Genomic DNA, 72,089 nt, shown 5'->3' with positions numbered 1-72,089 from the left:
GTCACTTTCTATGGATGTGTGGCTATTTTCCTCCTCTGCAGGCCCCAGTGAGCACTTAGCTGGGCTATCGGTGTGATTCCTCCCAGCCAGCCTCTAGTTACAGTTTAACAGGGACTGCCCTCCTACCGCACAGCAATTTAGACAGGCAAACACGTTCATTCATGTGACTGATAAAACGTGTTTGCTTTGTGTTAAAGAATCTATAAAAGCCTTTTCTAACACTGTATTGAAAGAGTCATGAAGGTTTCATTAGTGGTAAACAACTTCAGTGCCTTATCTGGGTCACTGTGGTGTTGCACACATGGGTCTGAGCCCAGGGGCCTTTACAGCTCTTTGGAAGCTTCATCTTGAACTCCAGCTGAGCCCCCAGGCAGGGAAAGAGCAGGGCCATGGCCTCTCTGGAGCTGTGAAATTACACCCTGTCTCACAGATGAGAGGGGTGGCACGTCCTCCCCAAGAATGCACGTCTGCATTCACTCCACAGAGGTGCCACAGGGCTCCAGGCAGCTCCAGAGCATGCAGCCAAGCCACTTCTGCTCCTGTGTCCAGGGGAGGGACAATGCATGCTCTTGGCTCAATACATGCTACAGGAAGAAGCCACAAGATTACATTAGTCTGTTTTAAAAGACAGTGACAGTGTGGTGATGTACTGTGAGGAAGTATCACATAACCCAAGAACTATTATTTTTATTACCATTATTTTGTCATCTCCATCTTATTTAGCTTTCCATGCATACTTCCCAATCCATCATACAGCATAATTACGTTCAATGAATGAGCTCTCAAGTTACATTGCAAAAAGAAGCTCATTCTTAGAAGTTTCTCAACTGAGTCGTAAGCAATTAAAACCATCTCTGAGTGCTTCATTTAATTTTCTTCAATGGAAGAAGTCTTAGAAGTAGGTAAAAGTAATTTCCTTTTCAGAAGGGCCATGAATTCATATTATGGCATATGAATAATGCATTGTTCTATTTAAAACATCTGAAGAGCCAGCACGGGTCTGCTGAAAGCTGGACTTACTGGCAACATAAAGCAGGGGACTGAAGTTGTGCAAATAAGTCAAACACAAGAAATCCAGTGCTGAGGGCTGCCTCATCTGTCAGACACAGGGGGCCTATAGAAGAGGGGAGCTTGTCTTGTCCCAAACACAAAGTTGGCTGGAGACATGTTTAAAAAAGTAACTTAATAAGATGAGCCTACTTCATATAGGGCAGATTATTTGGGTGTCTCAGCCACTTGACCATGAGCAAGATCCAGATATTTCCCACTGAAAATAGCAAACTGGTGAAAAAAATCCTTCCCTCGATGCTAGTGTTGCTGAAGCAGCACATCCATCATAGTCAGCACAGCCAGTTTTTATAACTAACCCTTTCTAATCCATTTTATAACTCACCACTAAACCATTTTACATTTAACTCTTTCAGATCTTAGACAGATAACACATCAGGTATATTCTGCAGCTGCAATTCTGACTGCATAGTTCTACCACCCTTAATATCACTTTGTCTTTGCTGGGCTCAGTAACCCTACTAAGAGGTTCATCTTAAATATACAGCAAAGACACTAGAGCAATTGGTGCAGAAATGTCTTTAGAAATGTAAATGGTTTTGGGATCTTCTCTTATTTCTCAGATACAGTGTATTTGCTAAAAAAACTACAGCTATAATAGCAAAGTCTTTCTGAATAATGTTTGCATAATCAGGACTGACACAGGTATTTTTATGCTCTGGCTAATCTCAGTGCCTTCTGCAAAAAATATAAAGTGATTCTCTACCATTTCTATTGGCTATCTGGACAAAAGGCTCTTTGTGCACTGCAGGACCAAAAGCATTACATACAGTAAATATTTGAGCTGAAGGTGTGCTACTGATAGATTTGTGTGCACTATCGTTATTTTATGTTATTCATGTTGTTGGCTTTGTGGCCCAGTAAAGTAAATGACTGCTCAGAAAGCTGTTGAGCAGGAAAGAACCTGCTACACAATACACAAATTGCAACAGATGATTACTACTTCAGACAATAAAAAGCTTGTTATTTTTAATAGCTGGGAGAATGTATGCTCCTTGGACTAATTTACACATGGCTCACAAGACATTTTTAAATACTACAATACCATCTTAATTTACTTCAGATTCACCTAGCCAGGTCAATATATATAAAATATATAACCACTTAAAAAAACAAAACAAGGCAAAATAAAATAAAACAAAAAAATCTATTATGCTAAGAGTGAGGCTCCACTCATTTAGCCTTAACTAACCAAAAGATGAACAAATTTAGTCAACTAGATAGTTTTATAATGGGGTGAACAGCTTTGATAGACCTATTCTGCCTTAATTTTAGGAGACAAAGCAACTGCTTAGATAGGTGCAACTTTTAGGCTGTGAAAATATATGAGATTAATTCATTCCTTATGGGTGTTTTTTGTTTCTCTGGTAAGTAGCTTGCTATAGCTCAAAAAAACCACCCCTGAGAATGAGAAAAAGAGGCAGAAGATGTATCTTTGTTAAAGTGGAATTTATTTCATTATGTGGGGAACAAACAAGTTAAATTTAAGTTTCTTCTGCTGCCACTACTTGCCTAAATCCCCCTTTACCAAAAGAATAGCCCCTTTGAAGTATCACTGGTATTAGCTATAGGGTTAGGCAAATAAAGCTGGCAGAGGTGACAGCATGAGATAACATCTTTCTTTTTTCAAATATGAATGTGATTCCTATCATGTTCTTCTTCCACTTCCACTTAAGTGCCAACAAGTCAAAGATCACAAAATTTTATCCTCTATCACATTACTAGAATAAATAGCCAATCCTGTACATGGTGTATAAAACTGAGCCATGTGCATTAGATCATTTCAAGACCAAAACAAAAAGCATGTTTGAATCTCTACCAGGGATTTAACTCACAGAATTTTTAGTAGAATATCACACTATTTATTCTCTTTCTGTAGCTTTGGCAGCTTTATTCCTTAGTGTATCTAAGAATAATTTTTAAAAATAGCTTAAAAAACAAGCAAGGTTATTTTTTTATATTAATCCTTACAATGAGATAATGGGAACTTCCAGATGCCAGACCAATCTATGTCTGGAAAATAATGTGCCCCGTGTGGCCCATAATTAACCCATGTTCTATAAGATGTGCCCCAATGACTTAGCAGAACCTTCTTTGAATGAGAACAAAAGACGTTACATCTAATTTAAGGACACAAATTAATAATACTGAAATGGAACCAAAGATTAGACCCATCAATATTGTCCTTTATATTGATATTGCATCTAGCAATCAGGGGATTGTTTTCCTCAGATAAAGGAGGAAGAGAAAAAAAGCAGAGAAGGCGTAGGAGGTTTTTAGTTTTGCTAAGAGTCTTGGAATAGAGAACTTTGAGCTAAGATGTTATCTGTTTTTTAATTCATAAGCATAATTAACAAAATAGTGATAGCAGGATAGAATTCTTTAATCAACGCTGTAAGAGTTTCTTTGAGATAAATGATTCTACTAAAACAAAATGTATTGGCTTACTCAATAAATTATGTGACAGCGCTCTAGTGTAAGGTGCCAGGGGATCAGAGAATACTTCAGGTTAGAATGGAGCTCAGGATGTCTCTAGATCAACCTGCTCAAGGCAGGCTCAGGCATGTGGTCAGACCAGAACACTCAGGGCTGGGACCAAATGGGTTTTAAACCCTCCAAGGACAGAGACCACACAGCCCCTCTGGGCACTGTATTCACTGCCTGGCTGCCCTCATGGAAAACAGGTTTCTTCCTGTGTATGGTTTGCTTCTCTCTTGTGTCAGTAAATACCTGCTGGATCTCACCTTCCCACCACGCCCTGCTGTCCACAGTGGCAGCACATTTCCAGGCACTCAGGACTTCCCAGGTCTCCTCTTGAAGCTGCCTCCACCCCAGGCTGAATACCCATTATATCAGCAGCAAGTCCACAATATGTAACACAAATCATCATAAATCCTCCTGCTCTCAGGCAAGCTTCAGCTGGCATCACCCCTAGGAGTGCCAATCAAAGAAAATGCTGACAAATGACATGGAAGCTCCAATCTGTCTGCTTCCATCAGATGGACTGCACAAACCAAAAATTTACTCCAGTTCCTAATTTCACTTTCTTTTACTGCAGCTTCCAGCAGCACCTCAGGCGTCCCACAAGAGCCAATGAATTTTTTGTGCTGAATAAAAACATTCTGTAACTCTAGGCATTATTATGACTGTAAGAATAGTGAGTTGATTGTACAACACAAACTGTTGACTGCATTACAGTTTCCCAATGCCAAGAATATGCACCTGATGAGGGAAAAGGTAACACACAGTCTGCTACAGATCCAGAAAGTGCATTATCCATGCAGAAATTATCTTTTACTATGAGTGTAGTCTGATATGTAATTTCATGCCTTTCTACCCACCTCTAGAGAGGCTTCAAAGGTCTAAAAACTCAAAGAATTTTGGGAGGATATGAAGAATATAACAATGAGTTATCTAATGAGTACATTCTTTTTCCAGCCCATTGTACAATGTCCTGCTATATATTATAATGGAAATGATCTCTCTGTGTGCTTTTTGGCTTGCTCCACCATGACACCATCCAGCCACCCTTAGGTAATCATGTCCCTGCTAAACCAGACACAGATGGCTCCTGCGTGGAGGCAGATGAGGAACTTTCTTGCATCCTATTCCACCACCTGGCTCAGAAATATGATAACAAGCAGCCAGGGATACAGCCACATCTGATATTGCCACAGCCACTTTTCTACCATGAATATTTATGTTGAAGTGTAACCAAAACATGGATACACTTATGCATATGAGAAGCAGAAAGCAACATTGAAACAAAAGTAGTTCACATCCTGCCTTTAAAACACTCGTCTGAAATTTCAGTTTGAGAACATATTTAAAATTTTTATCATGATCCTATATGAACCATTTAGTCTCTCATCCCTGCAAAAAACAATTGAAAAATACCCTTTTTTGTGCCCACTCATTGTTTGATGTTTTATAATGCCAACCCTTTGGAAAAATACATCACCTTCTTGGAAGAGCTACACGGTATGGAAGAGTAAATCTGGTTCAAGTAGATGTTAATTTGGAAGGGCCTTAGATGCTAAAGTCGAGCAGGGTAAGTGCACTTGAGCACTCAGCAGAAAAGAACTGCCTGACATTCCATCATTGTGTTTGGACAAGGCCTCAGGTCCAGAGCTCAGAGCATTCCCCCAGCATCCAGCTCTGCACCCATGAGCTGCATTCAGTTTAACTGGTGTTCTAAGCAGTCATGTTACAGCAGGTCAAAGCTTACACCTGGAGCAATATGGAAACCTGAAGACGAATGTGGAAACACAGGATACAAACAGTGTGGCAATGGAATAAATTATCTAGTAAGATTAACTCTGCATTTATTACCTTTCAGTATTCTACTGGTCACTCAACAATTTAGGAATGCTGCTGGCATTCACAAAGCCATTTGTAGTTCTGGACACATTTTTTATTGGATCTAAGAAATAAAGTTACTCTGCAGCAATTCTTCAAGAGAACATAATGAACAAATAGGGTGGCAGGAGTGAGAGCTTTTGGTGAAATACAACATTTAACACTCCTTTGATAGTCTGAGCACTCATAAGGAAAGCAGAACTTAGCCAAGAAAGCAATTAAAGCTTCAAGCCAAATCCTCTGAGGGCATAAATCAGTTGCACAATTTTATACAAGGTGAAGAGCTGGTCCTGAAATGAATTCACCCTGCTGCTGTGTTATCAAAGAACTTCTATTCACCCCTCTTGCTCACCAGTGCTTGAAAGGAAGCATCCCATGAAGAATATGCCAGAACCCACACAATATATCTCACTGCATTTCCTCATCCCATCCCCTCTGCTGATGACCTCTGGACCCTTTCTTTCAAATCCTCTGTGTTCTGATACCCCCACAGCACAAACATGGTTACCTATTTCCTACAGAAATAAACTTTGTTCAGTAACCATGGACATAGCTTATCCAGCCAGGAAAACACAAAAACAACTGTCCATTGTGAAAAAAATGAAAACGCTCCTGTTCCCATTCAGTGACCCCATCCCCACTGACACCAGAGCGGCAATTTTTCTTATCTGAGGAAACATGACCACATGAGGGAAGATTACACGCTGGAATATTGCAGTCACATTGAGCAATACCTTTCTTTTTCCTCTTCTGTAATCACAGTACTGAAGGATAGATCTGACAGGATTTTATTGACACAGACTTTTTATAGATCCAGTTAAAAGGTCCCCAGACACTCATTCAGCTTCCTGTACATATAGTACAAAAGCACGGCAGAATCATTGTTAATGAAAATACATTTCACTGTGAATAAGCAGGGAGAAGAGAGGGGAATTCCAAAAGACCTGAACAGACACCACTTCAGCATGGCACATTACCTGGGTTGGTTTGCCATAAGCAAAGAGGAATAGCTTCTCTTATCATTAAGGGAATTGTAAGACACGGCCTCAGTCCTTAGCCCGCATCTATCTGATTGAACTTTAGCATATGTCTCCTTCACCTCATTTCCCTATCTCAGCAATAAAGACTGGTTCCTTCACTTCATCTATCTTGTCAAATTAGACATGTACATGAACCCTTTCACCCTATGTACTGTGGTTGGAATAATGTAAGAGAGCCCTAAAAGCCTTGTATCCAGCCACACAAAGATCCCTGCAGTAAAACACAGAAGCCACTGTGCTACTTACAGGAGTAACCCACAACATCACATTACAGTCTGATCTCAGTTGAGCTTCCAGAATTACATAGATTAATTATAATTTTAATTTTATGTACTTTGAGATCCTTAGCTGAAAAATTCAGGCAACTATCACTGTAATAGCATCAAAACTAGTTGAAATTGGAAAAATAAGGGTATCCTTAGCCTCTCAGTTTCACACATTTATCCACTTTTGATGGATTTTTTCTATTATTTTTTTCTGATGCTTTAAGGTGAAAACAAAACACAACATTAGTGCATCTTGCTAAAATGGGAGCCAATTCCCAACAGCTTTTGTGCTATGAAACAGTGGGAAAGAAATACACATACAAACACTTTTCCCATTGTAATGAAGGTCTAACCATACTTTTTTTAAATAGGCAACAGCAAAAACAGCTGAAGTTTGAAATGTGACACTCAGCACACACATTGTCCTTAATAAGAAGTACATGGTGTGCTGTGTTTGAGGAAGACACGGGTTTTGCTTTTTCTCCTCAGTACTAATTGACTGAAAATAAAATCCCTTCCAATTTTAACATAGCCTAATAAAGCTGTGCCTATCTGACATCACAACAGTTACCTTTACCCAGACTGACAAGATTATGGGCTGCTGAAAAGATTTATGTGAGGGAAATGTTCATAAATAGATAACATCATACTGTCTGATTCATAAAGTGTTAGAAACCTGAGTAAAATGACCTAAAAGTGGTCACTGATCCATAACAGACCAAAGATTGGCTCTGGCCGCTCAGACTTAACTCAGTCTAAATCCCAGCTGGAGTCAGAGCACTCATGTCTTTTGGAAAAACTTGTGATTGTCTGTGAACTTCACTACGTCCTGAACTGCCTGTTCACTGAAATGGAGGCCCTCATTCCTCTTCTCCAGGCATGAAATATTTGGAAATCATGGTTCTGGATGTCCCACTTCCTTTGCAAGTAAGGTTAAGGTCCCTTTTCCACTCCTGCATGTGGAGAAAGAAATGCTGTTTTACACTGGATACTGCTGCTGCCACCCTCATCTAGCTTCAGAGTGCAGTTCTCCTGCAAGTCAGAGAACAGCTGTTTTCACAGAACTCTTCTAGTTTTAATGAATTTATGGCCATATTTATTCCTTAATCTCTGTGGCCACTATAAGGTCACATCTGTAGTGTTTAAGTCTGATCTGTCTCAGTGTGAGAATGGCCCCTGAGGAACCTCCTTATCCTTGGGATCCAGGATTTGAGAGGGAAAAGCATGGCTGTCCAGGCCACTCACACACAGTGTAAGTCATGGGGACCATTGGGATCCTGAGCCATTATCCACAGAACCACAGCCACTGAACATTACATGCAAGTAAGCAAGCCAGAACAATGTCATGACTTAAAGGATTTGGAACTTCATAATGTGTAATCCAGGAACATGGTCATATAAAACTCTCAATTTATGGGCACCTGAAAGAATCAGGCTGGCATAGAGGACCACTGGTCAGGATATCCTGGCCCTATTATCTCTAGAGAGATCAAGTGCAACTCAAACACAAAGGCAGTGGAGCATTCATTATAATCTAGATGTGTCAGAGTAATCTGTCCAGGCAGAAACAAGAAAGGGGATATGTTTACAGGATTGTGACCATGCACATCACTCTTATTTAATGTTGTCTTTTAATCATGAAAGATGCTCATTTACAGGTTGATCCACAAATAGTTGTAACTTCTCCCCCAATCCTACAACCAGTCAACACTTCACAAATTCCATTTCACCTGCCCCACCACAGCATCACAGTGAAAGCTCAGCAATGCATGGCCTTTCACTCACAGATCTTAGCTAGTTAAGTTTCCAGTTTAGCAGATTTAAAACATTGCTAGTGCTCATAATTTAACATTGCAAGCCAAACCCAGGTTCTAACCAGAAAAACAGACACCTCATGCGTGCTGTTCTAGCTTTCCAGCTCAAATAATTGTCTTGTGTCTGCCAACACAGGACACATGAGTAAGACATTGGCACTGAAGTGAAAATTGCAAGATCAGTTATCAGGGTTTGCAAGCTTTTCTTAGCAACAGAAAAGGCAACCATCATTCTCTGTCTGTGCAGGATTTCAGCAGAAACAAGCCTCTTTAATTTCACAAAGAAGAGAGAGCTTTTCAGCCTTACACGAGAGGTCACGTGCAGCATTCTAGCAGTGCTGCCTGGATATAATCAAATATAGAAGTGCCCACTGCCTCTGTCTCTCACTTCTTCATTTCCCATGCTCTAGTCACTGACAACTTTAGCTAATTATAGGTACACTTTCTGCTACTTTTTGATTACCTTTGAAACCGATTCTAAGGAGGTCACATCCAAGATCATTTGGTCTCTACCAAAATCAGTCTAAAGTGTCTGTCATTGCTGTGAGTCTGGGCTAACAGTCTAAATCCTGATTCTTATGCTGAAGCTTTCCAAGTTAAGTGAAAAATATTTTTCTTACCTGTAGGTCTTCCTAATCCTTAAAGATACTTGTGAGGACTGTATGTTAGAAAAGTATGGGCACTTGAATCTGAGATGTGCTAGGACAATTCCATTCTTCATACCTGCTGAAACATGTCATTATAAGGCACCCACTGTGGCAGCCTTTAGTGAGAATGCAGGTTTAAAGGCAAGAAGTGATGCCAGGGATGCTGGCAGAAAGTGTCACAAAGCTCTACCAGAGAAGACAAAAAAAGCAGCTTATGAGATCACAGAGGTGATCTTTGATATCTACCGTTCTCAGTCTTCAGCCAATACCAGGTTGGTGGCAACACATGACAGAAATCTTGGGGGTGAAAAACTGTAGCAATTACCAGCAAAATGCACACTCCACCACAACACATGTGCTATTTACATCTTTCAGTATTCTCAGTAATTGTTTCAGCCTTGAAACACAGCTAAATTTTCTTTATACCTTTCTTTCTTTATACCTATATTCTTCTTCACCAAACATGATTAAAATTTAGAGTATAATAAATCCATACCTATGTTGTTATCTACCATTGCAGAAGACTAATTTTCTGGAGAAACACATAAGGGTTACAGAAATGATGAGAACTACACTATAATTCTCTTGCTGCTGTTTCAGGTCTCTTTGGCTTGGGAGCTAGACCCATGAAATCACCTGGGCTTTTGCAAATCAATATGGCATAGTGTCTTTTGTTTAAAATGTACACACCCTTCGTTGCTGAAAGAGAGCATTTTGGTACAGTTATATTGGTAATTCTGAATTACAAGTTCTTAGAAAGAAATATTAAAGACTATTTACGTGCTGGTGCTTCTTGAATTTAGTAGGGGATGAGGTTGCTCACTGCTTTGCAGATTTGCCCTTACTGTACAAAGTGTGCTCACTAAATGGTTGTAAAACTTCATTGTGCCTTACAGAGTTTTAGAATAGTTTTCACAGAGGGGGATTGAGGAGAAGACTGTTGTGTTTTGGCTAGAAAATTATATTTCAGAACAATGCTAATCAAACTACTAATGACTATCCCATGAACAAGCATGGCCAGCATTGTTCCTTGCAAAATATGTACCAGCATTGTTCAGAGACACTAAACAAGGATTCTTTCCGCTACAATTCACAGTGCAACATGTCATCATAAAATCATTCTGAGGAAGAGGGCCTAATGCTTTGGCTATCTACCTGAACATTATTGGTACCTCCTCACTGGAAACTAAGATATCAGCAATGCCACTTTTTGCCAGCCTTTCTTCTTTCAAAGCAAATATAGTGGACTACAAGAGCAACAGTTCAATTCCAGCTAAATGAGCAACAGGTCAGCTCTAAGTATAATAACTATAAGCTCTAAGCATAATAATATAATAAGACATTTCTAAACATCCAAAAGATTGTGTTTCATGAATAAGCTGCCTTAAATGCTATTTAAACAAACTTATGCACCACTAATACCAATGTTGACATTGCCCTGGATTTATAATGCATTTTCAAAGGTCATTAATACTGTCATCATCAAATATTCAGCATTTCTTCTCTGAAAGGAAAGGATTTTTGTTTTCTTATATTTAATCTGATAGTATCAAAGAGAAACATTTCAATTTTTTTTTCTGCAAGCACTTTTGACTCAGTTCTAATTCAAGACAAAAATAAACTACATATACTCTGAAACCTCAAACATCCCATCAGACAGGAGTTCAGTTTTCTAAGCAATCTTTATTTTCTGTCCATTTTGAGTCTTTCAAGGAAGTTTCCTAAATGCAAGCTAGCTTGTGCTACCAGGACACTCGGTGTTACAGAAAAAGAATGCCAAATACAAAACACTCAGGCAATATTCCATGTCTGCCTTATTCTTCCCTTTTGCTCTCCACCCTACTGACCTCAAATCTTCCTTCAGCTCACCATTATCACAGCTGAGCACCAAAGCAGTTGCTGGGTTTCCTTTATTTGCTGCAGCTACAAAGAAAGGAAACATTATTTTTCCTACAGAGAGCCCACCTTAATGCCCCTGATGAACACCAGCTAAGAGACCTGGAAGTATCCCAGGAGTGCAGGAGAGAAAAGCACAGAAGGTCTGGAGTAGGTTGCAATGGTTGCTGTTGCAGCAGGTCTAAGTACAGCTGGTGCCTGTTGCCTCACATCAGTCTGATCCTGAGCACAGACCTCTGTATGAAGAAAATATGATTTGCTTTCACACCAGTTCTCACTCTTTAATCACATCTCTCCTATCTGAAATGGGTGTTTCCATCTGGAGTCCTCTTATAGGTCAGCAAGGTGAACATTTTCATTTTAACATGGAAATTCTACAAACCACATCACTGGATGGGAGTTATCACTGAGCCAGAGCACCCCAGACCAATAACCTGGAATAACTGTTCTCAGGACCATGGGTAGTGGCATTCACATCTACCTCTATTCAAACCTCTACCTTGTTTACAACAAATAATCTTACTACAATTTGATAGTAGTGGTAATAACATTTACAAAACAGGATTGGATGAATTTACTTTAAAATTATTCTAAAATGCATTAAACATGAGATGCACACAAAGGTGATTAAATCTGAAGAGGATATCTTAAAAAGACTCCAGATAACTGATGAAAAAAAATAGTATTCAAAAATGCCCACTTGACCACAGACCTTTGGCTCACTCAACAGCTACTGGGAAAGGTATTATAGGACTTGCAGACTCTTGCAAAAATTCTACTTCAGAAGGCAAATACCTCAGCATGGCACAAGTTTAGAAAAATAACTAGGCCAGTACAAAAGGATGTTTACTGCATTATATTTCCCTTTTAAATGTGGGCCTTGTTTCTTTTATTAAAATAACAGTATGTATGTGCTTTATCTAGATTAAGTTATCATTTCATCAACAAACAAGTACTGCACAGCCCATTCACCCAGCTTTGGAAATAGCCCAAATAAAAGAAAAAAAGCAGCTGTAAAGAAACACCTCAGCTTTATTCTTTTACTTTCCTGAAGTACATCTTTTGTGTGACTCACATGCTTTGCCCATGACACCCATTTAACAGCTGGGGTGGCTGCAGGAATCACTGAATCTGCCTCCCAGACAAACTAGGGGCTGGCAAACTAAGTGTATCATGAGGGTCTAATCAGCATATTTATATCTGAAGCTGCTATTCTGGCTTTCAGTACAGCAGGTAAGTCTGGTTTTGATAGTTCATAGCACAGAAATAGATCTGTTATTGTTTTGAGAAGTTGTTGTTAATGAAGAGGTACTCAGCCTTTGATACCACTAAGCTTTCTTTCTTGAGAAACGTGACACAAGGCAAGAGAACAGGAGAGTACAGGGCCACTTCTGCTGAAGAACAAAGATAAGGCTAAACCTGGAGTTCTAATCTCACATGCACAAGTTGATGTCTAAGGAGCATTATATAAATCCTATTGCTTGCTATACCAACTGGAATTTTCTTTATTCAAAAGGTTCTTTCTTAGTTACATGAGTATAGCCACACACAGTATTAACTGGGGGGATGACACTTATATCAGAGGATCTCCACTACACCAATTGAATTGTGGTGTGACACACACAACAGGGTCAAGCCTTGTGTTCAAACCATCCCACCACAGGAAACCTTGTGCACAATCGCCAAGGGTATAGCACATTAAAAATACATTCAGAGAAGAAAAAAATGTCATGTTTTATATTTCAGCTACCAAAACCTCCTCCTTCTCCTTTGCCATGTGCAAGTCATTGTTAGAAGAGTCTCTTTATTCAGGCCAAGAGGGCTGGTGTAAGGAAAGGGAGGTATCTGCTTCCTCAACATGAGATCCCATTAATATTACTGATAGACTATTCTTTAAAGAGATCCATCTGTTTCTTATTTGGCATATTCAGCATAGTAGCTTATTACATTTTTACAAGAATTTGTGCGATCCAAGAAAAGCAAAACCTCATGTAATGAAAGAAAAAGAGAGAATACTTATTAAACAATCCCATCAATGCTGTACAATTTAAACATCCATCTCTAAATGGCTTCAGTCTGTTCCATTCACAGCTGTCAAATTTATTTGCTACAGGGGGAAGGGGACAGAAGGCTACTTATTTCTCTACAGTTTTGCAATATATGCATAGAAGTAACATCTCCTAAGTACATAATAAATCTTCTCTTCTTGTGAGTCACTGTGAAATGCTGCCCTTCATAGCTGCATTACAAACAGGTTTCTTCACTCAAAATCATAAGCTGCCCTGCAAGAATTTAAGCTGAGGTAGGATGAATTCAGGTTAGGACCAGTCTATGATAGTTGATATCTTTGTTTGGACAACTACAGAGCTAAGTGGGGAAATCTAGAAGGTGTGATGCCAAAGGTGGGGGGAAGTGTCCCAGCATAAAGACTAGGTCTTTCTTCAAGTGTCAAGTATGTGATTTCCCAATAACAGAAAGGGCTTGTATTCAGTTTGTACTATATATATAAGATTGCCCAAATATCTGAAACAGCCAGGAGCATAATTTCTTAATGAATGTAGCCAATATAAACTTATTTGGAATTAAGTTTTTCTGCTAATGAAGAATTAAGCCTAACTATTCATAGTATGTATCAGCACTGCCCCTTCTCCTGGCTGGTATTGAGTCAACCTTGCAAAATATTTTATGCCTTCTAGACTTATAAAGTCATTTAATTGTATTCTAAAATACAGCTAAATGATCTTTAAGGTCCCTTCCAACCCAAGCCATTCTATGACTGTAGGATACAATTCCAATGTGTGGGATGCATGTGACCTATTGACAGCAATCATGCATAAGTATTTATACAATATTGAATGTACTACTTGAGCAAGGCAACGACAGGATGAGGTTGCAACAACCAAACCTAATTCTGAACCAACAGTGAGAATTCACACTTGAGGTTTTGAACAGTGAGACCTAAATAAGATCAAACTAAAAGTCTGGTACTAAGACTAGCCTTATGAGACGTTATTTGATGTACACAGACAAAATTATTTTCCACAAGGTTTCTATGACTTCCATCACTTATCTTATGTAGCTGTAGATTCAGGACATGCCAGGAGTCAGCTATAATCAGGCCAAGTACATAATGCAGTTAAACACCATTACCATTAGCCTCCAAATAATTGCCTTTTTTAAACTGCCATACAGATGCATACAAGAAGCATTTTAGAGAAGTACTTATTCCATAGACATGAAGAGAGAGAGCAAAACTGGTGTCAGATAACAGCTGTTGAAATTTTCTTGAGTCTACAGATAAAAAAATCACACATCAGCAAAATCAGCCAGGATTCAGAAACAAGAATTGCCATTAAACCAAATTTTAGTGGCAAAACCACAAGCTGATATGCTTCCTTTTCAGTTTCAAAATGAATATGCAGTTAATCGCTTTCAAAGCGCATGAGAGGAGCAGGAAAAGAAAATCTCCTGTGCCTTCAAACACAAGCTGCTTGTGCCTGACAGAAAGAAGGGCACAGCCCTGCCTGCTGCAAAAATTTCACAGGCAAAGGGCAGCAAGCACCACACACCCCTGTTGGTCCCTACCCCATTGCCAAAATCTCTCCATTGATCTTCTACAATGCCTGGTGCTCAGTCAGCCCAAAAATAACACTGGTGTTAGGCTTCAAATTTGGGATTTGAAACAATGCAAAATGAACTGGTTAGCAGAAGAGTGCTGCTGATTAGCACAGACAGCAAGGGATGAAACGCAGAATGCTGTAACAATGAGAGCCACTATAGGAGCAGGGAGTTTAATCTTGTCATACATTAGGCTAATGGGATATTCCACTGGCTGCTCTTCATGCATTCCCAGTTTGCAACATGGCTGGAAGGAGGTCTTGGCACAGAAAATAGAAAAGACCTATGGTTTCCAAGGCTGGAAGGATCATGGAATATATTTTTCAAAACTATTGGAAAAAGATGCATTGCGAGGCATCATTCCTCTCCAGGACTACAGAGAAGTGCTGATGGTTTGCAGAGACCACTGTTAATTCCTCCAGCCCAGAAGAGCTCTCCTCATAATAAATATATCCTCCTCAGGATATACAGACACACTTCAGTGGAGACAATGTATTTCCTTTCAGCTGTCTAGCAATGAAGACATCTTGATCCCAGAGGCAATGTTAATCTCCAAAAGGACCTCAGCCTACTTGTTATAATTTCAAAACTTTGCTTGAAAGAAAATAAATGAAAACACAACATAAAGAGAAACCTGAGAATGCAAATATATCTACAATTGCATGCTTGACACCGTTGGAGCTTCAGAATGGGTTGTGCTGGAACTTACTGTGACTGAGTAATGCTCCAGAAGCCCCACAGAAGACAGGAATGGCTACACACTGCCTTCACCAGTTTGATGGAAAACTTGTGATAGAGCTTCTTAGCTAAATTTCATATCTGCTTTAGTTATTCTTAGCTCTTTCTCATCTAAGACTGTAACAACAGAGTAGAGATATTTTCAAGCCTGAAAAGTTATAAACCTGTACTTAAATGGGCAGTTTCCAATACCTGCTTTCATGAGAGGTGTGATTCATCCCTGAGAAGACAGGACAGCACATCTTCCTTGAGGAGTCACACAGCCACAGCTGGTTTAAAAGAGACCCACAAGGATCATCAAATCCAACTCTTAGCCCTGCACAGGACCACCCACAAGAGTCAGCATTTGCCTGAGAGTGTTGTCCAAATGCACCATGAATTCTGTCAGGCCTGGTGCTGTGACCTTTCCCTGGGGAGCTTGTTAAAGAAATTAATTTCTAGCAAACACATAACTTGTATCTACTTGTTTACAAATTGTGAATCAAAACTTGACATGAAACACCATATATGTGGAACTTAGGAACACAAACCACAGAACTATTCCAATCTCAAGTAGATGTAGAGAAAGAAGAATCTCAATTAATATCAGAGCACTCTCACTGTTGTCTTATTGCACCAGTGAATAAAGACAGTTGTCCAAAATCTATGTCTCATCACATTGCATGAGTAAAGCAACTAAGGCAATCATATCTCAGACTTCTGGAAAGCATTGGGAGCCTGGGTTTAGGCTTGGGAGTGAACACAGGGTTTTCATAAGAGAGAAATGGTCACAACTGACAATTCATCAAAAGTGAAATTATTCCCAGAAGAACTTCCTGTCCTCAAAAAAAAAAAAAAAAAGGAAAACCCCAGGTTTTGAAATTCTAGAAATATGCCATTTCAACATTTTTAAAACAAAAAAGTCTTGGGTTTGTGGTTGAAAACATCTTTTCCTGATAAAACTTAATTTAGTTTATATTAAAAGGTTATAAAAAGAAAAAGGGGTCACCATTAAAATGAAATACATTTGTTTGTTTCTTAAATCACTCATATATTCACTGAGTCCCGTGCCAGACCTAAAATTTCAAAATCAACAGAACACTTGTGGGACAAGGAAACTCTTCTGTATATCCACACAGCAAAGGGAACATTTGCAGTTCAAGCTCTTCCCAGTTTCCTTGCAGTGCAGCTCAAAAATTACTTTTGACAACCCCCCTGATGAATGGAAACATAGTCTAGTTCTCCAACCTTTTAAATGTTTAAAGACCTTTTTAATTTCTTCTATATTCTTATACTTTTTTGGAATACTACACAGCTAGTCCTTAGGGCACTAAAATGGAGGAGTTACTTCAACAAAAACAACCCCAAATTGTTCTTTTAGATTAATGAAATCAAAGCATTAAATATACACTCCTATATTTTACTATGACCATTGCATGGAAAATAGATCAGTGACTGTTGATGCTGGAACTATTATGGCAAACTAGGTTGTGGGGTTTTTTTAAAGGATAATATATTTGAAAAACTTAAGATCAGTGAGGGACACTCCTCTTTTTCAGCACCCATCTTTTCCAGTCATCTTCTCAGAAAAGCACAAAACCCAGCAACAAGAGAAAGCTGAACTTATTTGAATCAGTTCAGGTTATAAATTTATGAAACTTAAGACCAGAAAAGTCTGCTTGATAAAACAATCTGAGTGCTTCTATATGACAAACTATCAAATTTCCTCTGGGTTCTTTCATTGTGCTCCCATCACTGTGTCTGACTGACAGTGTGGCTGGCTAAAGCAAGCACCTGAGGGACAGCTGAGATATGTGTTTAGGCACAACATACATATGTAGAAGAAGATGGTCACTAAGGGAGTTTAGGCGCAATCTAAAACAAAAAAAATCTCCCTCTGGAATTAGGCGTATCAACTTTGGATACAAAATCATTAACTTTCCCTGAAACAGTTGAAAAGCTATGCCATGGTGTTTTTTCAATTCTAGGACTACTCTAAAAAAAAATCTTTTAAACAGTGTGGTAGATTATCCTACCAGGAGAAGAAAATGAAAGTTTTAAAAAATCATCTACAATAATGAGAAATATCCTCAGATTTCCTTCATGGAATGTCTTTTATTTCACATGTGAGCCTTGTTTATTGATTTTATTGACTGCAATAGATCAGATCAGGAAGCAGCAGCCTGCATGCTTACTTGCTCATATGCTCTTTTCATAAACAAAAGTACATTCTGCTCTTTGGGGAAGAGGAAGGATCTCTTTAGTCCCTAAAACCAAATTTCCAATATTGTAAAATCATGCTAGTAATATGAGTTGTGACAGAAACATGTAGAAACATGATAGTCTGTAATTTTTTAATACTTTGGCATAATGAACTGTAAATCAGGAGATGCTCTGGTTATCACTACTTCTAAGAATTCTTTGTAAGGTATTTGTGAAATTATAGACTATGGTTCTTAAAGCTAGAAAGGACCACAAGATATTTAATGTGCTTCTCTGTAGCACAATATAATTTCACCCAGCTATGTATCTATTATTTGCTAAGGCATACCAACTCCTCTCAGTTTGCAGACTTCAAGAAATGGTAAGCTCACTCCTCCTCTTTGTAATTTGCTCCAGTGGCTGATAACTTCATTGTTAGCAACTGAGGAGTAACACTAATCTAGGTGGCAACCGAAAAAATACTGGGAATAGCACTACCTGTTTAAACACTGATATTCAAGATAATTAATGTCCTTTTTGCCAGGTCTGTCATAAAACAATGAGATTCTAAGATATTTTTTTAAGAAAATTTTTGCATTTGTTTCTCATTCATTCATGTTTCTAGAAGCTTATAAAATTTGGAGGCAAATCCATGTTCTGTTTTCCATCTCCATAGGCCACAATGCTTTTAAACAATGACTGGTACTTTCTTCTGTAGCTTCCTGTGATTTTCATGCAGCTTTTTTCATGATAGAATGAAAGCTGCCTTCTCATAATGAAATTATTCCCATACGGATTCCTAGCTGAAAGTTCATGAGAACTGCACATGCACAAAAAAGGAATAAGAAATGTGAATACTCTTTGGGACACATTTCCAGATAAAATAATAGTCTGCATTTTTGCAGAACTTTCCATCTTCAAAGTATTGGATGTGCATTCATCATCAGATATGAGATATCATGTTATTGTACTAGCTTCTGACCACTGCTGTCAGATTTGGCTGCTGCAGTTCCAGGGGTGATAAAACTGCTGTGTATGACTGACAGACTCTGTAGTGCCCCAACTTTGCACATACATTGCCAGCAGCATTCCTGGAAATCTCACTCCCTGGAAGAGGGGTAGGATATGGAAAGAGTGTGTGGCACAAAGGCTGACTGCTGCCATATATTAAGACCAGGTGGTCTTGATGGGTGGGCTACAACCCCCTTATCTGCCCTCCCTCTGCAAATCTGTACTGACTTTGAAGCTTTACCCTTACAAGTTCTGAGTCCTTTATTAGAATCTGAGGCTCAGCAGCACAGAGGATTAGCCTTTATTGTCTCACTCATGGCCAGGCATGTCAGAAGGTCCTTTTCTTCTGCAAAAAGTGGTTATTGACAGCAGAATTCCTGTGGAGGATAGCTCTCAGAATACATCTGCACATGGCAAGGGACCATGGTGCAGTGACTCCTGAGCAAACCTGACAGCTGAGATAGCCCTGAAGCACTTGCAGAGGAGCTGCTAAGGTCCCAAAGGAGACTCAGATGTGTCTATATGGCTCTGCACCCAAGTAGTCAGCCCTTGCTCTAGTTCAGTCACCTTGCTACAGCTCTACCAGCCCAATGCCCATCTCACCATGACTACAGAAACCCATGGCCAGGACCACTACTGCCCACTTCAGGAGATTGTTACAGCAATCAGCACTTCAGAAATGAATTCACAATAAGGGCATAAAGAAAGCAAGAATGTACTTCAAAGTTTCATGTTTAGCATCTGTTACACTGGCTGAGAGGGAAGCTTAAGTTAGACTGATTTGATCAAACTAAGCAATTCAAGCATCTTCTCCCTAATTTTAGGCCAAAGAAAATTGCAGCAATGCAGAAACAGATGATAAATCAAAAGAAGAAAAATAGAAATTAAAGCTCAGTTCTGGCCTTTCATCTTTATTACCCTTTTTTATGTGCATATGGTAGGTGTTCAATTCTTTCCAAGTCCTTATGATATTCCCTTGTGTTTCAGGAGCTGTAGAGCTGTAGTTGTCTATAAAAAGGCAAGCTAACAGTTTCCTGTGACTGAGAGTTGAATGTGTTATTTGTTACCAGCTGGTTCATGGATAGCTTGAGCCCATGTCTTGGCTTTAAGTGATCAAACTGACTTTAAACCGCTCGCTCATGGGGTGCATTCATGTATAGAGAGAATTCTGTTGCAATGTTTTATTTCTGAATTATGCCATATGACTTTTTTTTTCCTAAACCAATATTAAAACCAGAATCTATAATATGCCAAACACAGACTGCATTTTTTGGAAAGCTGATACCAAACGTAACAGTAAATGAACCCTTCTGAAAGGTTAAAGTTGCTTTCATATAAAACATTTTCTACCAGGAAATGGAAGTGGAATGTTGAACTAAGCTTTTAACTTGAAAGAACTGTGCACAGACTCCAATGGCTGCATTATACTTTAAAATAAAAAAAGAAAAGGGTTTTTATGAGTGTACATAGTTCTAGCTTCATAAAAAGGGTATTATGGTGACAAGGCAAAATGAATCCCAGTATTTTGGATGCTTCTTTTAAGCTTCTAAAAGTTCCCTCCCTGTCCATTAAGTATTCTAGGGTGAGCTTTCACAATATATTAAAATTCATTTGGCAGTTCTGCTCCCTTCACTTCCCCTGCATCCTTTCTTCCCTGACACACAGGCCTATTCCTTCCCTTCCACTTTCTAATTTTCATATGGCTCCTCAATGAATGTAATTGGATTACTAAACCAACAGAAAGCTATCCATGTTTTTATTCTGCTGAATTGGTTTTCTACCAGTTGGCAAGGTGAACCAGCTCTAAGGCTTGTACAGAAATCAGAGCTGATGCAGAAGCAATGGTTGAGAGCAGCACTCAAGATTTTCCTGGAAGACCTCAAACCCTCAAAGCACCTATTCTAAACAATGTGATTTACTCTTAAAAACACATTTTCTGTTTGAGATGGTGCAGTAGATTCTGCAGAACACTAATGGATGAAAGTTTTTGTACCAGATTTGCCGCTTACAGAGACAACAAAGATGAATGGCAAACATGCACCATGGAGTGGTTGTCCATTCTCAGAAGCAAATATTCCTGCATAAGGACAGTGACCCCATGACACAGCATTACAGAAATCAAAAAAAAAAAAAAAATCTGTTTCCTGGGTGCAGCCTTTCTCTTTGGAAGGAAATTTTAAAAATGCCAACTTTATATGGTTTCCTTGAACCTTGATATTGATTCTGGGACCATTCAGGAAGGGAAGAAACCTTCCAAATGAGCTTGACACATTGAGCTACTGCTGCTCTGCCAGATTCCAATGTCCTCAAGTGTGACACAATGTTATTATTCAGTTATTGTCCTGTATGGAAAATCAGAAGTGATTTCATCTGGCTCTGTGCCATACCACTTGCTGACATGTTGACACCATGTAAATAATGCATAGCTCTGTGACCACACTACTTTCATGCCACACACTGGGAGAAACAGACTAGGCCTGCTATTATCATTGGCCACATCTTAGATACCTTGGAAATTTGAAAAATTAACATCAAAAAAACTTTAAATATTTGTAGTCTCCAGCTCCAAACTTCTTCATTAGAACTCAAAAGGAACCTGTGCATCCACTGTGATTAGAAACAGAGATCACTGATTTATATCTCACATCCTTTAACAGTGACCCTCCTAAGATTGTATATAAATCAGCTTAACTGACACAAGAACACTAGCAAGAATTTTCTCTGTTGGCTGAAAAGGCCACCATTTTAGAAAAAATCTCAAAATATAACAAAAACCCAGTTCTAGACTGCAAAATTTGGTATCAGACATTGCTTCCTGCTAACAGTATACAATCTACTTCTAGTCTTCAATCATTGCAAAAGGTAAACCTACCTTTTGAGTGTCATCATGGCATGCTCATCAAATGAAAGTGAAATTGTGCTTTTTGTGGGGGAGCACTGTAAATCAAAAAGAGCACATTTAATATGGTACCTACTTGTTACATGAGAGTCTTCTATCATCTAAATATCATGCCATATTGAGGGCAGACAGCAATATGTGCTGCTTTTCACAGGACATTTAAGAAGACTGGACATTAACATCTGTATCAGTGGTACCCAGTTACTGTTCCATACACTCTCCCCTTCATTTCATATTTTTACCTTTTTGCAGTTTACAATAATGGAAAAATTGCTATTCTTCATTTCCCTGGTCCTACATTGTCAGAGCAGGCTGTGATGTTCATTCTTCCTGTGAAGACACACAGGAGTTTCAAGTCAGGAGAGACAACAGAATACAATGAAAAACAGAAAGCTAGAAGTTGGGTGGGTACAAGAAAAAGGTTAGAAGATGGGGTGATTGGGAGAACTCACCTCAGTCTTCATTCTGTGGCCATCACTAGTGAAATGTGCCTATAGAGATATGCATTTTCCTACTGACTTCAGAATCCCAAATCCTGAAATAAAAGGATATCTGGCTCAAAACCACTGAACTCTACAACTGCATCATCATTTCTCAGGGCAAAACAGATGTACACATCAAAATGCCTTGCCCAAGTAAATTCCTTTAAAAACTTTGGAACACAGCAAACATAAAAAGCAAAGGGAGGGGTTCTTTTCTTTTTCCACTTCTATGAGACAGTCAGAGCACACAGAAATTTGGTTTCTTTCTGTTGAAGGATGAATGCATTGGACAACATTCTGTACTTGTCCACACTGTTCAAAAGGATCAGCATTTTGCGAGTCCCAAACCAAGACCAGCTCTTTCTGTTTTCTCCATTAAGAAGACCAGGAATCTTGTGGTCTCTTTTCAAAGGAATGTCTTTGTCCAGAATCTTGCCTCAGAGATTTATTTTCACTATGTTATTCAGAACAGAAAAGAACACTGGAATGACTTCCTAATTTCTTCAGCTAAATCTGTTCTTAATCTACTTTACTCCAAGCATTTTACAGACAGTTTCTTACATGATGTTCTACTCTGAAGTTCTGTAATTACACACACAGTGGTCAAACTTTCTCTTGACCAGAAAAAACGGGCAGTAATTCCAGGAAATTGAAAGGAAAAGTTTAGGGAAAAGAGTAGGATGGTTGAGAAGATAACTTAGTGCTTTAGATGCGATTTCTGTTCTAACAGCTTCCCTGGTTAATGAGTTGCCCCTCACAGAGTTGTGACAAAGCCTGTCTTGTGGAAGTTTTCTACAGTTTTTGTTTTGCCTGGGGTTTGGATTTCACAAGGCTAACTAGATTGCCCTTGTCTAGGAAACCCCGGGGGTGAAGCCAGATGGTGTCTGTGTGCAAACTGCAAAGATTGAAAGTGTGGAAAGGGTAGTGGCTGAAAACCAGGGAATAAAACCACTGAACTAGATGAGTGGGTTAAGTACAACAAGTTAGCAAGAAGTTATGAAGTGGCATGATAAGGGTAATGCTTTTCACAGGCAAAAATGTAAGTATTTTGAGGGGAATGTCAAATGTATTTGGGCCTTTTTTTTTTAAAGTCCATTCAAAACTTCCTTCACCAAGGTATTCTCTCTTTCTCCTCAATGAATTCTTGTACAATTCTGTTAACTATAGAAAATTCCTCTAAGTTCTTGCTGCTAGATATATACCTCTGTATACAAGAATAAATTATTCCAAACAAGTCTAGTACTAGACAAGTAGCAAGTAAAAATAGCACAACTTGCACATTCTTACTAAGAGCTAGCTCAGCAGTCAGCAGCACTGCCTGAACAATCAACTATAAAAGCTCTTGTTTTGTGATAACCTGATTTGACTATTTTCTCTACCCAAATGTCCTAAAAATGTACAGGCCAGTCTCACATTTTGTGCATGCACTGAAAGAGCAGATTCTAGGTTAATGTGGGGTACTGAGAGCAGCAATGAGTCTCTTCGGAGGAAATGGTGTGCTCTTCCTGTCATGGTGGTTTCTCGACAGTGGAGGGGGAAGGAACAGGGCAAATAGAGACTCTGACACATTTAAAGGCAGGTTTTCTGATGGTGAGTGTTTCTAGAGTTTTATCTGGTGTCCATATTTACAAACTCGAGCACATGTGGCTTCACAGAAACATTCAAAGGGGAAGGGAGAGGAGACACCAGCACATGCATGAGCTGCTCTCTGTGCTGGCTGAGAAGGGTGTGCTGGGTGCCAGGCCAGGCTGCTGAGAGCTGTGGCACACAGCTGGGGATGCCATCACAGCTGTGGCAAGGAGCTGGGTGGAAGGGTAGAGAATGCACACATGTACCTGGGCCAAATCAGAGCCCAGGGCAATTCACTTCTTGCTTCTGAGTTCTGTCATTTGTAGAGGAGTTTCAAGTGACACCCAAAAATAGCACTCTTTTAATTCATGATAACTAATGATTATTATCCTATCCATAGAGCATTTTGAATTTTTTCTGTGATAAGCAGTGCTAGATTTTTTAAATTTTCTACTGTCAACATTTTAGTTCATTTCTGAAAAACATGCACAATTCCACACGAGTGTAATCTCTGTTTACAGTTCCAGTGTTATACTCTTGCTTATCTGTTCTCTTTGGCTAATGTGGCTTGGTGATTTCACTCTGTGATTTCCCTTTTCAATTATATACATCAGATAGCAGATATTCATACTTCCTTACATCATGTGACACATTTTCATAATGCAGTGATAACAGGGCAGACTTACTTTTGAGAACTAGACTTCTACAGCATATCTTAGAAATTTACACTAATTTTAACAGTATAAATTAGGCAATGCAAGGTATTTATGGCTTGAAAATATTGAATTCTGTGTTACATCTGTAGAAACTCAGTACTCACTCTGAAGATTCATTTGTTATTTAAATCTAATTCTATTGCTGAAATAGCCTCTTTAAAACTGTATCTGCTTCATCTCTGTGCCAGGCTGTCTCTCTGATATGACTGATGCTTTAGAAGACATTGCCCTTGAAAGAGACTGCTCTTGCAGCAGAGCACTTGAAAGCCAGCAAGCTGCCATCCATCTTCTCCTTCACTAGGATAAACAGTGGGGAAATCAGACACTGACTGAGGCTGCATGGAAAAGTGGTGAATCAGAGTTTCACAAAAACCTGGTGAGGGTGCTGGGTTACAATTTTGAAGGTGTTCAGTGTTCCAGATAAATGTGGACTTAGCTTTCTGTAAAGAGCTCAGGTATCTTAACTCTGCTTACTTCAGCTCAAGGTGACTGCTTTCAAACTCCTCAAAACTGCAAGAGGCAGCTCCTTGAATGTTAGGATACCCTTAAAAATCTGAACCCCAGCTTTTGAAGAGCAGTAGTCTCAGCCTGCTAGCTCAGTTCAGTCTTGAACTCTCCACTGTATGAGTGTTGCCTGCCTGCCCACTAGAAGTAGGTCATTACCACCCATCTGAGCAGTAACTCAGAAGTAATGAATGGGAAATATCCCTCTTGGCCTGTATTTGAAGTTGTGACATAGAGGTAAAAAGCTAACCATGCCTTTATAACCTTATTATCCTAACCCTCCAGTCTTACCAGCCTTCATACCTCTAATTAAGCCTGCAAAAAATAAATACCTTACTGACAGTTTTTCCTCAGGCTTGGTATGAGTAATCTGGCTACAGCTGGAAAGTGGCTGTGAAAAAAGATGTTGTGAAACAATTTTTCATTCTGATAGAGGTTTTTTTTATTCTAAAGATATCAATTTTCTAGATTAAAAAAAACCCCAACATTCTAAACTAGAGTCAATGTGTCTGAAACTAGAGCAAAACCTACACACTCCAGTTACAATAAAGAATTTTTTTAAAGTTCCTAGCAATATTTTATAAAAGGCAGAAGAATTTGTGCCTTTAAGATTAAATCAGTGAAAGATCTAACAAGCCAAAGTGCTTTTCTTTTCCATTTCAACTAAATCATATACTATTTGGGGTAGAAATTTGGCAGGAAACTCTCTTGTATTATCCCTAAATTGTGGCTGGACTGATTTCTTTATCCTTTTTGATAGATGGATGTCTAGCTGAGCCCTGAATGTCTTCAGCAGTGCTGATTCCAAAGCTTCATTTGGCAGCTGGTTTCCTTGGCTATGAATTCTTATGTTTATAAACTTTTCCCTGATACATAATTCTAAATTTTTCCTCACAATGCTTCAAGCCACTTCTTGCTTTCTTGCTTGCTTTCTTAACTAATAAGAATAATCAAATATCATATCTTTTTAATTTAACCCTCTGTTGCAGACAATAAGAGGTCACTTTCAACTTCCTGGAATCAACAGGATTGAATTAATCTCAACATCATACTGTGGGCCTTATTTTGCAAGCCTACCAACCATTTTCATACATAGCTCAAGATTTAGACAACTTTTTAAAACAAGTATCTAAAACCAGTCACAGTACTTCAGCACATAACCATAAAAGACCATAAACAAGACTAAAGTTTTTCCTTCTCATTATGTATATTCCCATGGATTATGTTGTATAAATTGTTATACTAGCCAATTATGTGGACCTTTCATCATTCTAGAAAATGTAAGAGTTTGCAGAGCTGAAAAATATCAGTGCTGCAAAAAAGAATTATGCTGATTGTTGAGGCAACAGTTGGAGAGACTGGCTCTATAGAGCAAAGAAATGACAGAGCACATCAGAATCAGCAATGTCACCAAATTGGAAGGCTGGGTCTTTGTAACCACTCCAAGACAATTAAATAAAGATAAGGAAGGAGAGATTTATTTCAAAGAGAATAAAGAGAAATTGGGGAAAAGGACAGTAGGCCATGAATTGTCATTTTTGAAAATGAGGTATTTCTGGGAGCTGACGGGGAGTCTAAAACTGGCTAAAGTGCTTTGGGAAGCTGTTTCAACATTGGAAAACTGCAGGAGATTGTTGGCACCAAGATGTATCACTCACTTCATGGATGAAGACTCTGAGATAAAGGAGGCTGAACGGCAACCTGAATACAGAAAATGGTAAAGTGAGCTAAGTCCTACCTTTCCTACAAACAATTCATATCCACTAACAGTTTCTTACTTGATACATGCAGAGTTTTGTACATTCCCTCCCAAGGTACCCAGTTGTGGTGCATGGCACAGGATAGTACATCTTTTCTGGATAAATTCTACTGGATGCATTAGAAAACAAAAATTCTTTGGTAGACTTAGCCCTGGGTTGGATTTTCACAAATTGATCATTAAACCAAAATTATTGATAGCTTCTGCAAATTCCTCTAAACACATGTTTATCCTGCCTTTGAACAGCTGACTGCAAGGGACCGGCCCTTGCAACTTCATGGCCCAGAAAACAGGATGCATGAACACACAGAGAGGTGGAGAAGGACAGTTTAACTCTGGGAGTCTTTTCTGTTAACAGGATGAGCCCTTGGTTCAGACTGTGTTTGCTCAAGCTTCCAGACACATCACATTCCCATCAAACATGTTCATATGACTAGTGGGAGCTGTACCAGGCTAATGCAGCCATTAGTCTAATTTGCCAAGGCATTCTCACACTACTAACCTGGCATTTTCTAGTTACCATGTAATTGTTTACATTTTGTCAGTAGCTGTGCAGTACCAAACATGCCAAGACCATTCAAATGTTTTTGACCATTTCTCTAGTTCAGTTCCAGCCATGAAAAGCAAAAAGAACTGCTTCATCTGGCCATTCATCCCTTATAGTGACAACTAAAGTTGTTTTAGAGTAGGAATGTTATGACCACTGAACAGAAAACTCACCATTTTCTCAGAGCTGGCCTTTCCCAGGTAGCTTTTAGCCACTATGCCATTTCCTCTGAGCTGTGGGCCCTTTAACCCCTACATGTGCATTGGGAGCTGTCTGTTCAAGGAACACTTAGTTCCTCTTTTCACTGTAGGACTGTCACTTTTAAGATGTGAGAAATGTGGTTGTTTTTCTAAATAAAGGAAGTGTGAGTAATTCTGTGAAGCCACGAAGACCAAACTCTGCATATACATTTGTTCCAACACCTCACATCATTTTAGGTTTTGAAGTTATGATGTCCAAAATAACATTACTAAAATTACAGTGCTTTTATGCTATCAAGCCCATCTAGGAGAATTATTTTCCTGACAATGAGGATAAAATTTCCCAAATCAGAATGCTGTACTTGCAAGTTTTCTTAGTGTGCCTCCATCTGTGTAGTTGATTATTTGCTGCTAAGCATTACTACTATATACAAAGCCCTCAGCAATATTGCTCCTGTGTTGGAGAGCCACTAGACACCACCTGACTTTGAGAACAGTTTGGACTTGCTGGGATACCCATTTTTACATTCAGATTTGTCTCTCCCACTGGATCATAACTGGAGGATGCTGTAGGATGGCACATACCTAAATGTGTGCCTGGAACATGTAACTGCAGGCTTTGATAGAAGCAGACAGACAAGCCTGCTCTCTGATGGAGCTGTCCTCTCAGGTACAGCTACACTGATGTGCAGTCTAGGAAAAAGCCACTTTGAAGTCACTCCTGCATTAAATATTTGCATAGCCATTAGGACAGCAGGAAACCTCGTGCTCCTGGGCTGCTGCCAGTCATCATTCAGGTCCTATCTGCTTCAGTCAGGTCCAGAAGACTGAAGAACAGGCTCAATGAGAAATTAAGCACAGTGACCTTGAGGAAGCAACCAAGGACAATCTGTATATGACCAAACCTCTGGCCACACAAACTATCTATCTGAGCCTTGCAAAACAATAAGGGACCCCACCACACACTTCAGAAGGCCAGCAGGTGTGTGGGACACCCAGGATCAATCAGCAAGAGAAGATAACCAGCTCACCACTGGTACACAGACACATGTAGGTGCTGAACCTGTCAGGCCCTGGGACAGTGTGGCAGTATCAATTTCAGAAGCAGACATGGGTGCTAGTACACCCATATGTACCCACCTCCTGACCAGAACACCTTGCTGGAAGACTTAAAGGGCTCTCAGGATGGGATAAATAACCTTCAAGTCCCACTGAATCACATACAGCCTATAAACAGACTCACTCCTACTTCCATATCACCGCTAAGGGCAGTGATACTTTGGAGGCTGCAATCCCTTATGAAAAAAAGGGAATACTGTCAGTGCTTTTTTGAGGTTCAGAAACTCTGGATCTCACCACATCTAGACCAAAACAGTTAAATATGGTGACATTTCAGGCATGAGCAGCTTTTTTATATATGATTTGAGCATATGTTATTTTTTTTCCTTTCACCCACCTAATAAGGCCAATTAATTAATTTCCTGAATGCTTCTTAGTAAAGCTCAGGAGAATCAAGTTCTAATTTGAATGAGGTGTCAGGGAGACCCTGTTAATACAAATACATAAGTCACTAATGTAAATGAAATTAATTCTAACCCTAGTCTGGCCATTTAAGTCTATGATAAAACTTTCACTGACAAATATGGAAGCAGACTGAGACCTCACAGAAACTTCTTTTAAATAATTTCTAAACTTTAACCTCACCTCTTTAAAGCCTTTTTGCAAGCACATGCACCTCAAAGGTTTTATATAGCTGGTAAGCTAAAACACATGAGGAAGAAATAACTTATTCTAAGCCACAGAAGAAATCTGTATTCAAGCTAAAAATTGGACTCTGTAGTGATATCCTGTTCTTCTCACTGAGCTTTCAAGACCACAGGGCAGAAATTATGCTGTTCATGAGTTAAAGCTGTTTCCCTTCTTCCCTTCCTTATGAAGAAAAGTGGCCATGATGACACTTGTAGCTCAACAGTTTCCCTTACTACAAAATGGAAGATAATCCTTATTTTAAATTATCCATTCCAGTTTAGTTAGGCTGAGTTTTAAGTATTTAATGCACTTCAAGTAGAGGGCTTAGGAACTGTAAAAATCTTAGCATGTTTAATCAGATCCTTTCATCTGTAATGTTCAAATACTTACAAGAAAAGAAAAATCTATAGAACAGGAGAAGCAAGAGAAAACACTTCAAGTTTCTTTACTATTTTGTACTACAGAAATCAGAAAGATTAATTCTACTCCTTGAAATGCTTAATATTCTCTTTGAAAATAAAACAAAGCATGTATAACTACACAGGTGATTTTCAGCATTTCAGTTCTTTGGAAAAATGATCGAACTGTGTATAAAATCATAATAATAATAATTTTTAAAAAGAACAAAAAAAACCAGAACAGCAGAAATTAGACAGTGAAAAAATGGCACTGAGGCAGATTTCAGGAAATATACTTTCTTCTTCTTTTCCAGTGTTGTATTCCAAGATATTTTTAAATCACAGATATTGAAAACAGATTCCCATACAATTCTTAATAAGTTACAGTAGCCACCAGAGTAAGTGGTTCCTAACATGTGGCAAAAAATATAATAATACTAACTCAAGCCATGTCATGCTGGTATTTTACCAGCATTCCTCATGCTATTGTTACAATTCCACTAATTTCAAGGCATTTAATTGTTTCTGAACATAAGAACAGATTATCTCTCTGCCTGATATTAACAGGGAGCAGCATAATCACAATAACCATGGCACATTTCATCCCACTGCCTCAAGATACTTTGATCCTTACCTCTGATTTTGGAGATGGAGAAATTTCAATTCAGAATAATGAGGTGGCTCTCTGGAATCAGCCAACAGTAAAGTCACTGTAGGGCCTAGAATGGAAAGAACAAAAAATGTATAAAATGTATTACTCCTCTGTGATTCATAATTATTTAGTGAAACTTAATGTTTATACATTAAAAATAAATCACATTAACAAAACCTACTTGATTTCATAAGCAACTTATGCCCAATATTTAATATTTTAAAACTCCTTAAGAATTAGTTTTAAATTAATTAACTAGAATATTGAGATTAAAGCCTTTAAAAGAGATTTGAACTATTCATTTGACAGCAACAGAAACAGATTCTAAAAGATCTTGAAAAGATTGCTGTAAAGCTAAATCAATGCTTTTATCAGGAATCATCCCTAGTTAAGTATTAACAAACAAAGCAGAGTTACATATAAAAGTTTAAGACCAGAAGTCCTGTCGTTAACACAGGAATATTTCAGAAGCTGCCACAAACTCCATGTTTGTGCTGTTTACAAAACTGGATGCATTTTCTGTTCAAAGTGGCAAATCACACACTTCCCCAAAAATTCAGTTTGGGATGACCAAGCATGATTATAAAACTGGATGGGAAAGATGGGGACAGGTGAAAGACATGAAATCAGGAAAAGATGGATAATATTTCAGTATCAACATCCTATTTTTACACACACAAATACACCCTAAAGTTTTAATTGAATTTCAGCCTAAATTTCTTTCTTTGGCTACTTTCAACAGTATCACTGGAAAAAGGGGAGGTTGGACTAAAAGATTCAATATTATATATTGCAGGTTCATATTCTCACTTTTTTGTCACTCCTGGATTTATGGCCTGGTCATTTCATGGTTTCTTTTGAAGAGTTTTGACAGAAAATTGCCTGTCTACCTAAAATTTAAAACCAGTTACTAAGATACACTAGATGCACAGACAAAGCCTTCCCCAGAAAATTATATTCTTTTTCCAAAAGAAAGTGGTGGGTGACTTTTTGTTTGTTTTTGTCACGAAAAGCAGATGAAGCAGCAAATGACAGAAGAATTAATTGTATATAAAATAAATGTGAACATCTCTACTGCATATATTCAGCCTAATTGAAATACAGGGTTACTCTGTGAGATCAGGTGAGGCCTCAGGCACACACAGAGTTAAATGTGGTGCTGTTGAGATACTAAAAGATGAGATATTGCTGCTGACCACAGAGAGCAAATTACAATTAAGTACACATCTTTCTGGGAAGTTTGCCAAGGAAAAAACAGGGAGAAGTAGCCATCACTGCTGCTTTGCTTAAGCTAGGGGAAAATGGAGATGTAGCTGCTCTAACTCTTAGCAAATGAGCAATTGCACTCAGAGAACAAAGCAAATCAGTGCTAATGAGACAAATCAAGAAACCAGCTCTGAGCATCAGTTCAAAGCACAAAAGTAAAAATGCTTCAGCTGTCTCTGTGTTATCAGCTTAGCACTGGAGCAACTGCACCACTGCTGGCTGCTGCTCTGGTGTGGTGTTTTTGCACAAAACCAGCTTCACAGAATTAAGGCAGAAAAGCATGAACAAAAAGCACAGATATGGCATTACAGGAGTAGAAGTGAGGGAGACCGAAGAAGCAAAAACAAAGTTTGAGCAGTACTTTTACTTTTGATAATAGGGAAGAAGAACTGAAACCATGGAGATAGAGTGATAACAGCAGATCACAATCAAGTATATTGATATAGAGCTGAATTTCCTCAGCAGGCAAAGGAGAAGGACAGGTAACAACTCTGACCACAGTGACCAGAATGTGTAAAAGATGAAAATCATCCCAACCTACCACTCCCCTTAATGAACTACAGACAGAAAGAACACTGTTAATGGCAGGAAGATGTCACATCATACATCTCAGCACTTGTTTGTTCCCTTACAAAGAAACTGTCTGATTCAGCAAGAATAGACTATTCTGACGTTTCAGTCAAGGTATCTTTAAAAATCTTCTACAGATCTTTGCTGGTAATACATGGTACTAATACTTCTGTACTTAAGATTTAGAGGAGCAACTGTCTCCTGCAGCCTGAGCATGGTCTGTAGCATTAACACATTCCTGCTATATTCTAATTGTGGTGGCATCTAGGCACAGGGGGACCAATCTCTCATGTACCATAAGAGGCAAGCAACTTGCCTCCTCAAATGCATCCCTGACTGGGTAGTTTTGCTCTGAGCCTGGTCTTAGCTCCAGTTCTCCTGTCTATCATCCCAGCTCTTACAAGATTTCTATAATTTCTCATCTTTTCAATGTGAAAAGTCATCTTTAAACAACATGAGTTAAACCATGCTCTACAAGATTCTTGAGTAGATCTTTATGTCTGGATCAAACAGTCTTTACTTTTTTTTTTTTAATGTGTGAGAAAAATCCCTCTTGGTGTGAAAAGAAAATACTGGGAGTTTCCTCTTTCATGATTTCCTGAGATCCTCAGTAAGCAAAGATAATTTCTATTACTATCTCTCACTATCTCTCAGCCTCTCACAAGGCTGGGCATCCAAGCTGTACCCAACTATGACTAATCAAAAAAATTTCACAAGGAATAAAAATAATACAGATGGAAAAGTCCAATTTGAAGCCTCAATTTCTATATAAATTCTGCTTTGTCATTTTTTGCCATGGCTAATGGGTCTTCTCTTGAGAGATTTCCCTTTCTAGTGTCACAAAATTAGGAGCCAGCACTTCACAGGAGTCTCTGTTGCAAAGAAAGCAATAGGCATGCTACAGAACCAAACTCATTCATTAGCCCAAGGTCTCCTTTTAACTCAAATATTGTTTCATAATGAATAAAATTTTGGAACCTAAAATTTACTTAACAGCACAAATCAGTAATTCCATGTGGTTTCTATAAACTCTCAATCCAGGATCAGCATTCAAGGGCTTAATTGCACAAAAGGCAACATCACCAACCTGTCAATCTGGGTGACCTGTATTAACACTGAGTGTCAAATCACCTGCAAAAACAATACCATGGTGAAAAAATAATCAGTCTTGACCTCAGTGCACATTTGTCTGCAAAATGTTATCAGAGAGTTCAGAACTTTGAAACATCTCATAAATAAAGAAGGTGTTAAAATAATTTGGAAGCACATGAGGAAACATTTCACAGTTCTTTGGCATCAACCTTTTCCATGAGTCCTTTCCTAGTCTGACTATGCACAAGGCTGTAGGTCTGAAGCAGAAACCGATTAAAATATGCATGGACACATGCACATAGATTTCTAAGCATGTGCAAAAGAAAGAATGGACATAGGGAAGATTTTAAGAAAGTTTTTCTGCAGGGCAAGCTAAAGGAAGTCAGCGACAACTGCTCTCAGTAAACTGATCTGAGATTAAGAAAAAAGGGAAATGGTTGCCTTTGATGAAGGAGTTTAGAATAGGTACAGCTGCATTGAGCAGGAACAGGAACTTTGTAATAAAAACACTCTGATGTGGCATTTACCCCAAAACACCAGTGAGTAAAAATAAATACACATCCACAGAGCTTAGGCTATTCTGGTGCTGTTTTAATCACTTTAGAGCATCACAATACCTGGAATGCAGTGGAAGTTAGGTTTCTAGTGATTATTTAGTGTTGCTGAAACCAGTTAATGGACATTTGTGTCTTTTAAGTAGTTGCATATAATGTGAATCAATTACAGCACCTGTGAGCACAAAGTTCTGCAGTGGTAACTGGTCAGTTTAGGAAATTTAGTGCCCAGAGCCAGGGCCTGTCACACACATTCCTGGCTGGGTTCATCTCTTTTTCTTAGGGAGGTTGTTTGCATGGATTGCTACTGTCCTGAAGTCCCACAAACTGAAGTCCTCTTGTTCTCACTCATTTGGGCTACTTTTTTCCAGTCCAGTACAGCTGTCAGTCAAGGTGGGATCTCTTTGAGAACAACAAATGAGCCAGATGCATAGTTCAACGGCCAGACACTTCAAGTCATAACAAGCTAGTGAAGCGAGCTAATTTTGCTTGCAAAAGAATTAGCCTTTATTAGCCACTAATACCACTTTTTGCCCTGCATAGCCCTTTAACCAGCTGCAGCTCCATTGACATCACATTTTGGAAAGATTACTAGTGGCACATCTGGTTACAGAAAGCTTAGAGGGCTTCCTAGAGCAGCTACCATTTATTAGGACATGAATGAACTTAAACTATCTGATGAAGAAGGAGTTTAAGTTACCACACTGGAGGCATTCATATGGGGTAAATCTTGTCATTCAGACCACAAATTCTGCAAGGCATTTTTGCCTGTGTCTAATTTTCATCATATGTTTATCACATGTGTATATAAGTAGCAGAGTTCAAATTCATATTAGTAACTTATGAGGTAAAAACCGATGGAGAACATGTAGAGAATTCCATCTATACATATATATTTTTATATGCACTTATGATATTTAGTCCTGGGTTTAGAGACAGTGATGAAATTGTCATTACTTTGCCCTTTTCTATCTTTTCTGCTAATGCAGAATTGAGGAAAGTCAATAGCCTACCTGCACTCATAGACTCACTTCAGATATGTTCTGCATTAATCACTAGGATTTACAAACCTAAACCAGGCTAAATCAGATGTGATTACTTTTTTCCCTACAGAAGTGTGTAGTGCTACGTTACAACTTTGTGAGACTTTGTGATGTGTGCAGATTAAAAAAATAACAAATTAACCTGCTGATCAAGAGACAAAATATCAAATCTATTTTAATCAGCTCCTTACAGAGCAAAACAGTAGAATCTCTTAAGGTCCAAACCAGCTAAGTACAGCAAACTCAGTTGATTTCATTTCAAAGGGTTCAAAGTCTAAGTAAGGAGCAAAATTATATTTTATTCTGCATAATGTTTAAGGAAAGATAGTACAAGGAAGCTGCTTAGGTTGCAATGATGAGAGGGAAAAGAGAAAAAAAATCTAAAAATAAAAAATAATAGTGTATTAAACAAACCACTTGTAAGTTTTCAGTAATTGTAGTCTAGCTTTGAAGAACAGGGAGAGCAGCAAGTATTGTAGGTTCTCACTCAAGTTATTTAGGTGGGGAATCCAAACCAGTTGCATTTTTTAGCAAATATAACCATAAAGAAGATTCACAAAGGCAACTGATGTCTAAAAGTAGTAAAAAGCCCAACAAAGGAAAGACAGGGAGATAACATTAAGAGTTGCCTACCTCAAAAAAAATTAGGGTGTGGGTTCTTTTATACTGGGACTGTGCCTCAGACACTGTAAGTAATGGTCCTGCTGTTTTCCCAAAGCACAGCATCACCTTGCCTCTCCTACAGGAGCAAAAAGTCTCCCTACAGATGGACTGCAGTTTCAGCCTCACATAATGGCTTATATCTTAAAATTTTCTAAACTGCTAAATAATGAGTGGGTCCTGATGTGTTTCACCTGGATTATAACAGCAATAACGTACAAAAGCAATGTGTTCTCTTATAGCTAGGATGCTCAACACCCTTAAAACCTAAACTGAGTGAAAAGAACAAATAAATCTGAATTATTTCCTTTAATGTAATTGATATTGTCTGTGGATCAGAAGGATGGTTAGCAACACTTCTTACACCACCTTTCCATCATAACTGGAAATTCTGATGATCATATTTCAGTATAGAGCAGCTGACATGTGCAATCAAACCACGATTCAGCATTCATGGGTAGGATGTATGATCACCGAAAGCACACCTGGGCAAAAAGGGGGAGCCAATCCAACCAGACTTCAGGCTGTGCCAGCAGAAATAACAACTAATGCCCCTTGACACAGGATGAGGAGGTGTGTTCTCCCTCCTGTCACATGCCAGCTTGGCTTTGATTAGAAAACTGTGGGTATATGTCTTATCCATGGTTACACCAAAGAGAATTTGTCTCTGCCTTTCCTCCTGATCATTCTACACAACCTATAATAATGGATTCTCACCTTGGAAATTGTCAATGACTGCAGATGCAATCACCCTCCTTTTGCAAGTAGGTTGGGTAAGTTCCTATGCAGTATTTGAACAGGTAGGCCCTTGAACATTACTTTTGTATTAAAAAGCAAAGAATCTAGCAGAAAAAAACCTCTCCCATCTTAGCAACACCAATTCTCATCAGTGCCACAAGCAATATCTACCTTTGCATTTTTACTTCACCTATAACTTGAGAAATATCGCATGAATGTGGGACTGGTTCTTCTAAATACCACCCAAAGTAAAGATGAAACACAACACAAAAGCTTATCTGGCAGTTCTGCTGCTCCCAGAACTGGTGCCACCCAGAGAAGGCAAGAAGGTAAAGAAAAAACATTTTGTAGGAAAAGCTTCAAGGAAATACCTAACTTGCCAGTTCCCCTTGCAAACAATAATCCAACTATCAAAGGTGAAACCTCCTTTGTACAATACACTGCAAGAAATTAAACACTTTAGAAAGGATATATGCTGCAGAGTAGCAGGAGCAGAAATTTCCATCAACACTGTGAACTGGCTGAGATCACTGGTGAAAAAGGAAAACAATCTTCTAGGAAAAGCAAAACAGCAAACAACAAAATGGTTAAAGCAAAAGTGAAGAGAAATAACGCTTCCTATGGATGCTACACACAACTGAGGGGAGCAGCAGAGAAGGGAAACCATCTGATACCACATCCACAGAGAATTCTGATGTCAATAATGAATTTGCCATGTACCACAGACATAGTAAGTGTCATCTGCACCATGTGATGCTGCCAGAGATACTGATGGTCTCAGCAAGTTTCTGGATCTGATGTATCAGGAATTGAGCTGCCATTGACCCACATGGAAAGGACAGACCTGAAAGAAGGGATTAGGATTGGCACAGACAACTTGGGTTGAATTTGTACAGTGCTAAAAAACAGGCTGACATCTTTGTTTATGTTTCCCCCCTGCCCACCCTCCTGAGTGAAGAACAGTTAAAGAGTGAAGAACAATGTCAGATCTCACACAGAGTCAGCACAGCATGATACAGGAAGTCTGTGCTAAAGAGATTTTATGGATATATGATTTCCAATGAGATCAAAACTTCCCCTCGACTGCAGCCCTCGCTTCCAAGGTTTTCCCAAATTCCAGGGGTTATTGACTCAAGATTTATTATTTACCCAAGGACCCCTTTTCTTAAATAACTAGAAAATTGAAGTGTTCTGGATCTGTCATAAACAGACAATCACAGTCTAACATGGGACATTGGCCTGTTGGATACCCAGGCAGTCTGGAACCAGAGCAGCCCTGCAGCTGAGGCTGGAGCAACAAGAGGGACTGTGAGTTCCAGTTATCTCCTATGCAGTCAGCTCCTGGCCACAGAAAACATGCAGTTGTGCTTTAATTGGGGATTTAATTTGGAGAGATTTTAGCTGCACGAAATATCTGTAGAGAGGGATCCTTCTGTAGGAAATGAGTGGTTGGAGTTTTATGTCTCAGGTCATATTAGGGCTATCAGTTGTAAGTATATTTATGGGATTTATCAGATTGTAAGACACTGAAGTGTGGTGACCATACCACAAGTATAGTGGCGAGTCATCTGTGTCTTGCCAGACACAAACTGAGTCATGGGAGCAGAGGCTGCTGGCCAGTGACCCCTGTGCCCATCTCCTGCCCACTGAACAATCAGCCACAGCAGAGCTGGGCTGCAGCACTGCTGCCCCTTCCCTCTCAGCGAGGCACACCAGTCAGAAGCTGTTTATCCCCTTCACTGCCTATGAACTCGGTGCTTATGTGACGCAGGCTCTTTCATAAATTGTTCACTAAAGGGGTTTTGGCAATGGTGTCATATTACAAGGCTTCTTTTTATATCCCCTGTTGCCTTTTTCAGGCCTCTCCACCCATTCCTTACAACTATTAATAAAGTATCCCTTCCTCCAGCTGTCAGACCAGGCTTTACAGTCTGTTTTTAAGCTATTGTTGCACTTCTAACAATTAAGACTTCACAGCTTATGCTGCCTTCCCCCCCTCCCACTCCTTAATCCAAAGTGCATTTTTAAAGGAGCTATATCAGCTGACATCTTGTCCTAAAAACAGGCAATCAAAAAGCTAGAACCTAATGAAATCCTTCCAGGACGTTTTTTGTTTTTTTGTTTTTTTGTTCAACTCAAGTATTTCTCGTAAATGCAGTTACTTCAGCACACAAACTGTACTTCTGCTATAATAGCAGGAAAGAATTTGAGGGGAAAGTTGATTCTATGCCAAGTATCCTGACAGCACTGGTGCTCATGCTGTCGTTTTAGGAGACATGTCCTCTTGCTACTATTGCACTGGGTACATTCACCCACATAATGGACAGAGAAATGGAATACAGAGGTTATTTATGCTTTATAATATTCATACACTGTAGCTGCTACACCTAGGCCAAACATGGTACAGTCAGCACTGATCTCACCACTGTATTACTAGAAGACCACATCTAAATCTTCAATAAAGCTCTGGGGCAATTAGGAGGTTAGGGAAGAGAAATGGAGAGACAGGGTGATGTCACTGCTCAGCTTTACTTCCTTCAGCCTGGACCATGGCCAGGGACACATTCCAGTTTCCAGGACAGCAGTGCCCAAGTCTTCTCACCTCGATTCAGAAAACCAAAGATCAGACACTGAGACAATGAAAAGTGAACATGGATTTTTGATCTTTTGATCATTTTTTCTTCTTTTTTCTTTCCATGTCATGTTGACAAACCACACAAGAAACTTCTCTGGTTTGGACCCTGAAAAAATGGAGGTGCTCAAAACAAACAATCTTTGAATATCTTGGCCTGTATCCCAGTAGGTAGTGAATCTAATCACATACACAACAACCTTCAAACCACACAAGTATGAAGCACTAGAACAATAAAACTGCAAAAGGCATATGGAGATGAAAACCAGTATGACACAGCAACTTAGATCATGCAGCTTTGACTTATCTATTTAAATTGTAATTGGTCCTACTTGGTTTGCCAGCCCCTGCCATGAACCAAAAGTCCATTAGTTTTCTCTCTCTTGAAAAGCAGCCAAAAGCACAGTTCTTATACCATCAAGCTTAAACTATGTGCAGTAAGAGCAATACTCCACACTATGTTTTATCTGTGCTGTTTGTTTTTCCTTACTGAATAGCTGAAGTGAAGGAATCCCAGATTTCTCTTATTCACTGCTGACTTTTCTTTTTCCTGTTGACTCAGTCTTTCAGAAAAGTGGTTACCTCTGCAGTTCTGGTATCATTTTTATTTAATGAGAACATAAAGCTGTACAAAATGTATATACTTGATTGGTATTATTCTTTTGTCTAAGCATGCTCATTCACAGAATCAAAATGCATGGCCAGAAGTAACAGGAAGCATCAGTTCTTGAACAATAAAACCACTGAAAGAAAAAGTTTTACAAGCCAGCTCTGGTGCACAGACCACAATGTAAAAACTGCTAGATTAAACTATTTTCATTGTCTAGGACAGAAAAAGGATGAGACAAAGAAAGAATAAAATTAATCCTTGTACAACCTTATCATATTTAGGGCTAAAAAAAAAAAAAAAAAGTGGAAGTTTAATCCTATAAAAATATATTTTTATTCAACTTTTTTTTTCCTAACTTGGGATGATTAAGCAAATACCAGCTGTTTTGGGGAGTTTGGAGTTTTTTAAAAGAATTTTCAATAAGAAATAAAACTTCAGTGCTATTTTGGGAAGACATTCCAATTTTTAGCATTCATGAATTGAAAAATATTGTTTCAATTTGCTGGGCTCTTCCCCTACTGCATTTTTCATGAGACTCACAGGAGTAACTGTCTGCGTCCTTCATCCTCTTCTATGGGACAATGACTGCCATAATGTAGCAAGCTCTTCAAAGAAAACTATAATTCTGATTCTTAGTGGCAAATACCAGTCGGCAAGCAAGCTCAGACCAGCAGAGACTGGGAGCAATAGGCATGCAAAATATAAATTCACTAAAGAAATGCACTACAAAAGGCAAACGCACAATTTACTCAAAACTAAATAGTCTTATAATGGAAGGCTTCACTTTCTTTTCTAAAAGAAAAATAAAAGAGCACTATGTTTAAAAAATTAATTTATTTCCATAACATGTTAATTTTTCAGAAGTTGTTTTAGGATGCCATCCTGGTGGCAAATTCCTGCTCTGTCCAGATCTGTCTCTTTTAATCCCTAGTATTTTATATTCCCTAAAATATAATTCTGTTGTCAAAATCATCCTTGAATACCATGCAAAAAGCAGGTTGCAAGGACACAACTGGTAAAGAAGCTATAGCAATATTTTCTTAAAGTCTATTCAGGGAATTCTCTGTGTTAGGGTTAGTATATAAAGCTTAGGCTTCTGAACATTTAGGTATCACAATGCAATTGTAATTTAGGGAGGCAGACCAGTTTGCTAGTTAAAATATATAGAACTGGACAAAGCATCCCCTAACTTCTTTTCCAAGCTCTGCCACTGACCTACTGAAGAAATTTTAACTATATTTCAAAGGTCTACTAGGATATCTATTTTCTTCCAGAAGATGTACCACATGTAATTCAAGTCTGTGTGATACCAAGGAAATCCAGTCAGAAATGAACTAGAAAAATGGAAACAAATATAAAAAATCCATATTTGATGTTGTTCTCTAACCCTCTGTTTGATTAAATAACATGCCCTTCTCCTTGCAGTTGAATTGAGTCATTCTCGCTTCACACTGTAGGAGTTTTATCACCTTGGAATTGGTCTTCCCAGCATGACTTAGCATTATTTTATTTTTAAAGCAGTTTGTTTTTTTTTTTTTTTTAATAGGAAGATAAAACTATCTCATGAGAGAAACTTTCAAAGCAAATATTTCTGTTGGGTTTTCACAGGTATTTTCTTCATCCAGACCAGTTTACACTCTTGAAATGCCCACAGCTGGAGGCCTGTCAAGGCTCAGGACCACTGTATTTTCTAGTCAGAAGAAAATGCAGCTTGAAGTTGGGCAGGAAACAAGTGTCATGAGCCCAAACCACAGATTGCATGCCTACCCTCACCATCCAACTCAGCCAGGGTTGAAATCTGGGAGACACCATTTGGGCGAGCCCACAGTGGCACTTCCAAAGCACAATCTGTGTTGTCCATGGGCAAAAGGAAGTGCCAGGATACAAAAGGAGCCTGTATGCATGAGAGCTCTTATCACTGGCAGCCTCTAGGACTCACAAAGTCAGAGCAATGAAGCCCAAAATACATATATATGCAAAACAAGGCACAAACTTTCCACCCTGATGAAAGCACAAAGAGGAAAATCTTTCCGACAGATTCACAGCTGGTTTCAATCTACAGCCTAAGCATATCTAATGGGTTGCTTTTATCAGGGAAGCTCTCAGAGGGCTCTGGCTGCTACCAAGGGCAGTTTGCCACCGTGCAGACCCCTCAACAAAAGTCTGAGAGGACACCCTGTACTCCCTACATGAACTGAGGCATGGGGTAATAGACACCATCTGCTCCAATTTCTGGCCCCACTTGCACCTTTATTAATCCATTCCAGCTCCTAAGATCTTACTCCAGCTAATGTAGCTGCCTGTATGACAGTATCAGAAACATGCAAAATATTCCTCTCAGAAATCTTCTTGTATCGCTCTCAGAAGTAAGATAAAGGATTCTACCCATGTGAACACGAAGTAACACCTGCTCTCAAACTCTCCTGGGTGAAACTCCAGCTCCTCTAGAGACAGAAGAATTTTCTGTTTGGAGAGGCTTAAGAGAAGCTACCACCTTCAGTAAAAGCAAGACCTTCACCTTCTACAAACTACTAAAAGAGAAAAAAGTTCAAAACACCACATCCATTTATGAAAATTTGTATGCTAGGGACTTGATGAGAAGTTATTGTGGGCATGTCATGTTGCAAGTAAAAAGTACTTCAAATATATATTACTTTATTTTTCCCCCTGTGGTTTGCAGATTTGTCCTGGGACAATAGAAGTTTACAGAGAAGGGGGCGATGTCTGTGATTAAGGCGGCTTTCAGCTCTTCTTCCTACAGATACCCTGTGGATATTGCTGTATTCTCCAGAATCCAAGCTCCCACTTAAAAAACAATGAAGTTTCTAGCCCATCTGGGTTTGCGGAAGCAGAATGTAAACAGATGTACTGTTGTCTTATTTTAGAAGCTATAGCAAGCCAGACTGAAACAATAGCACTAAGAAATGTCAACTGCTCCCATTCATCTCAGTGGGGTGGGGTGTTAACTTTGAAGCCTAATTGTGACCACTTTAAAGTCAGCCTTTTAACCATTTCACTGCTATTACTACACCAGAAACTCCAAAGTAATGAACTTACCCAGCCTCCGTATTTGTATGCATTACTCCTGAGACCTTCCATTCACTTGAAAAGAGCACTGCATTACAATCGAGCTAGTTTGAATATTCTTTTACTTAAGAAGTTAGCTGAATTGTTGGCTACTGTCTTTCAAAATTAGGGTAAAAAGAAAGTCAAGGGTGAAAGGTTAACTTCATTGTTGTTGCTCTCAAAAGTGCAACACGTGGGATTTCATGCTTTTTGCTTTGATCAGGGTGCCCGGATGGCAGTTCATTTCAATAAGCACAAACAGCTACATACAAAACTAAAAATAATGACTAAACAAATAACACTGCACCATCGATCAGGAGTAAAAGAACAAAAAAGACACCTTAATGATGCGGTAACATATACCTGTGAGAATAAGAAAAGGGGAAAGAGGGAAAGGGTCCAAATTTTCAGGAAGTTATAGTTGTCATTACTTTAAATCCAAGATGCACTATATTATTGAAGAATAAAAAATAAGGAAAGAGGAAAAGGCTCTTCACCTTCAGGAAGTTATAGCTGCCATTACCTTAAATCTGAGATGCATTAAGCCTAGTTCTGAGTATACAGAGAAGCTGCCCCTCCAAAGGTGTTTCACATCCAATTTCTAAGAAGCTGTAGCACTCTTCATCAGTGGTCACTCTGAAGTCTGCATGTGAATTTTCCTCTAGGACCAGCAGTTGAAGACTAGTAGCTCTACACACACATTTTTGTAAGCATTAGATGCTCTGAAGAGTTTTCAGATGCTGAAAACTCTTAGGGAGAGCTGCTGTACTCTGGCTCATGTTTCTGAGCATCCAGAATGGCGCTGACACGTGGCTGGAGTCACAGGAGTCCTGGTGCTGCAGGGCATGACAGAGATGCTTGGCTTTGGTGGGGCTGTTTGCCACACACCTGCTGTGTCTGCTCAACCAGCCCTCCTGCCCACCTCCACTGCAGGACACCTCTGCATGCTGCCCATTGGGCCTGCCACAGGTGGCACAGGATGGCTGCAGAGCAATGCATGCACTGCATTAATACTTCTACAGCTACATCTACACTGACAGTCCTTTTCACCTGCCCTTTTCTCACTAACATAACAGATATCAACCTGAGAAGTCAACACTAACATCACCACTGCACTATTCTGGTTACCATTAGTACAGCCATGCTGGGTGGCCTAACTAGGTAATCCTGACATGTCTCAAGATGCCTTCATTGCAGCTACAGCCATCAGCTCAGGGGAAGTGAAACAGCAAGGGCAGGACCTCAGCTACTTGAAAAGGGCTATGGGAATAGCATCACCCAGCAAAAGACCTTGAATTAGCAGCTGGGACAGAGTAACCTCTCTAGGTCATGGAGCAGCAACTGGAAGAAAGTAAATTGGAAGGATCTGCACAAGTCATACTATATTTATAGAAAGATAACTACTTGAGCATGCATTCTCACTCCTGAATAAAACTGTCTTTACTTGGGAAGGTCTTGAATTGATACGAGTGCCTACGTGTGGTAAAGGAATAAGGTTATTTTGGTAGAAGGGGGAAAGTTTTCCTGCCTACACAATGCCTAGGTGTTTCTGCAAACAAAGGCCTAATTCATCCAGTGCAGGTTCTTTTGCCTGCTACAACAGACAATACCCTGACATTGTTATTAGTAAGTTATGAATGCACAATCCTTCCGTGTGTAAAGTCCACTGCTAGCTGGATGTAAGAGTGTTTGAAATTCGCTCTGACTGCTAAAATCACCAGATACACACGTCTCTGTTGTCAAATATCAGTGTTTCCTAAATTTTGATCTTTAAACTGCAACATAGGATTTGTAAAAAGCTCTTGACATAAAGCTGAAAATAAATCTCTGCTTTCATTTAAAAGCCTGTGAGCACTGACTTCACACACAAAAGGCCTGCTATGGAAAGACAGACAGACACCTTCATTTTCTATTAACTTCAATCAGATGCAGCGAGGTGATTGGTTCTCTGCAGAAGGTGCTGAATAAGATCATATATAAATTCACAGAAGTGTTCGAGTGTTGTTGAACATGTTTTCTGCAGATGCCTAGAGGTGCAGAACAAAGGCAGCTGAAAACAGACTTGGTAAGTTTACAATTTTACTTTATCACTGTATTAAATTCCCATTCAACATCCATAAGGCACCACTCACTCGTTATAGAAAAAAATAAACAGCCTCATAAAAACTAGACTTGCCAGTCTTTGCTCTGCCATGCACCCCTCTTCTTTTCAACTACTAGCAAGTAAAACAAGCCCCTGACAACTGGATGTGTAGAAGTCTGTGCTGGCAGTGTCCTGGTCCAGGGCAGCACTGCAGGCTGGAATGCTGACGCTGGCAGGGCTGCCGCTGCGTTTACTTAACACTCATTTCTCTCAGTCTGCTTCAGACCAGAAATGCAGGCAATGAAAACCCATTGAAGCTTTGAGAACCTCGGCCGTAGCGGGTTAGCAGAGCAGGGTTTGTGCAGGTACATGAAAGAGGCATTCAGAAGACACTCCCATTCAAGGGAGGCAGAAAGAGAGCCCCCAGCTGTCTCTGGTTACCTTTTATTGGCATGAAAAGAAGCAGGCAGGAGGGGCAAGGTTTGAGGACAAATGAAAAACAAGCTTTCTAAGATTCACTGTTCAACCTCAAAACAAAAGCTCAGAGAATTTAAGCTACAGGATCTTAGTTCCATTTCTTTCAGTTTGGTAATTTATTACAGAGAAGAGAATTAAAAACCTGCTTCAAATAGTGGATTAAACATTACCCTGAAACATACATTATGAATTCAGCTGGTTTCTTGGGTAAAACCTATACTTTATGAATTCAGCTGGTTTCCTAGACAAATAAAGAGCAAATTGGCAAACACATGAGAAAGTGTACCATGTTAGTGGGTATCCAAGGCTCCTTGGTTAAAAACATTTACATCATGATGAAAGCTGGACAAAACAGCTGTCACAGAAGCATTAAGTAGAGGGTATAATCTGTAAACACTTGCCACCCAAATTAAACCAAGATCTGTTGAGATGGACGAGAAATGCCTCATTTTAGCAGGCAGCCCCAATGGCTGCAGACAGCCCAGGGCAACACGAGGGTATGGGGGCATGGCAGGAGCATCACTCCCTGAGCCACTGGCAGTGGGGTGGAGGAATGCTGGCCAGCAAACACCCCCACCCCTCAGCCAACAGGGACACACAGCCTGCAAAGCCCTGCACTGCCCCAGCCTTGCTGCAAGCCTGAACAAAACCCAGTTTTGTGTCTTGCATGACATGAGAGACTCTTCCCCAGGCGTGGTGGATGCCCAGATAAATTCTGGGTTTACCCTACTGAGCAGCTTAGGAAGAAGATGGAAGGGCCAAAGGTTCCTCACAGAAGGTTCCCCTTGGCACACCCAGTGCCCCCCATGTGCAGTCTGTGCCACACAACCTTGCTGCAGTAGAGCCAGGCAGGGACCCTGGCACAGCTGCAGGAACCCTTCCTGCAGGCCATAGCACACAGCAAAGCACAGCCAAGCTCAGCACCCTGCTCATGGGGGTGAAGGGATGTCTCAGTGCAGCATCCAAGTCCTCCCCATTGCACGGGGACAGCACTGAGTTCCTCCTTCACAGGACAGGTAAGGTCTGCAGGCAGAGGAGGGGGACCATGGGAGTATGGATTTATTGACTAATAAATACATCCAACAATTAAATGCAATATGTCAGTTGCAAAAAGACAAATAATAACCACAATACCTAATATTTACACACTTTTTAATATAAACCTATAGTTTTCCTGTAGAGGTGTACAAATATTACCTAACCAGTCACCTGAGGACACATGGTCAAAGCCTTGGCTTCTTGATGAACTGCAGAAGTCTTTTAGAGTGTGACCACATGCTCCAAAGTTTGTTGTCTTGAATCTAGGCAACACAAGTTTAGGTATACTTGTGTAAATACCTTGAGATAACTCAGAGCCCTTTATAAATTTAGGTGGCCTTCATGACATCTAAACATAGGTGGGTCTGTGAGACCTGAAAAAATTATATATACTAGGTTATAAACTTTAATAATTTTCCAAAGATTAGTAATTTACATCTAGGTTATATGTTTCTGCTAATGTTTCAATTTCATGATGTGTCTCTTAGCTGCAAGCTACCCAGAAAATAAACTATCTGGTTGAAGCAATTATCTGGATAGCATGCTAGCTATCACCTTGATACACAGTGAGACAGAAAAACAGGAAGGATTTATCTGGAATTCATTTGGCAGTACTGTAGAATTTTCTGCAAGGGAAAATACACAGGTGTTTATGTAATTCCTTAATTCTTTGAAGAGGTGAAATGTATAATATAGAAAAAGTTCTTAGAAACACTTAAGAAGAAAAATATTTTGCTCATTACAGTAACTTCTTTTTTCTAGATCATTCTTTTTAGTCTTTTAACACATCTTGAAACAAACATGGACTGCCAAATATTTTAATCAGAGTACTTCTTATCTGTAATCTCTTTGATACAGATCCTGTCTTAATAAATCATTTCCCAGCCTTGTAGAACCATCAGAAGCACACTACAGCATTAGCATTTCTAATATAAAGTTACTTGGCATTCCTGTAGGTGATATGAGAGACTAGAAACAATGGTCAAAATTTAGTATTGATATCTGAATATTTAAAAATTTGTGCACAAAGACTTCATTCCTGTCATTTTTCAGGCCTGGAGCCATGCTATTGCAGCTGATCTTAAAACCTGACATTAAATATTATGAGAGAATATGATGAGGTGCATTCCTAGAGAAATCTGACTGAAGGCAACAGAAATTATCCCACCAACATGAATAGGATTTGGCCAAAGCCTGGGGCTCAGTGTTGTTTAATGCACACTGAGGAGGGAGAAAAGGTCAGAAGCAACAGGATTTTAATCTCCTAGGCTCAACAGTGGGATATATTATTTTGTCTCAGATCTTTCATACACCAAATCTATTTTGGACACTACATTAGAGATAAATAAAATAGTATTTGTCTTATTTAGCTAAAAAGAACATTTATTGGCAACATCTCATCTCTTCTCAGATTTTATATTGGTGGCAAATCTTGCAGCTGGGAGAGTAAATACTCCAGCAGACATTTGCTAAACAGTTTTTAAAACTGAACTCTTTCTAGTGATTTTCACTGCATTCACTTTTCATGTAACATTCTTCTTTACTAGTATCCCAATATGTCCCTAATCAATTTTTTATCCTGGTGATCTTTGCCCACCTGACTCCTCACTTGCAGAGTCCTTTTAGCACCTAACTGGGCAAGTTACACTTCCCTTTCTGTTTAACAGGCAGTTGTGTGTCAGTCCCTTGTAGAGAATGGACTCTGCACCTGCACCTGAGCTCCCACCCACATAACCAACACTGGCAGAGTGCTGAGGAGATTCTTCTGGTTCACATTTCTGTTACTGTGCCAAGCTCCATTCTGTCATGTGCTACTCAGCTCCTGTTTTTGTCCTTGATCACACACTCTTCCCCTCTTCTCCTGGACCTCCCCACCTTCCAGAGCAGAAAAAGGAGCTGCTCACAGTGGACATGGCCAGAGCCTGTCCAGAGCTGCTCCAAGTCAGGCCCCACACTACCACAATATCCTTAGCACTAACTTGGAAGTCCTACCCAGTTCTGGGGGAAGCCTACTGCTCTCATAACACATTAGCTCAGCAGAGAAGTAGCAGTCTTTGAAGGGATTTAGCTGTGTTCAAAATGAAATATTTTTCCCCATTTATACATATGAACAGCTGCACCCCTGTTTTAACATCCCTGCTGGCCAAGGCAGGAGAACAAACAGAAAGCTTTCCAGGAACAGCCTTCAACAAAAATAACAAAACTGACTTAAGAGGTTCAAAGCCACACAGGAAGACCCATCCTTTCCAAAAACTGGAATAATGAAAAAAAAAAACCTAAATATTGTCCTGATGACAATATTTGCTAGTGAACAGATCCAGGCTCTGTATGATCTGCAACATGTAGTCGTAAATGCAAGGAATTGCAGCATCTTATTTGCAGGAAGCACCAACCAAAAACTTTAATACTAAATATGATTAGAAAATACTAAAGAATTTGAAAGCTTTGCTTCAGATATCACCATCATTAATTACTGATTGCACAGGAAATTCACATGACAAGCTTGTTAGAAAGGTTTTATAATCTGATTTCAAATGAACTGTAAAAAAATGTCAAGAAGAAGTTTGAAATAATGAAATAAAGCAAGTTATCATAAGTCACACTGATCTACACCAGTATTTACCCACTATGAGATGGTTGGTATTTAGGGAAGTTTTGGTAAATATTTTACTGACTCACTTTCTGTCAGAAAGAGCCCTTGAAAAGGAGACAATAGACATATTTTAAAGGAGCATGCAAAGGTAGTTGCAAGACAGAGGCACAGAAATAGAGATGAATGAGCAATATTAATGAAAATGTAGATATCGTCTGTTGTTTATCCAAAGTTCCCTTTAGTTTAGAAACAAGGCTTATGAGAATATGTACTCTATGTCAAACCAGGCATAACCACCAAGCTCTTTCACTCCATCTTGACTCTTTCTGCTCTTTTCCTGTATTTCAATGCTAGGTTGTATATGAATAGAAAATTATTACTATTTTTTTACAATTCTTGGGAGTAAAAAAGTCCCAGTTTGGGGAAATCCTTTTATCTGGACACACTCACTCGACACCATTACAATCCACTATAAATATACCACTTACACTTTAAGCTGCTGGCACTGCCTCCCAAAGCAGACTGAAATTTTGTACACAGCTTTGACTCCTATGAAGCAAACATAAGTTTCACAAAAAATTCCCTTCCTACACTGAGAGAGAATGGCCTATAAAATTCATAGTGCACAAAACCAGAACAAAACACTTCAGAGGAGGAAGCCAGATTCACACCATAACTATTTGATGCTGCAGGGGAAAGAAGGCATAACTTAACTTGTACAAAGCACTCGGAGGGAGCATCTTATTCTTATCACTTGTCCCATGTAACAGACCTCATGCAATAGATCTTTATTTGGATAAGTAACTTTGATGACCTCCAGGTCATTAAAGTTTTTCCCTTCTATCTGTCATTATATAGACAGAGGGTTATAAAGCTACATTAAATTCTTGGGAAGGAGTTTTCCTTACAAGCTTTTTAAAAAAACAAAGTATTTCATCATTCAAAGAAGGTGCAGAATGAAGATTCATGAAGATTTTTGTCTACTTTCCAGAGTTGTGGCTTTTTATTTTCTGCAAGGTAATACAAGCAAGATCAGCATCTGGAAAAACACCTGAAAATACTGTGAATAGAATCACAGAATAACTGAGTTCAAAGGAACCCATCAGGATCATTGAATCCAATTCCTGGCCCTGAACAGGACACCCCAAGAATCCCACTATGTTTATAATTTTGTCCAAAAACTTCTTGAGCTCTGCCAGGCTGGGTGCTGTGACCACTTCCCTGGGGAGCCTCTCCCAGTGCCCAGCCACTTTCTGGGTGAAATTTTTTTTCCTGGTATTCCTAAGCCTCCCCTGACACAACCTTGTGCCATTTCCTTGAGTCCTGTCACTGTCACCACAGAGCACAGATCAGTGTCTGCCCCTGTTCTTCCCCTCTTGAGGAAGGTGTAACTGCAGTGAGGTGTCCTCTCAGTCTCCTCCAGGCTGAACTGACCCAGTGCCCTCAGCCACTCCTCATATGGCTTCCCCTCAAGGCCTTTCACCATCCTCTTGTCCCTCCTTTGGGCACTCCCTGATAGTTTAATGTCTTTTTTACACTGCAGCACCCAGAGCTGCCCCCAGCACTGGAGGTGATGCTGCCCCAGCTCAGAGCAGAGCAGGACAATCCCTCCCTTGCCCAGCTGGCCATGCTGTCCCTGGTGCCCCCCAGGACACTCCTGGCCCTCCTGGCTGCCAGGGCACTGCTGGCTCAAATTCAGTACCAAACAAAAGGGAGGTAGCATGGAGGAAATTGAGCTGCACTCAGGATTCTGCATCACTTTACAGCCATTGCTGTGCTACAGCTAGCAACCAGAGATGGAGGTCTGTATGGTTTCTATTATATTGTTGTCCAAAACAACACTAGAAGATAAAAAGACACAGCTGTGAAGTACACTGGGATGGGGTTCAGAAAAATAGCTCCAGTCTCATATCTCAGCTGGGTCATGCTCACACAACAGGACTGAACATTTCGTAATTGAATCAACTGAACCGGACTTGTACAAACAAGACCTGATAAAGTTTAAGTTTTGTCTGACAGTTTCCAATGTTCAACTGCAGCTTTTTCCAAGAATTTCCTGTTCCTGGAAATTATGAATTTTTCATGAGTCTTTTGACGAACTGTGAACACATAATGGGAGATTAGGTGATTGAAATTAATTATTGTGTCCAGTTTGGGACTTAATTAGCTTGGTTTCAAAAACTGAATTGTAAATGCAATGGGAGTATGCTGCTCCATACACTAATTATACTGTTTCTAAATTGTTCTAGGACATTTCAATGTGTTTATATGCCTTGTTTACAAATGTTTCCAGGGTTTTAAGCAGTTTAACTTAATAACCCCAGTAAAGACTAACCCTAAAGGCTCACACACGTCACTGTGATCAAAGTCTCTCTGCTCCTAAATGAATATACAATTTAGTTCAATGTAGCTAACACAATGAAATCAGTGCTGTCAAATGATATAGGCAAACAGATCACAGCCTGGGAGAAGGTCTATAGGCAGAAGATCCAACCACTTCTCTCAATGTCATCCCACACTTCTAACTAGAAATTCCTCCCCCAAAAAAATCTCCAATCCACCTTTCACCCAAACCAAGAAAAATTAGTCAAAATCACTACAGGAGGATGATATGAATGCAGTAATCTATTATTAAAACACCTACAGACTGTCTAAGCAGAACCTCACTTTTTTTTTCTTGTCCAGAGTGGCATTTTTAATGTAAAGATTTTGGATGGATTTTCTAGAGGGAAAAACCTTCATAAACCAGAAAGCAAACATTAAAAAAACATATTTCAACATTTAAACTAAGCCATCTTGTTGCCTACATTAATAAAATATTATATAATATAATCAAGCATAAATTATAATCTCTCTGCTTTCCCCAGAAAAATATGCATATTTAAATTTCTGGGGGCAAGGAAGGGCTTAGGGGTGAACAACTGCTGAAAAAGCTACACTGACCTAAATGTAAGAAGAGGAAAAGTGAGGCTGTATCCCAAAGGTTTTTCCATTTCCTGTTGCCACTATAGGAAAGGACAAGAACTGAGAAAGTTCCTGTCTGCTGCTGGCTGGCTTTGTGTATTCCCTGGTGGTTCACTGCTTCAGTTTTGGGCTCAGCAAGAGTTTCCTCACCTAGGTATCTGTATCAGTTATTAGTAGTAAGACCAGAAAGAGATAGCAGCAGCAAGGCAACTCTCTTCACTCTACAGGAAAGAAGATATGGAATAGAATCGTATTTAAAAAAAAAAACAACAACCCTCAAGCCACCTGTCCACCCACCCTGAGAAAAATCTGTGCAAGGGGCAAGCAGATACTTTTCTGCCTTACAGAATAAGCAGATTTTCTAAATTTAAACACTTCTGACAGCATTATAGTTCATACAGCTGTGTTGAAAGAATGAGACTATGAAATCTGCCTGTGGCCATATCTGAGAACTCTCCTGCAAATGGCCCATGCCTGTGTTAGTTGCCTCCTTCAGCTAGTGGAAGTGGGTGGCTGCATGCAGCCTGCCTTTGGAGTGACCTCTGCAATGACCAAAATTTCCAAAATGACCAGAATGTTTTAAAGGGTTGGGGTAGAGAAGACCTTGGCCCAAATGGGAACATTGCACAGCTTAACTTATTGTTCGTGCTTACACAACAGCAATGTCTTTTAAAACTTGTATTCTATCCCTCCTTTTTCAGGAGGCAGTCACAAGTGACCAGCAATCCTGTTACTAGCAAAAGGTGCTTGCAGGGAAAACTAGAGGTGTTGAACTTAAGGATGAGCTGCAGGTTTTTGGGGTGTACCTAAATAGCATCACAAAGACAGACACCTCAATGTGGACTCCCTACATTATCTTATAATTTTGCTTTATGGAACTCTGTGCAACAACCTTTAAAAGTTCTCAAGATCCAACACACAAGCACGTGCACTGCAAGCAGCCTCTCACAAGCTATGTTTGCATTGTTACTCCTCAACCTGAAACCTCAGGTTTAAATAACTGTCAGTTGATATTATCAATGTTTGGTTTATGAGTCATTCAGCCAGCACAATGGGCTGAGGAAGAAAACAGCACCTTTACACACATACCCTAATTTTTTCTGCTGCCATGGGAAGCTGGAGAAGCAGAGAGAGGGCACAGGAAGGATTTGTAGCCTGAACAAAAATATACATCCCAGCCCAGATTCTACCTGTTAGGCACACATAAACTCATAAATCAAGTCATGAACAGAACAGCAGGAAAACAGCTCTGGGACTTTAGAATAAATGTTTTGGTATAGTTTCAAGTTGCAGCAAGAAACTTTCTGCTAAATTGCTTCCTATTTAAATTTGCTCCTTTGCACAAACCACAGATTTCTATAAGTTGGGGTTTTTTTCCCTTTTTTTCCCATCAGTGAGACTCCAGAAATTTGAAAAAAGGGGAGAGAGAGAGAGAGAAATTACTGCTCTGGATTTGGTTTTATACAAAGATCATGTAAAGAAGGAAATGTCTGCCCTCCCACACGCACGTGCTAAGGACAGTTTTGCTAAAATTAGCCACTGGTGGAAAAAAAGCACAGAATGGAGTTGCTCTCATGAGTATTTCTCTTTTCAGCAGAATTCTGCACCATCTCAGAGCCCAGCAGCTCAGCCTTGCCTGGTGCTGAGCACCTCGTCTGGCCACCAGCTCCAAGAAAAGCAGCAGAGAGCAAGGCACAGTTGGCAGCCTCAGATTGCACAGATATGCCCAGACTGGAATCATCTGGGATGCATTAGACTGGGAAATCTCTCGTCTGTGCTAGCATACCTGCTTTTGATTCAGGGCAAGTGTCATTGAAACAAGATTTATATTTTAGACTGCGCTGATAAAATTGTGTCAGAATCTGGGTTGGCCACTCTTATCTTGATATTAAAATATTCCTATGAAAACTAGCCTTGATTTTTGTGGCACAAAGTAAATAAAAACCTATTTGTTTTGTTTAAAGTGGTGAATTGCAGATATCAGAATAAAACATAGGGACAGGAGTGGAAAATTTTGCATTATGGCACTAGGTGATTCATTATGTTTTATCTGTGCTACAAAGTAATATTCATATTCTCTGTAAATTGTTATAGCTTCTAAACCCAATCACTATTTCAACAGTAACAGACCAAAACCAGTATGCAAATACTAATTTCCTATCTTATGATCAGGCCTTGCTAGCAATTGTTCAAGTACAAGTATGGTAGATTGATGAATGTTTACTTTATCTGTATCCTTTATTCAGAGATGTGGACCCCTACCTACCCCTTGGTGATACCTGTTTAATGTTCAGGACTTCAACCTCTTTCTTGTATTTTCCAGCAATTCCTTGCTTCAGCCAAATCAAAACCATAGGCAGCACTGCAATACTCAGACAAAAAAACAGCCCAGAAAGTTCCCTGGCCTCCCTGTGTGGTCAGCTGGAGCAGGCAGACCCTTCCCAGGGGCACTTATTTTCACCATCACCACCCCCACCTCTCCAAAGTAACACACATGGGATGAATTGTCCTCTAGACATGCCTATTTAGCCTCATTGACTATAGACAGGGCTTAGGTGACTAAATGCATTTCTCAAAACAGGCAAGATGAATCTGTTACTGGAACCTAAGCCTCAGGGAAAAGAAAGAAAGAAAAAAAAAAAGAAAGAAAAGTAAGAACATGGCTGCCTTTTCCTTTAAAAGCCCTAGTCTGTGAATCCCACAGGATCATACACCCACTGGGCATTCTGCAACTGCCCTGGCTCCCAGTTATTTCTGGTGCAGGCCTTGGCATTGATTTTTGACCTTTTGGAGCCCTCTTTGTGTTAGGTAACAGGGTTGCTCACTTTCCCCACAATGCCCAGGAGAGCGAAGCAGGAAAAACAAAAGCAATAGCAGCATTCCATCAGGCAGGGAAAGTGTTAAAGGCACAAGGAGCAGGAAAGCTGTCTTTCTTTAGGAACTCCTACGGTTTCAGTCACTTATTAAAAAGGGATTTATATTTCTGAAGTAAGGATCTGTGCTTCCTCCCTGTGCTGCAGCTGAGTGTTTCTCTGCCAGACTGTGATGAAAAGGGCCCTCCCTTGCCCATTGCCAGCCAGCGCTGACGTCACCCTGTTATTCTTTTTCACCTTGCACACATGTTGAGGCTTCTCTGTGGAAGTCTTGCTGAGACACACATCTCTTTGTTTCTTGTTCCTCTCTGCTCAGGAGGCCTTTTTTTTTAATCCCAGATTTCTTTTGCACATAGCTCAAGCAGGAATGTTTCTGGGCTTTCTGAGAAGAGGATCCATACATGTAAATAATGCTGTTCACTAACGTCATCTAACCATCCATTAAAGCCAGAAGTAATTTCTTTGAAAAGGGTGTTGTACAGAGTCTAACTAGGAAGTCTTGCTCATCTCTTGCTTGAAAACTCACAACTGGTCCAAGCAGGAAGGTCAGGAGGATGGGCCCCTTTTGCACCACAGCAGGGCTTGGTAGGTGGATGTGGAACCAGCCACAGGTGACTTGGCTGCATGAAACCCCTCTCCTTCCTGCATTTCCAGAGAAATGCTGCAAAGGCTCAGTGGCTCACAGCACTTCTCCCTGTTGGAAGGGAGAGAAGCAGAGTCCATCCTTGAGGCTGCATTTAAAGACATGGCTAGGGATTGTCAAGATTTTTTTACCTGCTGGTGTGCATTCTTGGCTGATCTGTGCATGTCAAGTATACATGGCTGCAAAAGAACTCCTGCAGCTACTTCCCTTTGCCTGGCCAGGACACTTCCATGCATCCCACTCTGTTCTCCCAGAAAAGATTGAGTCTTTCACAAATGGGCACCACCATCATTTGCCAGAGGAGGTTGAGCTTATAGGCAACAAGAGTGCAAAGACACAGTGAGCACAGCACACCACTCCCAAGATCACCCCAGATATGACGCAGGTGTAGCCACAGGCTTTCCTTGTGGGAAGGAGAGAAAATTGGATAGCTGTGTGTTATGTATCTCTGAGGTTTTTAGAATGAAGGGAATAAAGTGAAACAAGATTAAGAGGCCATCTCTGACAGACCTTTTCCACTTATTGGGAAGAGTCTCTCACTGAGCTCCTGGGAGGTTCTGAGCCCCTGAGGACTCCATGAAGAGGCTAAAATTTGCAGCCACGAATGGCCCTGTTTTTCTGTGCATGGCTGAGCTACCAGGGAAGGTATCAGTGCAGCCTGTTGCTACCGATACTGTAAGCAGAAGACAGAAACAGTGGATCTTTTGTTTATCAGCCCTCTACAGTGCACAGCCCCTTTGTGAATAATAAGCCACCTTTCTGCAACTCTCATATGGTGCATTGCAACATTTTCAAGTCATCTCAGCTAAACTGAACCTGTAATCAATTTCTATCAGTGAGGTAAAATAGTCCTGATAAGAAAAATGTCTGTACAAGGAAATTCTGAGAAGCACGGTACAAGAATAAGTGAAACCAGGGAGGACATGTTCTTTCTAATAAATGCAAGTTACTTTTGGCTGCTCTTCACATCTCAGATTTACTGCTCGCACTATGGGAATCATTGTATTGCCTTATCACAGGCTCATATGAAGCTGTGCTTACTCATGCTTGCAAAGCATTTAAAGATTAGAGAGAGCAGGGTCAGTAAAACCATAAAGAATACTTTGTTATCATTATTATTTGACCAGAGCAATAGGGAAATATGCTTTAAAAATGCTTCAGTTCATTAGTTCATAACTATCTTTTAGCTGCTAGAAGCAAAAACCAGCAAACTGGAAGGCAGCAGTTTGTCTCAATATAGGCCTATTTGCTTGCTTCTAGCACAGGTGGTGATTCCTTTTAACACTGTTTTTAATAAAAATGTGAGAAGATGATGTAGAGGTGAAGGTAAGAAGTAGATGTAAAGTAAAAGCAAATGAATCTGGGACTAATCCTGAAACATCTGTGCTCCAAAATGCTACCCTCTGACCCACATTCCCAGTTGCTATCCCTCTCCCTGCATAAACTTTTGGGGTCTCATTAATGCACCAGGCAAGTCTACACAGCAAAGGGCTGTTAGAGATCCTGAGGTAGCTTTGAGGAAACTGGCTTGTCTACATGGTGCATTGCAATGCCGTGCACGGATGCTAGCTCAGATCCCAGAGGCAATGTAGCCCTGTCTGTATAGCAAAGCACCCACGCTAATTAGCCCTGCCCCTGAGGATGCTGCAGGAACGGAGCTAATTAGGTATGCTGAGAGGCACCTCTGTTAATTAGCCCAGGGAGAACAGAACAACACTAACAGAGCTTCCGATGGTGGCATTAGCTCAGGGATCTCTGTAGTGTGCTTGGCTGTGTAGTATAGCTGAGCCCACAGCTCTCTTGAGCACCATCAGAAGAAACTAAATACCTTCTTTCAAGCCAGTCTCACCATCTGACCCTGCTTTTCCAAGTATTCATAGCTGTGTTTTTCTCTTGATGGTAGGAAAATTAAGTAAATAGATTCAAAAGAAGGAAGAAAAAAAAATCCAGTAAAAACCACACTACAATAATCTAGTGTTATTAAATTCAGCTACAGGTAGGGACATGCCTGTAGGGAAGCACTGGATATTTCTAACCCATCTTGATAAAAGGCATACTTTGGCTAGTGGTGCATGTTTTGCAAGCAGTGTATCTCTAAAAGTACTGTTAACTCAAGCCAACTCAGTCACAAACACAGACTATAATATATTGAGCTCTAGCCATGCAAGATTTTCCATTACAAGTTCAGGGCTGAATGAAATCATTTAGGCACAGGTACACACCTAGGAAAGATGGGCAGGAGTTTTGTCCCCTTCCTTCTCCCCTGGCTGCAGCAAGCATTAGGACAGGGCAGTTGTGGCTGGCTCTCCTGCCTGCAGCAGAGGCTGGATCAGCTCACAGGGATCACTGTCCATACTGTGCACAACACACACGAGGCTCACGCCAGCACCAAGCACTGCACACAGCCATGCCTCCATCCAGGGCTGCTGTACAACAGCACAGGGGCCAAACCATGCCCTGTCTCCTCTACTGGCAGCACAGAGAGGAGCATGGTGGTGTGACTATTAAGGGAACACTGCCAGATGCCTTTCCAACCACCATGTCATAGGTACGCATAGAAATGCTGAGTTTATGCCTTTCAGAGAGGAAATGTGCATGCTTCGTGCAAGCAGGAGGGTTTATGGTTCTTATTTTTGAAAAATGGAGCACAGTGATTCCCAATTACTTTCCAGGCATGTGTGTAAAGGCACACATTTCTATCCCATATGCTTCAGAAGAATGTTTTTGCACATGGGTAACTTGTTTATAGGACATAAGTCCTTAATACCCAGTTTGAGTTCTTGATGAAAATGCAAAAATGCATGCTGAAAGTTTAAATCAGCTTCAAAACCTTACAATGTGAAGTTGCTGGAATCATTGAGAAAGCCAAAACTTTTAAGAAGTGGATATTAGGAAAACATAAATACCTGAGAAGGCACAGGCTTCTTCTGCAATTAACGTAGTTGCAGTAGAGAAAATACTTAGGTTTCTTCTAGAGCTTGCTATATTTTAGGTATATAAAAGCAAAAAAAAAAAAAAGCAAAAAAATCTGGCTCTTATCTTTCAGGTAATAATTTGCTATTATGATACGAAGGTGAGGGAGGTATATGTAACATATCTGAAAATCAGAGTTCAGTATTTAATCTTTACTTCTTGTCCTTTAGAAAAAAAAATATTTCTAGTATAGTTTATGTAGCTTTATGATATTTGTCAAAATCATATAGTGTTCTATAGCATTTACTAATGCAAACTGGGTTATCTCACGCAACCTTGACTTTACAACAGGGGTTCTGGATGTATACCAGACACACAAAATAGTCATTAGCTTGATATGATATGAGAAAGGTGTTGAAGTGAATAACTTATATACTAGTAATAGCAGTTCTGTCTATGGACATTTTATCTTGCTTTTGAATGGCAAAAAAGATACTTTAACTTGCCTTGTTTCTGGGCAATTTTAGAGTGACCTAGAGACTTCTCAGTTTCAGAGTTCAAAATTGGCCCCTCCTTTTATACTTGGCCGGTGACTAGATCAAAGCTGTAATACATCACAGTGTCTCACAGACACCTAAAAAATAGAAGAGACTGAAATCCTAGGCAGGAGCATCCCATAACTCTATAAAAGTCAATGCTGTGTCCCAAAATAATGAAAATACCCCAACTCTGTTTCCAGCTGTATAAATAACTCAGATTTTCAGCTTTCCTGCCAGAACTTGGCTAACACCCTTCATTTTGTTTGTCCAGTTTTACATCTACCAAGAGCCATTTTCTCCACTTCAATCTATTCTAAACAAAACCTGAAGCACAAAGGTTATCAACTCCCAAAACCTCTTGTGCACAGACAGACCCACAAGGTCTCTGTCAATGAAGGACAGCTAATCATTCATTCTCATTATACTGGCACATAAATCTTCTGAGTGACCAGGGCAACGAGAAGCCTGCTACCCTCATAACATTCCTGGCGTGCCTGCTGAAGGCGTTGTGTCTATACATTGCCCCCAATTCCCAGAAACACAGAGTTAAGAATAACTCAAGAGACATAAGAAGGACTAGGAGGGGAGGATAACCTGCACGTAAACTTCACCAAGAAGTGCTCAAAACTAGTTGCTTGAGGTGGTTATGAAAATGAAGTAAAATGTCTGTGATGCCTATCAGTCTTATTTCTCAAAGGCTGACTGGCCTTAGTATAGTTTTACACATCATCAAAAAGAAAGAGAATTGTGGTTAGTGCTAGAGCTCATAATTTTATTTAGCTTGGGAACCCTTAAAGATTTTCTAATGGAGGTGCTACATGGAGTACAGTTTCACGTTTTTTGAGGTACCCTGCACTGACCTCTTCCAATCATCCCCAGAAACTAGAGGTCCAGCTGAGAACAAGCTGACATTCACAGAGCTACAAAGGCATTCTGAAACAGGAAGGTCAATCAAGTAGCAGAAGTGTGCCCAGGGTGTAAACATGTCATTTCACTAACACAGCATGGGCGAGATCTGCCTGCCATGTCCATATTGGCATGGCCAATGCCTTTTGTGCAAAAGGCATATGTGCCATTTCATATGGAAAAGCATAAACATCTCCCTGCCCTCCAAACTCCTAGAATTATAAATAGTTTGAGTGACAAATACTTCTGTCACAGTGTTCGGGATACCTTCAAAAGATATTCCCAGCACTGTATATGATTAACCAAAGCCTGGCAGAGTTCACCCTTATAAATATATCCTGGATAAGCCTGCTGCTTTGAACAAGAATTTGTGTGTCTGTGTCTAAAGGAAGACGAGAAGAAACAGGAAGGTTGGTCACGTCAGCCACTTGTATAAATTTGTCAAGCTGACTGGTAGAGTTTAATGCTTTGACAGTAATAAGAGCACTGAATTCCTAAATGTTGTGTATTACATTGCACAACAGGTTTTATCACAGAAAAACTGAGAAAGAAAAACTGAGTAGTCTTGATGAATGAAGTTTCACATAGGTTACTGTTGAAAAAAAAATTAGACATTATTTGCATAGATTGCATTAAGTTGATTGTTTCCCACCCCTCCCAAGTATCTCAGTACCTTAGAAATAAATTATAGTCAGAGGGTTATTAAAATAAAATTTTTTAAAAGTCCTGAAGTAAATTTCAAACCACAAGACAAAGCAAACAGTACTTTAGTCTATTTTCAGACCTCCTCGAAGTTATTCATATTCTAGTTGTCAAACAATCATACAACTCCCAGACATCTTTTTTTTCCCCTGAAATCCTGCTATGGAGTCTTCCAAAGACATATTAAATTATTTCCTCTTCAATATGTTAAGAAAGAAGAAAGAATCAACCATCCTTAAGTCACATGTGTTTCTCTTTAAGAAAAAGGGTCTCCACAGTTCAACAAGGCAAATAGTTCTCTGTAAATGAAGTCATGCTGAGATTTTTAAAGTGCCTAGGATTAGGAAAGCAGTATTGGTAGCAATGCCATTGTCACACAAGCTAGAAATACTCCTTCTCACCCTGTTTTTTAATTCCAGCCTTCCTGGGACAGTGTTTCAACCTGTGTAAACCAGATTCTTTGCTAAATTTACAACTGTGTTGAGAAACACGTCACTAGAGAGAAGCACAAGGAAAGTTGTGTGAAATACTAAGGGTTTAAATACCCTTTCAAAAATACTTGTCATTCTGACCTGACTGGAAGAAAAAGGGAAATGAAACATTTGCAATAGCAGCTTGCTTCAGTTGGTAGAGCCTGAATACGGGATTTTGCCTGGTTTATTTTAAGTCTGAGCAGCCAGCAGCTGGAGTGTGTCCCACATGCTAACACTTGGAATTCCCCAGGGAGAAGGTTTATTTCAAATGTACACGCCAGCCCTCCAAAGCTGGTTGTCTTTGTGTTTTATTAAGTTTACCTACTCCATCCTTTCCTCAAGTCTTGACGGTAATGCACCTATTCTGAGCAAATGAACATTCTTGCCAGCTTCTTATGGACTGGTTTTGATTTAAATGCAATCTATGAACCATATCTACTTGCACACGCATACACACCCCAGGCAGATACTGAACAGACACAGCCTCACAGACTTACACAGCAGCTGTGACAACAACTGATGTCACCTCCTTTGCAGAAATTTCCACAAGCGTCTTCCAAAGGCCAAGTTAAATGAGATAGAGCTTATCAGTTTCTTTAAAGTGCTCTGGATGAGAGCAGTCCATGTGACCCCCTTCCTGGCCGCGGGGGTGTGGTATGTCACAGCTCCCCTATCAGCTGGCACATGGCGGTGGGAGATATGAGACAGCAGAAAAGCAGTAGTAACAACATCACCCAGACCGCCCAAGACAGAGAGAATACGCTGAGTAACTTCAGTGTGGGCTCACTGACTTTCTGCAAACAGGTGGAGGGTTTTGAGCCCTGACTTCTGCTTGCACATCCCACTCGGCACAGATGGGTGGAAGCAGTGCCAGCTATGCTTCGGAAAGGCTATGCTTCATTAGCGTCGTATTAACGCCTTCAGCAGTGAGTTGAAATTTTTATATGTTTTTTTACTTCAACAATTTTTCCCTCCTTTTGGATATTCTGTGAATAAAAAAGGAATTACTAGCAAGGATGTTTTTCCAAAAGCAATTGCTTAAGATAAATTCACTGCCTCAGTTTTTGCAACAGAAAGATTAGAGAATTTCAGAAGATACCCTCCTCGATTTTCCTGCTTCAACTACTGAATGTTTCAAGTTTCTTTCACTGACCCTAATTATTATTAAATGATCAGTTGTAAAGAGTTCATTTTTAAAACTTCCTACAATGATTACTTTTATTCAAAATACCAACTAGCCCATAACTTATTAACAGAAACAAATACATAATATTTACAAAACATCTCAACATTTCATACTTGGTAGGACGAAAGGACTCCTTACTTGAAGTAATTTGAAAACATAGCCATAGAATTGAACACTGCATTCAGCAGCTTGCAGTTTTCACCCCAGGGCTCACCCGGTTTCCCTACATGGGCCTGTTAGCACAGAGAACAGACAGCCTTAAGCTCTTACCCCAAGCTAGTTACCATATTTTGGTTAACAAATGTTGGAAATGCAATTTTTTCCTTTGTGAATGTGCCCTTTCAATTTCTGAATTCAAATTCTTGCACCAGCATAGTTACAGTCACTCTAGATCACTTGGGCACGTTCCTTGTAAACCATGCCAGTGGTGCAAGACCAACAGTTTCCAGAACACAGCAGCACAATGTACAAATTCTGGGTCTAGCACAGCAGTGAAATATAGGTATATAGTATATATAAGTACTCAAGAATTTGTGGCAACAGCACCAAGAGAAGTTGAAATTCAGTCTTATGCTCCATTCCTGAGCTTTTTCCCCCAGCTCTGCTTCTGTGGAATGACAGAAGTTTGGGAATTTTAAATCAGATTTGTTTCAGTTCTGCCAGATTGCTCCAATCTTACTGCAATCTCACACCTGTTAAGAATCTCCCTGAGTCATCTAGCCAGCTCACACTGGAGATGAAAAATGCTAGCTTGCCTTCACCCATTTCCTCTTTCAAAGTTAAGTGTCTGCAGATAGAAAAATAAGCTTTCTAGGGCACAGACAGAGTCTCCTATTTCAACTGTCATGTACCCAGCTCAAAATTGTGGCTGGAACCTGGAAATTAATGTCACCTTAAATGATAATATTTTTTCAGGTGCTGGCCAGAGTTTTAAGAGATAGTTCCAGCAATGAGCATATTGGATCAGCCAAGACACAGCTGCTCAAAACAGCAACGTGCAGTGGTTACACATGCAATGAAAAAAGACCTCCTTCAAGGAAGCTATTGAAGACAGCTGCAGATCAGTCCTCCTCAGGGTTCATTAGCTTTTTTCATCTTCTGTAAGCCAGCCCTGGGCATGACTTTAGAAGATGATTAAACCAAAAGTTTGTGTGTCATTACACCCTCTCCAGCTCCAGCTGCAACCTTTTATCCATGAAAGCCCCAGGATCCAAGATCCAGGACAGAAGCCTTCCTATCTCTGTACTTCCTTGGCATGCTGGTTAGAATCACTGCTCCCACCACCACCTATGTCTGAACTGTGATTGCTTAAAGACACTTAATCCTTGCTGGAATTGTATAAATAGACACATGGATTGCCAGCCACCTAAAATCTCCAGTGAGCCCTGGACTGTGACAGACAAAAGGCCTTTCAGCATTCTCCCCAGCAAGTCTTTCACAAAGGTAGAGTGAGTTTTGTGCCCAAGTTCACTTCCTCTTTATGCTGTAGGGATGCTCTAAATGGTTCTGTTATGTGTAGGACAGATACATACTTATGTGTAATCCTGACCATACGGATGGTGTGCCAGCTATGAATCAAGAGAATTTACAAAGTTTTGCCAAAGGCACTTATAACTGTGAGTTGCACACACTTAAGTGCTAAAAAAGACCCTACTTTCTTCCCATCTGAAATACGGTCCATAGCCATTACACCTACAGCATTCACAAGCTAGTGCATGGTAGCCCATGCACAGTGATTTTAAATTTGAAATGCAGACACATGACCTCAGATTCCACTCATAAAGGGCTATCTGTATTGCAATGTTTGAGACTTACAAGTGCAAACATAGCAGAGGCACTAAGGGCTTATGTGAAAAAATAATTATTCCATGTAGAAAGGAAGTTGGCTTGCTTTGAGCAGAGGTGTTAATAGACTAACCTTTTTCCCTAACACCAGCCTGCTTACCTGAAAATATGAAAACTACTGATGCAGCACTCTATTTATTTGAGGTGGGTATCATATCCCACTCACGTTAAATGTCTGCTGCATTTCAGACTAAGATAGTCATTAATGGGAATACCAGTTATAAGAGTCATTTAATGAAAAATAAGCCCTGGACAACTGTGCTGCAATTTTAGTAATTTGGAAGCAGAGGCGTGCAGATCATAGCACACAAATACAGCTAAATTTAAAAGAGTCACTTCAGAATAGACACCTTCCCCCCTTCCACCGGGTTCAGGATAGTTAATAGGAGCTGGATCTTGAATGACAGTAGCAAAACAGGGACTTGGCACAGAGAGGGCTTGCTTCAGCAGAGAGATATGCCAGAGTACAGATAAAACCATCAGCAACTGAAACAGTGGAAAGAGTGGAAAGACTACAAAGATCTATGGTAAAAGTGGCATTTAGGTCTCTCTCAAAGGCAGCAATACTTTGTTACCCAAAGAAGGTTTCTTCTTCTCTCAATCTCCAATATGTTCCAATTGCAGTCAACGGTAACTCCCAAGCAGTGGTTAAAGTGACAATACTTGCACAGACATGGCATTAGTAAATAGGACCATTGGCTGCTCTAGCTGTGCCTGTGTTTCCCAGCCACTCTTCTCCTTCCATTAGTAGAAAATTAGTTTTTTCTGCCAGCATAAGCATGCACATAAGTGAGCTCCTAACCCTATCAAAACAAGTCAGGCCTGAAAACTGGGAAGGCAAAAAACCTACAGGAAGTGTTTAAGCTAGCCAAACCCTACTGAGAGAACCAAGCATTATGCAGCTATACCTATAGACTGGGAGGGATCTCAGGAACACTGGGAAAATCTCCACACCTGCTTTCCTTCCAGCTGGAACTGAAATAGGCACGAGCTAGAAATCACTTCATCAACAGCAATACAAACGTGTCTAGGAGACACAAGCACTGTTGATGAAAAGTAGGCAATGGAGACCAAGGGTTCTTTTTCTCCCAGCAAATCCCTTGTACCTAAGGGGGATGCAGGACTAGAATGGATGGGCAAGACCTGAAACTCTGCATCTTCTTCCTTGCAGTTTAAATATAAAGATGCTGCTTCTTTGTTCTGAAGTTCTTTTGGATATGCTCTGAGTAGGGCTAGGAAAGGATAATCTTTGTTGTCCCGGATTGGATACACCTTCTTTACTTTTTTTCTAGCCTAAAGAGATTTAGACAAGGTGTAGTTTCTAAAGTCATTGGAAAGGAGACAAAAAGCTGCCAGGAGACTCAGTGGAAGATGTGGCTTGCCAGCTGCTAACCTGTGTGGCAGGGGCACCCTGGATATCCACATCTCAGTGGAAGCCCTCCCGTAACTCTTTCTCTCAGGACTCCACTATCCCTAGTGCAAGCATCTCTGCAATAAAATTAAGATCTGATGTAAGATCTAAATTAGGAAAAGGAAAAAATGGGGTTTACAGCATCTACCCTATCTATGCAACTCTGACCTCTCCTTCTATTAATTGATCCATTTGCTTCCCAGAACCGGAACTGTCTGCACCTTGCTTTTGCTCTAGTAGTGGAAATGGGTGTGCATATTAAGGTGTTTGCACCCTTAGAGGGAGGTTTATATCCTCTAAAATAAGTAAGCTGCAAGGCTTCTTTATGGAGATGCACAACACAATTTGTCACCAAGAGCCCAAGGCAGATTATGCCAGACCATTTCAGAAGATGTTGGAGTGCTAACACATGGGCACCTTTTACATAAATCACACACACCTACTTGCCTGGAAGCAAATCAATAACTCCCTACACCAAAGCTTGCATTTGTTTGCTCGTATTAGAGGTGGAATGGTGCCTGAGGGAGGGCCATAGGCATTCCATTACTTAGGATCAGTGCCTGAGCAAAATGGAAAGGCTGCTAAAAATAAGCAACATTTGCTCATTGGTATAAATAACAAAAGTGAGAGAGAAAGAAAAACAGAAAGAGAACAAGATGAAAATGAAAACTGGCCCCAGACCAGGCCTTGCAGAATGACCAGTCACCTCCTCATTGCCAATTCTCTCACCATCTCCACTATGGGCGAGATACTTTCCACTGCCAAGTGCCCTCAGCTTCTTTCCTGAGAGGACCATCACTTGCAGATTCACAGTGGGCCTGAGCATGATATAGCTCCCACAGCACCTCACAAAATACCACTGTGATCCCTGCGGTGGCTTGTGAAGTATTTGTTTTATCTCTATTTTGTTTATTAAGGGTATTACTGAGGGGGTAGGAAAGGGAAAAAGCTGCACTTCCATAAGGCTATCATCATTAAAAACTTTATCCTCTCTTTATTAAAATAGAAATAACTTTTGGATTCCCATTTTTCTAGCAGACTTCCTGAGCAAATAATTCCCAGAGCTCCCTTGGCTGCCTATTCTCAAGAACTAAGCTTGAGAAAGCTAAGCCAATCTATACTTGGAGGAAAATAAGACGACCGGCTAATTAAAAATTCACCTTTGTCCTGTATTCCTGAAAGCATTACACACCCCCATGGCACCAGATATTTCAGGGTGAGCTGTCTTTTTTACTGGAGAGTTTAAAGCAGAGTATGCTGGTTACTTTTCCTTTTAGTGTCTCCTTAATAAAAAGGAATAACAATTGGAAACCAGCTCCCGAAGTAGTACACTCAATCTTTCCTCTGCTTCTATTTAATGTATTCTATTGTAATAAAGTGCACACACACACAAACCTATTAGCCCTACAATTAAACAAATAATGGCATTAACAGCTCCCACCCACCGCCTTAAGCAGGTTTAGTTGGGAGAGCAGAAGCAGCTGTCTGTGTCCTGTGTCTCTGCCAGAGGTCACCATCCTGCAGCAGGATCAGCTGATCCTCCTGGATAAACTCCTGAGCAAGTGTAGTGCACAGGCTGCAGCATGATCATAAACCACCTCCAATTTCAGTTTACTCTGGCAGTAACCTGCTACAAAAATAAGGGAGGAAACCTAAGGCTGGTAACTGTTTCACCTCTTAGTATCAGATAAATCCACCTTTGATTACATTTCAAAACCCCAAAAAATGGAACAGTCAAGGGGTTTATAATAATGCTCTATGAATTAACATGAATTCTTGTACTGAACAAGGTCACTAGCACAACCATTGAAATACACTGCTAAAATAAGAGCTAAGAGACGTCCTCTAAAGTTTATCCAGGCATGTGTAGACTTTGAACATTTCCAAAGCTAGCTAGCTCTATGAAATTAAGCTATTTTAAAACCTAGGACTAGGACAAGTTTGGGTATCTCCATACGCAATATCCAAGCTATCATAGCTACCACATGAAATCTCAAACAGCAAAGAGACAAGAGGAGGACAAGGTTTCGACTCAAGTGAGAGGGATTTTTTTCACGTCAGACCAACAGATGATTGACTCAGAAGCTATCAATGTCTTTTTGGCATCCCAAGTGGAGCCACGCATACTTACAGTGGACTTGCTTACTGGTAATTATAGAGAAAACAGCAGGTGGTTACAGTTAAGTTTCTGGTGCACAGATTTCACACTGTCATATTCACACGAAACAGAGAAAGACATCAGCTTTGAGTAATGGTGTGAATGAGGAGAGTGCTAAACAGTAGACATACCTTGAAAGCAGGAAAATAACACAAAAGGAATGCCATGGCCTCCACAGTACAGGGAGTGTGCACAACAGAAGATTTAAAAATGAGGGCAAGATTTATTATGCTTTGTCTAGAGTGTTAAGTGAGGCACTTGAGGCTGGGAGGTGTGGGAAGACTGGAACAATTAAGAACTTTTGAAAGGAGAATGATTTGTGATATCTGGAAGGGGTTTGTTTTACAGTGCTTGAACCACATTTACATAGCTGCAATACCACAAAGTCCTGGTATAGGTGCATCACACTGAGAAGGGAGGATCTTCTCTTGTGGCTTTCACCACGCTTGTCCCAGCCTCCTACATATGGTTTGCACTGACACAGCTCCAGGTAGCCCCAAGACATCAAACCCTGACAGAACCACCTTGTGCACCCTCCTCATGCCACCTTCCAAACACCACAGGCAAGCCCTGTTCCTCTCGGTCACATTTGTAATTCTAGGCACTTCCCTGCAGCTAAGGTAAACCTGGAGCAGGTGCATCTGCACCTCTAGAGACAAGCAGGATCTGGTGTTTATCATGTAAATCCTGCCTAAAGTCATCCTCCAAACCTTCCATGCTGCATTTTCAAGACTATCTTATTTAAATGAACACTGAGAGCATGAGAGGAGAGGAGAGGGAGTAGAACAAGGCTGGCACACGTGGCAAGGGCAGGCATGGAGCCAGCCAGCTCAGGGCAGGGGAGGCAGTCCTGCTCAGTGTGCTGGAAGCCACCCTGCCAGCTCCTCGTGTCACAGGCCACTCCTGAGGCCACTCTCCCAGCTATTCTTGTCACAGGCCACTCCACAGAGCCCCTGCCAGCCTCTGGAGGAGGGCACAGGCACATGATAAGGATAAGCAGGAGCTGAAACGATATGGCACCAAATTAATTTCCCTCTGCATGACCTGTGCAGTCGATTTTCTGGCATCTCAATAGGCACAAAGAGAAACCCACTGGAGTAAGCAGAGCCCTGCGTCAGCAAAACACCATCTCACATGAAACACTCTGGCTGGCAGAGCTGTGAAGGTGAGGATTACTCACTGTTTCCAACACTGTACCAAATGTTTAAGAGATAATTATGAAGGAACAGGGAGAGTATTCATCTTATTTTCCTTTCTTCTTTCTTTAAAATAATTTAGAGTGTATAATTTCTGCCCTCAAAAAATCAATTCAGAGAGAGGGAGTCCACTGGTTTACTACTAGGCAACACTTCTACTGTGAAACACTGTGAATGACATGATCACAAGCATCAAGAAAGTAAAAACTGAACAAGAACAGGATTTCTCTTCAGTTAGCCTAAATCAAATAGTTCAATCAAGAAAAAAAAATTGACAATTCCATACAGTTAAGAATTAAGGAAAATACATCTGAAAAACGAGGTCACCAAATATGACCTTCTGTATTGTTCAGCCAACACCATCTCCTTCACTTACATTTTTCTCCATAGTTTTTACTTGCTGCAAGTTTTTATTAAATATTTCAGCAAACAAAAGGAAATAGCAAAACCAGAAAGGAGGCAGGACAGCATTTTTCAAGGACAGTGGAAACTAATTCAGAAAAGTGGGTCAAAGGAAATGCTGAAAGATACAAATCCATCCTACAGTTTAACTAAAGCCAGAAAGCACAGAAAGTACTAGTCTATACACAGTTATTGTAGCACTTAGTAGATAGCTCAAATTTGCCCTGGAAATTAACAGAAAGGAAGTAGAAAACAGTCACCCAATATGGGCAAATAGGCCAGTAGTTGGGACTCAGGAAAAGGCTATGCTAATAAAATAATGTAGTGGCAAACTCATGAATTTGCCACAGATGATACAAGTCCTTTCCACCCATTTTGAGTAGAAACCCCTTTTTCACTTTATCCACTGAAAGTGCTTGTTAAAGAATGGTGCCTGACAGAGGCTATAGGGCAGGAGGGGGCTGGAGGTCAGGAGAAGCTCCAGTGGCCAAGCATCAGCTTTTAGATAAGGTTAATGGTGGCTCTAGTTGCATTACAAGGGAGAAAAGCACTGGAAGAAGCTCTCCCTCACAGCAGGATGAAGAGATTGTAAATAACAAGGAATTATGCATCTGCATAGTCTTCAGAGATAAAAAAGCAGCTAAACCAGGAGAAAAGAGGAGAAAGAGTGTGGTACCAGAAGGAAGGGGAGGAGGGTCAGGGGTGCAGAGCAGCAGTTCCCTAGCCCAGGAAAGTGTCTTTGGGAGAGGTTCTCAGTGGCTGCAAGCATTGCCTCCTGCAGTCAGGGGGGCTGCTCTGAGCCAGGCTCTGCTTGGTCCAGCTCTGCCATGCTCCATGGCCATGTCTTTACACCCTGTCTTACACTGCTTTCTCCCTCACGGCAAATTTCATCAAGAAAATGTTTACAGCACATAAAACCTTTGAAGGGAAACCACAAATATTGAGGAGGGTTGTCAGCAGCCATCAGACCTGTGTCCTAGTTCATAACTAAAAATGCAAAGGGAACAAGATTTGGCAATGGGGTGAAGAGGCTGCCCCTCAAACTCCAACCTCTCTCTCCCTTTCAGGCCATGCTGTGCCTCCTATTTTACTCTCAAACAGCTCACTGACAGACAAATCTATGTTGTGGGCTAGCAACTACTCAAAATTAGCTCTAGCCAACTGTGAATTCATTTGCTCTTTCTCCTTTGCTAAAACATAAAATTTGGTACGAGTGAGCATATTTCACCACATTTAAGATCATAATGACACAGGCAAAGGCCAGAAGAAAATATCACAAAAGCGAAAGATGAACAAAAATCATGGCAGCAGAGAAATTCAGTATATCTGAACTACTGTACTACTTTATTGCCATTTCCATTTTCTGCTTCTAATCTAACATTCCAAATTTAAAAAAGGAAAAAAAAATTAATTTCTTCCTATGAAGGATTAAAACAAAATAAAAAAGCACCGCTCACCCATGAAACTAACCATCCCCCACAATAATTTGTGGAATAAGACTTTTTCTGCAAGCTTTAAGTACCTCTATATGATTAACAGAAAAATAAACACCACTGGCCAAATAAATCTGCACTAATCTAATCTAACAGCATCTAACCACTCTACATGTTTCCCTATTGTTATACCCCTATGGAATGACTTTGCTAGCCCTCCCCTAAACCCCTTGCTTCCTGTACCTCCTGCATCTCAAAGGCATGCAAATGAATCTTCAACAGTTTTTCCCCTTCTTTGACACATACAACTTACTCTTTTTTTTTTTTTTTTTTAACAGGCTAGAAACAAACAGATTGTATTTATTTACATTGTGATAGTCTCCAAAGGCTCCATCCAGCACAGCAGTGAGAGCAAAGAACCAATCATTAAAGCAAGACCAGAGCTCAGGCAGCAGCAATTGATGCTTGTGGAGCTCAACACTGAGAAAATTTCAGATGTGAGTACACACAAAACAGAGAATTGTTCACTGGACTCCAGCAAGGGTGCAAGTTGTAATCTTTTCCTCCACTAAATTATTTTGTATTTCAAGTATGGGAATGTATTTCCTCTTAAATTTAGTTTCTAGCCTTTATGTTGTCATAAAACCTGGTTTCCAACACCTCTATCAATGTATATGAGCTATTGTGGTAACCAGGAACAACCCTTATTCCCAGTCAGTTAAGTCTACATGGGTAGGTCAAGAGTTATTAGGACAAAGCAAAAAAAAACACACAGCCAAATGGAAGTATGGTTTCTTGACTTAGATAAGATTAAAAAAATTAAAAAATCAAGGGAAGCATTTTCAAACACAAAAGTAAATAGGCCTCTAAGTCTGTACTGAGATACTCTAAATTAAACCCCAACTCTCTTTAGGAATCCATTTCTGTTCGAGAGGATCATTTTAGACTAACAAGTTTAATTCTCAGGCAACATACCTATGAAGCAGTGTACAAACTTAACAGCAGAGCACAGCACATTGTTCCAAGAGGAGTGAACAACACAGGAAACTACAGGGCTGTCACTGAGATATCCTTGTGTCCCCCTGCAATGCAATGTCTCTGAGCAAGCACAGGAAAGGGTTCATTATTTGCCACTCTTGACAGTGCTGTCTGTCTAAACTACCTGTAGTAATCAGGCTACACCCCTCAACTTGCTGCACAAACCTCATCCCTAGACTGTCTGAATGGCCACGGAGTCACTTCTTCCTCCTGGCTGTGTGATAAAGCTCCTGAAAATGCATCACTTCAGGACAGAATAAAAAACAAACAGCAAGGCTGGCTCTGGCATAAACAAACTGCCCCTCCTCATCCCCACCATCACACTTGCCTCGAAAAGGTGACAGCTAAAACGGCAAGAGCTGTCAAGGGTTAGTTTTTCCATGGGGCTTACCTAGTGGGAATCTTTAAGAAAATAAATCCAGGCTTCAGGTGAGGATGCCAAACAGTGTCAGTGATGTTAGGCAGGGGTCACTGAGGTGCTCTTTTCACACTTAAAAGAATTTAAGCTTGCATTTGTATTGAAGGAGGGAGAAGGTAGGAAACTTACAGCTGAAAAAAAAGAGTTTAATTCTGAATTTTGAGGGCAGGAGATGCCTACCAGGTGAGTAAAAAAGACCTCTCCCCTTATGTAATCAATCAAAATAGATAGTTCAGAAAGAGAGGACACTCCCAGATGTTCTCCTGAACCACCTGCAAATTTCCAAATATATTTAGGCTGAGTTTTAATCAGATGGCCAGCAGAGACAATCATCCCTATCTTGCAAACAATTCACTGTGTGACCTTAAATAAATTACTTGCATATTGTCAGCACTAGAGAGGAAGAAAGTTTTCTGCTCCTTTTTTTTCATGTATAGAGGCATTGCAGGGGGAC

At 40.0% G+C, this 72,089-nt stretch overlaps 2 long non-coding RNA genes across 2 annotated transcripts; both read right to left on the bottom strand.

The window, feature by feature from the left end:
• Positions 1-21,506: 21,506 nt before the first annotated feature.
• On the bottom strand, positions 21,507-61,764 carry LOC306798499. Its single transcript, XR_013773366.1, has 5 exons — positions 61,046-61,764; positions 30,096-30,180; positions 21,990-22,072; positions 21,780-21,867; positions 21,507-21,575 (listed from the first exon to the last, which is right to left on the bottom strand). It is a non-coding gene; the product is annotated as an uncharacterized lncRNA (long non-coding RNA).
• LOC306798500 lies at positions 23,881-28,589 on the bottom strand. The gene is made up of 3 exons (XR_013773367.1): positions 28,455-28,589; positions 27,900-28,179; positions 23,881-25,199 (listed from the first exon to the last, which is right to left on the bottom strand). It is a non-coding gene; the product is annotated as an uncharacterized lncRNA (long non-coding RNA).
• Positions 61,765-72,089: the final 10,325 nt, after the last annotated feature.

The sequence above is a fragment of the Erithacus rubecula genome, assembly GCF_903797595.1.
Source record: "Erithacus rubecula genome assembly, chromosome: 2".
NCBI lineage: Eukaryota > Metazoa > Chordata > Aves > Passeriformes > Muscicapidae > Erithacus > Erithacus rubecula.
This window is presented reverse-complemented; position numbering and strand designations above follow the sequence as displayed.